We start from the raw sequence: 60948 nt of genomic DNA, 5'->3' as shown, positions 1-60948 counted from the left end.
CTGGGAGGCCAAAGCGAGGAATAATTTCTTTTAAAAGCACCTTAGCAACAAAAGCTGCTGTGGCTCGGGCTGTAGGAAATGCTTCCGGCCATCTGGTCAGTTGGTCTACTATGACCAAACAAAATTTATGTTGTCCAGCCTTTGGCATCGTTATAAAATCTATCTGCAGGTGCTCAAAAGGTGTGTAAGCCAGAGGGCGTCCACCAAAGGCTTTGCCACGAAAAGCATGTTGGTTATATGCCTGGCAGGTAGGGCAGGCTGAACACACTTTAGAGGCTATGGTAGTTATGCCAGGGGCTATCCATACTCTCTTGACAGAGTCCACGATGCCCTGGGTACCAAAGTGGCCATTATTATGAACAGATTGGCAAATTTGGTGATAGAAACTTCTAGGGAGCAGGGGTTTTCCTTCTGATGACACCCAGACTCCATTGATCTGTTTTGCTTTGAATTTCTGTTTCCATTTTTCCACTTCCTTCTCATCATAGGAAAGTGATAAATTTGAGTCATCAGTAGTTGTTAATGTTAGAAGTAATTCAGGCCCTTCTATGGCTGCTAGCTTTGCAGCAGCATCTGCTCGGTCATCTCCCCTAGAGACAGGATCGGTGCCACCTGTGTGGGCTGAGCAATGAACTACAGCTAGGGCTTCAGGCAGCTGAAGAGCAGAAAGGACTTCATTAATAATTTCAGCATTAGCTATGGATTTTCCAGCTGAGGTTAAAAATCCTCTCTGGAGCCATAGCATCCCGACTGAGTGACAAATGTCAAAAGCATATCTAGAATCCTTATAAATTGTTGCCTTTTTATCCTTGGCAATTATACAGGCATGTTTCAGAGCTATGAGCTCTGCTCCTTGAGCGCTAATGTTAGAAGGTAGTGAAGCTGACCACTCAGTGGCAAATTCTGAGACTACGGCAGCTCCACTGTAGCGTATGCCATCCCTCATGAAAGAAGAACCATCAGTAAATAAGATCAGGTCTGAGTTCTTTAAGGGAGTGTCCAAGAGATCATCTCGAGGCTTTTCTGCCATGGACACTAGTGTTTCACAACTGTGTAATGGTTCTCCTGAAGTTGGTAAGTCTGGAAGCAGGGTGGCAGGATTAAGCGTTGAACAGTGTTTCAAAGTAATATTTTCATTATTTAGCAAGGTTATTTCATACCTTGTAATTCGCTGATCAGAAAATGCCTGTGTTCTCTGTCTTAGCAATAATGCTTCTACCTCATGTGGACACATAATTGTCAATGGGCATCCTAATACTAGATCAACGGTTTTTGTCACTAGTAAAGCAGTAGCAGCCACTCCTCTAAGGCATGGTGGTGCTCGTGAAGCTATTGGGTCCAGCTGGGCTGAATAATAAGCAACTGGACGCTGAGAAGGCCCCAGAGTCTGAGTTAAAATGCCTGAGGCTACTCCTCTTCGCTCATGTACATACAAAGTAAATGGCTTGTTGTAATTTGGGATGCCTAGAGCAGGAGCAGATAGGATAGCCTTTTTTAGCTCTGATAGAGCTGGCATGTGTTCAGGCTCTAATTTGAGGGGTTCAGGGACTGCATCCCTTGTTAGTGCTATAAGAGGTTTAGTAATTTCCCCATAGCAAGGAATCCATTGTCTGCAAAACCCTGTTGCTCCCAGAATTGCTCTTAACTGTTTTTTAGTGGTAGGAGCACTCAATTTTTGAATATTCTCAATTCGCTTGGGAGAAATAGAGCGGGCACCAGCTGTCAGAATGAACCCCAAATATTCTACTTTGGGGAGACACCACTGAACTTTATCCTTCGAGATCTTATGACCTCTTTTGTGCAATTCCAAAAGAAGGTGTTTACTATCTTCCTGACATGCTTCGGCATCCACGGAAGCCAAGAGTAGGTCATCTACATATTTTATTAATTTGCTGTTTCTAAATTTTATATTATCTGTATCTTGTCCCAAAATTTGTGCAAATAAGGTCGGACTTTCTACATAACCCTGGGGCAGACGACTCCAGGAATATTGTATGCCATTCCAGGTGAAAGCAAAAATATGCCTCGAGTTCTCATGTATGGGTATAGGGAAGAAGGCTGAGCACAAGTCTACTACTGTAAAGTATGTAGCTGTGCTAGGAATAGAAGAAATAATAGTATTGATATTGGGAACTACGGAGTGTCTCTTTATAACGTGACTGTTCACAGCCCTCAAATCCTGTACGAATCTATAGAGGTGTTTGCCATCGGGCCCCCTTTTTGGTTTTTTAACGGGGAGGATGGGCGTGTTGTATTCAGATTTACAAGGGAAAATTATTCCTTGGTCAATTAAAGAATTTATTATTGGGGTAATGCCCTCCATTGCCTCCTTGGAAAGAGGATACTGAGGAATGCAAGGAGGTGGGCTGGATTTAGTTTTTATTTGCACGGGAGCAGCTGATTTAAGTAAGCCTACATCAGTAGAAGATGTGGCCCAAAGAGACTCTGGTATATCTGTAGGTATTTCAAAGGTGGGAGGCTCCTTTGCCTCCTGGCTCTCTGAGAGAAATACAGGGAATAAATTTAAGGTTTCCTCTGGCACTTCTAAAGAGAGGGAGCCATCTGGGGCGCACATTATTGTGGCTTGTAATTTGCATAGTAAATCTCTCCCCAGCAAATTTGTGGGAGATCCAGGCATTAAAAGAAAAGAATGTTCAACAGTTAGGGGTCCCACACGTAGCATACGAGGAGAAAGTTTTGGGACCTTTAACAGTTTTCCTGAAACACCTACTACATTTAAGGAGCCAATAGAATCACATTTCTCATCTGGTTTGCTTACTAGAACTGACCTAGATGCTCCAGTGTCTAAAAGACAGTCATAGTATGAATTTCCTACCTTTAAAGTGACATGAGGTTCCTTACTGTTCGGGGGGGAATATATAGGGATTATTGGCATTAAAATATCAGGGTCTGGAAAATCAAAGGTCTCATTCTTTGATTCCAAGGCCCTCACCCCGCCTTCACACCTTCATAAAGATGCTTGGGCAATTTTTTGGGACCCTCCACGCTGTTGGGGTTGTTCACCCTGAATGTAGCGTGGTCGAGCTCCATTTCTTATATATTGTTGTTGGGCATTTTTTGGGGTAGTATCATTTTCTGTATTTTGAGCACTGTCATTTTGATTGGCATTGTGGTTCCTATAGTTATTATTCCTAACGGTGTTATTATTTCTTTTTTCCCATAGCCTGCTCCTACAGACTATCATTGCATGGCCTCTCTTCCCACAGAAGAGGCATATTAAGGGGTTTGTTAATGATCTATCTGTGGATTCCTGCAAAGGGGCCATGGTCTCTCCCTTACTTTTCAATTGTTCCTTTAAAATTTCAATTTCTTTTTTTAAGTCTGCCACTGATGTATTGTGTGTCTCGGGTTTTTTTGTACGATTCTTATAGGCATATGTTGCTACTTTCCTCAGTTCGTCAAGGTCCATAGACTCCCAGTTGGGACAGTTGGTTTCAAAGTAGTCTTTTACTGCTGAACAACAATTCCTAACGAATTGTCTGCGTATATGTTTAATGTCTTTTTCTCTGGACAAATCAAGGTCCATATATGTACTTCCTACGTCAATAAGTCTGTCCATAAAGTGGGAGGGCGTCTCATCAATTTCCTGTCGGGATTGTTCAAATTTTTCCCATGCATCAGGGCTATCAGAGCAGTCTCTCATGGCTTTTAATAATGCTTCTCTGGCAAGGACTAGTTTTGTGTGATCCTGTATAATATTGGGGTTCCAGTATGGATCTACAGTTGGCCAGTGATGAGCTCCTCTACCACTTTTCTTATTAGCTAGAGAGATGACATTATTTTTCTCTCTCTTTGTCAGAAATGTATCTAACAAATTCTCCACATCCAACCAAGAAGGATCAAAGTTTCTGAATATATTTTCTAATTTTTCTATAACCAACATTGGTTCTGCCTCAAATGATTGAACATTGTGCTTGAATTTTTCTAAATCATCAGGTTTAAAAGGTGTATAGTGTCTTACAGACACCAAGTTCCCTTCTTTATTAAAGGTGGGTACTTCCCTCAGTGGAAATAAACTTCTGTCTAAACTATCTGGTGTTACTGTTTCTAGGCTACTTGCTCCATTTTCAATGTTAGGATTATTGGCTGTTGGAGCATGGGGGTTGGAGATTAGAGCATGAGTGGAGGGGAGGGCAGGGGGAAGGGCTGGGACAGGAACAGGGGGTGGGACTGGAGCATGAGCATGGGTGGGGGGAAGGGCAGGGAGAGGGGCTGGGGCAGGAACAGGGGGTGGGGCTAGAGCATGAGCATGGGTTGGGGGAAGGGCAGGGGGAGGATCCGGGGCTGAGGAGGCAGGGTAAGAGGCATGAATGGAAGGAGGAACCAGGGTGGGAGGGGCAAGAATGGCAGGGGGAGGGGCTGGGTGGTCAGGATGGGGAGGAGCTGGTTGGTGTGAAGGGGCTTCTATTTGAGCCAAATCGTTTTGGGCAGGGTTGGTCAGGGAATCTGATAATGATGGGGGATGGAGAGTTAAATCATTCCTATTGTAGGATATTTTTAACTCCCTATCAATGTTTTGCAGGAAGGTTCTTATCTCTCCCCATTTTTCCTCCCTAATTTCATCCAGGGAAGTTTTTATCTCTTCCCATTTTCCCTCCCTAATTTCAGCCAGGGAAGTTTTTATCTCTCCCCATGTTTTCTCCCTAACTTCATCCCGTTCCACCAATTGTTGATAAATAAGAGTATTTTCTTTTGTAATTTGTTCAATACAAGTATTTTGGTCCCGAATTCTTTGATCAGTGACAGTATTCAATTCTTTATGTTGCTGATCAATAAATGTGTGCAGTTCTTTAATTCTTTGATCAGTTATAATATTCTGTTCCCTAATTCTTTGAGTAAAAATATTCTGTTCCCTAATTTGCTCCTCAATAAAAGTGTGTAATTCCATAATTTGTTGCTCGGTGACAGTATGTTGCTCCCTGATTTGTTTATCCATAAAAGTGTGTAATTCCTTAATTTGTTTAGTAATAGAAGGAACAAGGGAGTGTTCTCTCTTAGAGGTTAGGTATATTATTGTAAGTACAACAATTACAATCCCAAGGAAGATGAATGTAAGGGTCACGAAGAGGTTTATATTTTCTGAAAAATACCATCCTAGAGGAACACCTACTAAAAATCCAATGTACTTGGTCATCGAACTTATAAGCCAATTTCGAAGCAAAGCAGACATTGGTTGTAGCCACATTTTTTCTTCTTTGAGTCAATTGCTAGGTTGCCTGTAGCTTTTTTTTTTTTTTTACAGTAGGTGGCTCCCTAGTCTACAACCCTATACAGGCTAAGCGCCTATTGTGTTGTAAATTCTCCTTATTAAGCTTCTGGGAGGGGTTACAAAAGCCCTCATGCAGGAAGGTAGAAGCTATGAAAGGGCTGATTAGGAGTGAATAGACCATAAACAAAAGGTAGAGCTAAACCTCCTTCTTTTACAAAATGTGTATATGGGAGGGTCCCAGCAATCTTCTTTAGCCCTCAGGCTAAAACTGCTAGGACCATGTGCTATCTTCCTTGAGCAAAGCCCACTTAAATTTTTAAGACTAGAAAGGCTAGGAAACAAAAAAATGGGTTTTAAGTTAGCTCCCTAGCTGTATTCAGCTGGGTTTTATTTTGGTTTTTTTTGCTTTTTGCGGGCTAGGAGCTCCTAAGAGCTCCTTCTCCTGAGGTTCCTTGTTGCTAATCAGTTGATTAGGTAAGCCGGGCCTGCCTCTCAATCTACTGAGCCACCTCCTTAAAGTAAAAGGAGACGGAAATGAGAGACAAAGAGGAGAAGGAAAAAAAAATCCTGTTGACCCCAATTTAACTTAAGGAGAAAAGGGAAGAGAGAAAAGGTGTTTTATACTCACCTGTTCTGGCAGCTGTGTCTTTAAGCCAAGGTATTTGGTAAAAGGACTGACGGAGTGAGTAATAAGTGGGGTGAAAGGGCAAGAAAATTCAGGAAATTTATTGAGGTTCTAGAAACCTTCGAAGCACTAAAGCAGGGCCAAGAGCCAGAGGGGGTAGCCGGGGTGGGACCTCTCCCAGGTGATTAGTAAGGAGATCAGAAAGGAAGATCAGAAGATTGATATAGTTCTTTTTCCCGAAGTGGTTACGCCAAACTGTAATGGTAGAAATTTTAGGGAATAAGGGGAGACTGAGCAACTGTAATGGTTAAAAATATGGCTACAGGCTTTATGTAATATTGAACAATGGCCACCAAGGAATTTACTTATGAAATTCTTAAAATGAAGCACTCAAGTCAGAATGAAGTTTATGGAGGTTTAATCACACTGGGAGTAGGGAAAGGAGAGGGAGAGAAGGAGAGAAGAGAAAAGGGAAAGGGTCTACTCAACCTCTGACCAAGGCAGAGGGAGTTTTAGGCCCAAAGGGCCAAGGTGGAAAGAATCAGTCCTTAACTCACGTGAGTGATCTGAAGGAAAGCTGTCTGCGGGCGTCCTCCCTGTCCAAGCTCCTAACACCAACTCTCGTCTAGCTCTCTCCACAGGAAGTGAGCGAATTCCAGAGGCTGTTCCTTACCTCACTTCCTGTGTCTCACAAATGCCAATGGTTGGCTCTAGCTTGGCTTAGGACAGCCCAGGTGGGCAGTTAGTTATTTCTGATTTGTCATTGACTAGCACATGCCCGTGTAGTGTGGGTGTGCACAATGTTTTTGGGTGCTAGACCAAGATGGAGACTTTTAAAATTCACAGAGTGAAGTCCAAGGATCAGAGTTCAAATCAAGACTCTGATTCTTACTGTCTAAGGGACTGGAGACAGATCAGTTCACATCCATGGGTCTTAGTTTTCTGATTCGTAAAATGAGGGGGTTGGACTAAACCCTCTAGATTTATGATCCAGTGATCTTTTGCTCCCTCCTCTGAGGAAGAAGCACCCCTTTTACTCGCTGAACCAATACTTCAATGGGGCCCTTGATCCTGTCTCCTGTCTGCTGAAGGGGCAGCCTGTAAGAGAGAGGAGGAAGACAAAGGGAAGGAAACAGGTAGAAAGGAAGAGGGAGGGAGGGAGGGAGCCCTGCTTTGGACACCAAGAAATTGAAAGGAAGTTCTCTAGTCCGATGTTCCCCACTCTCCTTCAGGGGCAGTGGGCACTAGGGCTGGGGCTGGAGATGGCAACATCTCCATCACATCCTGTGGTCTGACTTCAACTTTGGTGCCTCCTCCTCCTTCCTCCACCCAACCATAGCAGGAAACTTGGAGCAAGACTGAAGAGCCGCCATGTCTCCTCTAGTCACCTCTCTGCTGTGTCTTGGTGAGACCTTAGATTGGGTTTGGGGAGGAGAATGTGAAGAAGGTTCTGAAAAGGTCCTAAGACAGAGCACCATGGGACATATGGGGGCTAGAGCTGCCAGAGGCTGCCTGCACAGAAGAGAGCACTGCTACATGCCCTTTCCTTTGCGTTGAGCCAACAGTGAACAAATGGGGTGGAAGAGGTGCAGACAACGGAGATGGGATGCTGGGGTACCTCTAACCTGAGCTCGTCCTTCAGGGCTATGCCTGGGCCAGAAGATCACAACTGCAAAGGGCAAGTCATTCCCCTCAGAGTGCTGCAGTCAACCTTCCAACATAGGAGTGAAAGGTATCTCCAAGGCAGATAATGCTGGGGTGGGACGGGAAGGGGAGGAGGCACCTTGTGGATGCCTTGTCTGGGCTGGAGAAGTTGCAGTTGAGGGCTGGAACAATACTCCAGAGGGTAGAGGGTAGGGCTCCTGGAGATCCAGGCTCTGATTCCCTTCCAGGATCAAACCCCAGACTTTCCAGGAAGGTTGTGCCCAGCTCCGAGATCTCCATGGGAGAACATGTGAGCTTCTATTGCCGGGGCCCATCACAAATGAAGCATTTTCAACTTTGTAAGAACAAAGAATTCACACATGAGCTGATTATCTCCAAAAAGAGTGAGCTCTGCTCCACACATTTTGGAGCAACTGAAGGGAAATATAGCTGCTGCTTCTTGGATGATGAACTGTGGACAGAACGCAGGAACCCTTGAGAGCTGAAAGTGATGGGTAAGAAGGAACCCAGGAAGACCCAGCTCTGACTTGAGGGGCTGGTCTTGACAGCTAAGCCCAGCACCCTCCCTGGGATGTCATTTCTTCCATTCTTAACCCCACAGATCCAAGTTAAGTGGAGAGGCCAGCTTGGCCTCTGGGGTCCCTTTGTCCCCTGACTATTCTGCTCTGGAGAACAAGCAGAGTTGGCCTTTTCCTGGTCCTCCTGGAGCCCTAGAGAGCTCTTCTTCCTTAAGACCTCTCTGGCTCTGCCTCAGGCAGGAGAAATTCCACCCTTGGGATGATTCTGTTGCTTTCCTCTCTCTCAGATCCATAAGGGTTGAGTGGACACATGTAGCCTCTGGGTGCCCGAGAATGACATTGCCTTTGTGCATTATCATCTATTGATGTACCCTCATGTGGCTTTGGAGTCCAAAGGCTGAGGCACGCAGTTTGTGGCACATGGGGCCTGGGACGCCAGTTGTTATGGGAGGTGCGGTTGTGGCCTGGTGTCGGCGTTCAGGCGCAGCGGCAAGACGTCGACGTCGCTCATCTTCAAAGGTGGTGGCGGCATGGTTAATGTGGGTTCGCCAGCTGCTTCTGACAGAGGCAGTGAGTTCTAGTTGCTTTGGTGTCATGCCAGCCCACTTCAAGTTTGACTTTAGCTGATCCTTGAATCTTTTCTTTGGTCGGCCTTGTTTCCTGAGTCCAGCTGACAGTTCACCATAGAATACCTATCTTGGTATTCGCTGTGGGTCCATGCAGATGACGTGTCCAGACCATTGTAGCTGGGTCTTGAGGACCAGGACTTCAATGCTGGTGGAGTTGGCTCTGTCGAGGACTTTCTGGTTGGTGATTCGGTCCTGCCATGGGATCCTCATGATTGACCAGAGGGAGCGTTGGTGGAATTGCTCCAGCTGTTTCATGTGCTTCCGGTACAGTGTCCATGTCTCGTAACCGTACAGGAGCGAGCTGAGGACCACTGTGTTATACACTTTGAGCTTCGTCGCAGTGCTTACACCTCTGTGTTGGAGGACTTTGCAGCGCAGCCGCCCGAGTGCCTGGCTGGCCTTTTGGATCCTGGCATTGATCTCATGGTCTAGGGACCCATCGTTGGCGATGGTGCTGCCCAGGTACTTGAAAGTGTTGACGTTAGAAAGCTGCGTGCTGTCGATTGTAATGCACCTGGTTCGTTGGCCTCCCTGGTGCATGTTGAAACAGCACCTCTGTTTTGCTGAGGCTGATAGTCAGGCCAAACAGTTTTGTTGCGGTAGAGAACCTGTCCACAATGGTTTGGAGATGATTTTCTTGGTGGGCCATGAGAGCACAGTCATCTGCAAAGAGAGCTTCCAGGATGAGTCTCTCTGTTGTCTTTGGTTTTGCAGTCAGGCGGCGAAGGTCGAATAGTGAGCCATCCAGTCGGTATTTGACGTAGATGCCCAGGTCTAGATCCATCATAGCATGTCGTAATACTTGGGTGAAGTATAGGTTGAATAGTACCGGAGCGAGGACACAGCCTTGTTTCATGCCATTGGAGATGTTGAAGGGATCGGAAGTCTCTCCACCAGATAGGACTTCCCCTGTCATGTCGACATGAAAGAGCTGGATCAGTTTGACGAATTTTTCTGGGCAGCCGAACTTGCTAAGGATCACCCACAATGCATCCCTGTTCACTGTGTCGAATGCCTTCGTCAGGTCTATGAAGACAATGTAGAGACTCAGGTTTTGCTCAAGGTATTTTTCCTGCATTTGCCTCACCATGAAGACCATGTCGATGGTGCTGCGATTTGGTCGGAAGCCACATTGTGATTCAGGCATGTTCTGTTCTGAAACAGATGACAGGAGTCTGTTGAGTATAACATGGGCGAGGATCTTTCCAGCAGTGGAGAGTAGTGAGATGCCTCTGTCGTTGTCACAGGCTGCTTGTGCGCCTTTGTTCTTGTATAGGGCTACGATGGAGGCATCTCTGAGTTCTGGGGGCATGTCTTCCTCTTCCCATATGCTGGTCAGCACTATGTGGAATGCCTGGAGCATCTTTCCGTTTAAGGCCTTGTACACCTCAGTTGGGATCCTGTCTTTACCGGGTGCCTTGCCTGCACTCATTTGTTTAATGGCTTTTTGGACTTCCTCTATTGAAGGAGGGACGTCAAGTTGTTCAATGGTGCGGTTTTGGGAGATCTGGTCAAGGGCTCTTTGGTCAACTGAAGAGGGTTGGTTGAGAAGCTGACTGAAGTGTTCTTTCCACCTGTTGCTGATGCCTTTTTTTATCTTTTATGAGAGTGTCACCGTCAGAGGATAGCAAGGGAGTGGTGGTAGGTTTTAATGGCCCATAGACAGTCTTGAGGGCACTGAAAAATTGTTTGTAGTTTTTCGTATCAGCAAAGCGCTGGATTTCTCCTGCCTTTTTTCCCACCATTGGTCTTGCATCTTCCTGATCTTATACTGTGCCATGGCTTGGAGAGACTTGAATCTGTCCTTTTTAGGAGCAGAGTTTGGGTTATTTTGCCACTCCATAAAGGCTTTGTTCTTCTTGCTCAATAGGTCTTCAATAGCAGTGTTGTTCTCGTCGAACTAGTCCTGGTGGTTGCGTTGTTTTGGGCCTAGGACTGCCTTTGATGTTTCCTTCACTGCGTCTCTGAACTGGTTCCATTTCTCGGTTGAGCTTCCAGTGAGTGGTCCCTTGGCAGACAGCTTGTCGTCCAGGCAGGACTGGAATGTTTGCAAATAAGATGGATCTCTAAGACGACTCACGTAAAATGTGCAAACTGTCTGGGTGCGTTTTGGATGGCGAGGTGCCATGCACATTTGAAGAGTTGCTCTAACCAATCGGTGGTCTGTCCAGCATTCAGCTCCTCTCATGGCTCTGGTGATCTGTACATCCTGGATGTCTCGCCGGCTTACAATGATGTAGTCAATGAAATGCCAGTGTTTTGATTGTGGGTGCATCCACGTTGTTTTATATTTGTTCGCCATTCTGAACACAGTGTTCGTGATGGTGAGTTCGAACTCTGAGCATTTGCTGAGTAGCAGTAGGCCGTTGTTGTTCATTTTGCCCACGCCGTGTTTGCCGAGCACTCCTTTTCCATCTTTCATGGTCCTGGCCAACGTGGGCATTGAAGTCTCCCAGTAGTATCAGCTTGTCATTTGTGGGCACTGAGTGCAGGACAGCACTCAGGTCAGAGTAGAACTGCTCGATGGTCTCCTCTGTGCTGGTCAGTGTTGGGGCATATGAGCTGATGATTATAGCATACCGGTCTTTGCTGAGAGGTAAACGGACACATAGAATAAAGACATAGAATCTCAGAGTTAAAAAAGACCTCAATGGCCATCTTGTTCTGGTCACAGCCCCCAAATAGTCATTTCTACCACAGACTACATGAGTGGTCTCTGTGCCTCTGACAAAGACCTCCACTGATGGGGACGAGGCAGGCCAAGGCAACCTCTGAGGCAGCAGGTTCAGCTTCCATTGACTACCATTTCAGAATCTGGAACTGAAAGGAGCCCAGAGATAAGCTGATCCCATGGCTCTCATTGTTTCAGAGCACAAGGGATCTTTTTTGAGCTACAGTCTAATGAGAGAAGACAGCAAGCCAACAATTAATTGGCAAACAAGATCTAGATAGGATAAATAGGATCCAATCAAAAGAGAGTAGACCCAAAGGCTTTTAAGAAGAATGATCCAGCAATACCACTACTGAGTTTGTATCCCAAAGAGATGTATATTGAATGGAAAAAGTTCTGTTTGTGCAAAAATATTTATAGCTGTGCTTTTTGTGGTGGCAAAAAAATGGAAAATAATAGGGTGTCCATCGATTAGAGAATGGGTGAACAAATTGAGCTATCTGATGGTGATGGAATGAATGCTATTGTGCCGTAAGGAATGATGAACTGGAGGATTTCTATGTGAACTGGAATGACCTCCATGAACTGATACAGAGTGAAGTAAGCAGAGCCAGGAGAACATTGTACACAGAAACTGATACATTGTGGGGTGATCAAATGTAATCTACTTAGCTGCTAGGGTGTTTTGGAAGGATTTGGGGTAAGGAAAACACAAGAGGAAAAAAACATATAAAAATCGGGTTTATTGTTTTGGAAGGAAAAGGATTAATAAGGATTTAGGGATTTGCTTACGCTTATTCTTATTTAAAACTAACTAAACTATTCTAACTAGGTTGCTAAACTAAAAACTTAACCAAATACCCAAATCTCACAGCCAGGGAGGGTCCAAAAACAGTTCGAGCCAGGATCTGTTGTTGTTCGATGTCCAAGCAAGTCCTGATGTCCAAGTAAGACTGATACTGCCAGCAGCTTGATGCAGGAACTCCTTCCTCAGTTTGGACACAAGGAAATCTTCTTCATGCCTTCCTCTCAACTTCCTCGGGAGACCAGAAGAAAGTCACTTGGGCCAAATGGAATCTTCCCAAATCCTGAAGCTCAGGCTCCCATGTGACCCTTGGACAAATGCCACAATCATGCCTATGTAGCATCCCAAGCATATTCACATCTATGAAATATAGATGACTGTATGATTACTGTGTCTCCAAGCATAAGGTTATACCAATGAGGCTTGTGAATGTAACCTTGAACTGGCCATGCGGCCCTTGGCTAAGACAAACTCATTAGCATGCTCGGAGTCAATTCCCCGGGAAAGCGCTGTTTGCAATGTACACGCCCAAAGGTGTTCCCTCTACCTTGCCACCCAATCTTAAGTGTCTATACTTTGTGATGTGGTTACTACGGGCTTGGGAGTACCGCCCAAGCAGGACAGGATTAAATTCAGAGGCAATTCCATGAACTTCCTCTTGGCCTTTCTCCCTTCCATGGAGCTCCACTGGGCTCCTCTATGACTATCTCTCTCTCTTCTTGACCTTCTCCTTCCCCGAGGCTGTAACCATCTCGGCCTGCATTCTCTATCTTAATCTCCTCAACCACCTTGTATTCCATTATCCTCATTTTCCTCCTTAAGGAAAATCATAGGGGTTGCCTGCCCTATCCAACCACTGATTTGTCGGTGTCTTTCATTTCCACCCTGGTTCTCGGTTCCTACCTCTCCTCGGGTCCCATCACAAAGGTGAGCCCCTTCCCTTGTGGGACCCTGCTGGTCAGGGAAGTCCATTAAGGAAAACCCCACAGCCTAGGTTTGCATTTTTCAGTTTTTGCACAGTTTTGCAAATTGCAAAGCTTTTCGTCCTTTATCAGAAGTAGCAATGCACTGACCCAAGTCATTTCTGAGGGACTTCTGAAAAAGATGCTCTCCACATCCAGAGGAAGAACTGTGGGAGCAGAAATGCAAAAGCAAAATATATGATTTATCACTTGTTCTTGTGGGTATAGGATTTGGGGTTTTGGTTTTAAAAGATGGCTCTATTGCAAAATGCATAATATGGAAATGGGTGGGGACTGATAACACAGGTACAACCCAGTGGAATTGCTTGTCAGCTCTGGGAGGGGGGAGGGAAGAGGGGAGGGAGACAACAAGAATCAAGTAACCACAGGAAAATATTTTAAAATAAACGAATCAACTTTTTGTTAGAGAGGGCAGGCACTAACAACCCAAGAGATTAGGGAAAGGCTTATTATAGAAGGTTAGACTTTAGTTGGGAAGCCAGAGGAGCCAAGAGGTGGAGATGAGGAGGGAGGTCATTCCAGGGCACAGGCAAGCAATCCAGAGAGAGAAGATGAAGAGCCTGGGTGGGGAGGGGACCTTTATTTTTTAAATTTTATATACTTTTATTCTGAACTCAAACACCACATAAAAGGAGGCCTTCCATATCCTTCAGGGAACAGAAGAGGGTCAGCCGTGAAATTGGGAATCTCTTGGGCACGGACTCTGGGTTGCCTGTTAAATGCACTCGGTTTCTGATGTACCCATCACAGATGTGCTGCTCATCTCTGATTCCTTCTGGCCTTCCTTCCATTCTCTTCTGTATCTGTGTGTTTGGCTCATATTTTTAAATTATGAATTCAATGAATCATCTGAAAAACTCCTGTGCAAAGAAGAGCAGGAAGAGGGGAGGATGCTGGAAACAGGGAGCCTCCCTTACCCACCTCTTGGCTCTTTTCCAAACTATTCTATAAATTCAATGTGCAGCAAGTACTTGGTAGACCTGCGTTATCAGTCAGGTATCGTAATGGCCAGTGCTGGGGACACCAAGAGAGCCCCGGAACAGCCCCTGCCCTCAAGGAGCTCACAATCCAGAAGGGAGAGAGAAACCCAGGAAAGTCTATTGAAAATGCATGACTAGTCAATACTAGGAACTTGAGGGAGGAAGAAAAATTGGCAGCTGGAGGAGGAGGGATGAGATAGGAGTGGGAATCTGGGCTGAGCTTTAAAGGAAATAAAGGACTAATTCTAAGCAGCAGAGATGGAAAGGGAGAGAGAATGGAGGGCACCAGTGACTGTGAATGCAAACACAGGAGATCAAATGGCACATGGCATTAGTCAAGCATCTACTGAGTACCCGGCACTATACTAAGCACTGGGGATACAGAGGAAGTCAGTGAGAGAGTCTCCCATTCTGGAGATAAAAAGCAAACAACTTGGCACAAAAAAAAGACATAAAACAGGAAAAATGGGAACTCATGACTTCCTATGGAAGGTGGAATTTTAGCTGAGATTTAAAGGAGCCAAGGAAGCCAAGAGAAGGAAAGGAGCAGGGAGAGCATCCCAGGCATAGGGTACAGTCAAGGCAAAGGCAAGGAATCAGGAGGTGATGGGGAATGTTCAGGGAATGGCAGCGGGAAGGTTAGTAACACTCATTCACAGAGCTTGTTGAGGTGGAGAAGACAATAGCTCCAGGAAGACCAGTTTCCCAGGAGTGTAGATAGAGTGAGAAGAGGCATGATGAACAGATTGCAGTGTGGGAAAGAGAGTCATGGATAACCCTCCAGGTGCTCCATCCGGCTTTTCTCTGTCTCGGGGCATTGGGGACAAGGAATCAGCACTGCCTCCAACAACTCTCTGGTCCTTTTCTTTCCCAGGTTTCCCCCCACATTCCTTCTAAGTACATCCAAGCACTGTGGTACCTTCAGTAGAGATAGTGACCTTCCGGTGCCAGCAGTTATCCAGCCATGGTCTTTCAAAAGGAACATTCCTTTTGCAGAAGAACAGGATGCTCCATCCCATACATTGCCACAGAATAAGAAGGAAGATGGCCAACTTCACTCTCCAGTCTGTGAAGGTTGAGGATGCTGGGAACTAAAGCTATAATTACTCAGTGAGAGAGCCAACAACAGAGCCCAGTCAAACCTTGGAACTGGAGGTGGAAGGTAAGAGGAGACACTTTGAAACACATCCAGTGGTCAAGATGGCAACATAGAAGGTGCAGAAGTTTAGACCTCTGAATACCCTTCCTTACCAATCACAAACTGAAAGCTCCCAGGGGACTGAAAATCAAACTCAACAACAAGACAGAGCCCAGGAGTCCTCCTGCTGGACTTAATTCAAAAGGTATGCCTCCTGAAAAGCCAGAATCTGAGAACACTCAGGTTTAAGGGAAATACAGAAGGAAGGTCCCAGGACCCATCTGTCCTTCCAACTAGAGCATTGAGACTCCAGCGGCAGCGAGAACTTCTGGGTGGGCAAAGGTGCTGGTCTGGAGGGTGTACCTTGTGGGTAGGGCTGTGCCAAGTTCAGAGAGTCCAACACAGACAGTGGGGAAGGAGCTAGAGAGGGAGCATCGACTTGGCAGCCTGGCCAGAGCTGTGGAGATCCTCCATATTTTCTCTAGCCTTCCAGGAGGTTTTGGACTCAGAGCACACCCAGCCCAACTAAGCTGAACTTAATCCCATCAAAAGTCTCCAGAACTCAGGGAAGCCCAGGCTCCACACCCATCCTCATTGACTGTTGGACTTTAATCCAATCACAAGCCTCCAGAGGACAGGGAAGCTCAAACCCCCCAAAACCCTCCCTACTACACTACAAGACTACACGGAGAGATCTACTGTTAAAGCTCCAAGAGGGGAGACTGATAGAAGCCCCCAAAACAAAAATTAAAAAATGAGAGGAGAAAGAGCACAGACAAATACGTGAAGTAAAAAAGGGGTGAATATGAACAAACAACAGAAAAAGAAGAAAGAAACTACAATAGAGAGCTTCTATTCAGCAAATGGAACAGAGGGGGAGAGATCAGCAAACAATAAACCAGAAATCCCAGCGAATTGGATACACACTGTGGAAGAATGCAAAACACAATTAAGAGAGGCTGAAGACAATTGGGAAAAGAACTTAAAAATTAAGAAAAGAAATCTGGAAACAGCGGCACTTGAAATAAAATGAGAAAATAGTGCCTTGAAAGCCAAAATCAACCAGCTGGAAAATGAGGCAAAGGAGAGAAAGATGAAGCAAAGAAGATGAAAGATGAGACAAAGGAGATGAAAGATGAGGTAAAGAGGATGAAAGATGACCTTCAAAGAAAATCAGACCAGAAGGAAAAGGATGACCAAAAAGCTAGGGATGAAATCCAGTCTTTAAAAACCAGAATACAACAACTGGAATTAAGTGACCTCACAAGGCAGCAGGACACTATAAAACAAAATGAAAAGAATGAAAAAATTGAGCAAAATATGAAGCATCTCATTCACAAAACAGACGATTTAGAAAATCGTTCAAGAAGAGACAATTTAAGAATCATTGGTCTACCAGAAGACCATGACAAAAGAAAAAGCCTGGACATACTACTACAAGAAATTATTCAGGAAAACTGCCCCCATATCCTAGAACAAGAGGGAAAACTGGAGATTGAAAGAATCCACAGATCACCTCCTGTATTTAATCCCCAACTGATAACACCAAGAATGTTATAGTCAAATTCAAAAATGATCAGACCAAAGAAAAGACATTACAAGCTGCCAAAAAGAAGTCATTCAGATACCACGGAACCACAGTGAGGATAACGCAGGATCTGGCTGCATCCACACTGAAGGAAAGAAAGACATGGAATATGATATTCCAGAAAGCAAGGGAACTAGGTCTACAACCAAGAATCAAATACCCAGTGAAACTGACTATATTCTTACAGAGGAAAGTGTGGTCATTCAACACAATAGAAGAACTCCAAGCATTCATAAAGAAAAAAATCAGACCTGAACAAAAAATTTGATGTCCAAGCACAGAATTCAAGAGAATTATCAAAAGGTAATTTAAAAAGAGGGGGAAAAGAAAAACAAAACAAAACAAGAACAAAAAAAACTTTTTTGAGAGACTCAATAAGTTAAAATAATATGTATACCTATAAGAAAAGAGGTCATTGGTAACTCTTAAAAACTGTTGCTATCACCTGGGCAGCTAGAAGAATTACACTTAGAGGGAACAGTGACAAACTGTATAGGATGAAAGGACAAGACATAAATAGGTATATAGATATATGCATGCAAAATACATATACATGTATGTGTATATATATATGTATATATATATATATATATATATACACACAACTAGAGCTAAAAAAAGAGGTTAATTCTAAAAGAAATGGTAAAAGAAACAAATGGGGGTAAATTTATATGTCACAAAGAAGCTCATGGTGGAAGGGGGGAGAACATTAATACACTGGAAGGGTAAAGAGGTTGGAGATAGGAAATACTCGACTCTTATGTGCTTTGAAACTGACCTAAAGAGGGAAGAACAATCCAATCCATTGGGGCAGAGAATAGATTTGAGCCCTATAGAGGAGTAGAGGGGAAAAAACGGACTGGTGGGGAGGGAAGCAGTACAAGGGAGGGAGAGGGTGGAGGAGCAATTTTAGAAAGACTACCGGGAATATAAGGGGGAGAATAAGAAGGGAGGGGGTAGAAAGGGAAGTAAAATAAGGGTGGGAACTAGGGGGATTGATTATAAACAAACATTGTTATAGAAGGAAATATGAAAGAAGAAAAAGCAGGACCAGGAGTAGAACTCAAAATGCTGGGAAATACACACCTAGCAGTCATAACTCTGAATGTGAATGGAATGAACTCACCCATAAAACACAAGCAAATAGCAGAGTAGATTAGAATCCAAAACCCTATCATATGCTGTTTACAAGAAACATGCATGAGGAAGATAGATACACATAGGGTGAAAGTAAGAGGATGGAGCCAAATCTATTGAGCATCAACTGATAAAAAGAAGGCAGGAGGTGCAATCATGATATCTGACAAAGCCTAAGTAAAAATAAATCTAGTTAAAAGATATAGGGAAGGTAATTGCATCCTGATAAAAGGAAGTATAAACAATGAGGAAATATCTGTACTCAACATGTATGCACCAAATGGCATAGCATCCAAATGTCTAAAGGAAAAACTAGAGGAGCTCAAGGATGAAATATACAGAAAAATTATACTAGTGGGAGACCTGAATCTTCCTCTATCCAAACTAGATAAATCAAATAAAAAAATAAATAAGAAAGAGGTAAGAGAAGTGAATGAAAGCTTAGAAAAATTAGAGTTACTAGACATGTGGAGAAAAATAAATAGAGACAAAAAGGAATATACCTTCTTTTCAGCAGCACATGGTACAATTCACAAAAATTGACCATGTATTAGGGCATAAAAACATTGCAAATGAGTGTAAAAGGGAAGAAATAATAAATGCAAACATCTCAGATCAAAATACAATTAAAATAATATTTACTAAGGGTATACGGAGAGGTAAACCAAAAATTAATTGGAAATTAAACAATATGATTCTCTAAAACTGGTTAGTAAAAGAACAAATCGTAGAAACAATTAATAATTTCATTGAAGAAAATGACAATGATGAGACATCCTTTCAAAACCTATGACATGCAGCCAAAGCAGTACTCAGGGAGAAATTTATATCCTTGACTTCATATATTACTAAATTAAGAAGGGCAGAGGTCAATGAATTGCGCATGCAAATTAAAAAACTAGAAAGTGAACAAATTAAAAATCCTCAGATGAAGACTAAATTAGAGATCCTAAAAATCAAAGGAGAAATTAAACAAATTGAAAGTCAAAGAACTATTGACTTAATAAATAAGACTAGAAGCTGGTACTTTGAAAAAACAAATAAAATAAACAAAGTACTAGTCAGTCTAATTTAAAAAAGGAAAGAAATAAACCAAATTGACAGTATCCAAGATGAAAAGGGAGACCTCACCTCTAATGAAGAGGAAATTAAGGCAATCATTAAAAACTACTATGCCCAATTATATGGCAACAAATATGGCAATCTAGGTGAAATGGATGAATACTTACAAAAATATAAATTGCGTAGACTAATAGAGAAAGAAATAAATTACCTAAACAACCCCATATCAAAAAAAGGATTTGAACAAGCCATTAAAGAACTCCCTAAGAAAAAGTCCCCAGTCCAGATGGATTCACAAATGAATTCTATCAAATATTCAAAGAACAACTAATCCCAATATTATACAAACTATTTGACAGAATAAGCAAAAAAGGAGTTCTACCAAATTCATTTTATGACACAAACATGGTACTGATCCCAAAGCCAGGCAGGTCAAAAACAGAGAAAGAAAACTATAGACCAATCTCCCTAATGATTATAGATGCAAAAAAACTTAAATAGGATACTAGCAAAAAGGCTCCAGCAAGTCATCACTAGGGTTATTCACTATGACCAGGTAGGATTCATAAGAGGAATGCAAGGATGGTTCAACATCAGGAAAACCATCCGCATAATTGACCATATTAACAAGCAAACCAACAAAAATCACATGATTATTTCAATAGATGCAGAAAAAGCCTTTGATAAAATACGACACCCATTCCTATTGAAAACACCAAACACCCATTCCTATTGAAAACATTAGAAAGCATAGGAATAGAAGGGCCTTTGCTAAAAATAATAAACACTATATATCTGAAACCATCAGCAAACATCATCTGCAATGGGGATAATCTAGAAGCCTTCCCAATAAGATCAGGAGTGAAACAAGGATGCCCATTATCACCTCTATTATTTAACATTGTACTAGAAACACTAGCAGTAGCAATTAGAGAAGGAAAAGAAATTGAAGGTATTAAAATTGGCAATGAGGAGACCAAGCTGTCATTCTTAGTGGATGACATGATGGTCTACTTAAAAAATCCTAGAGAATCAACCAAAATGCTAGTCAAAATAATCAACAACTTTAGCAAAGTTGCAGGATACAAAATAAACCTGCACAAGGCATCAGCATTTCTACATATCTCCAACCCAGTTCAGCAGCAAGAATTAGAAAGAGAAATTCCATTTAAAATCACCCTAGACAATATAAAATACTTGGGAATCTATCTGCCGAGACAAACACAGGAACTATATGAACACAACTACAAAACATTCTCCACACAATTAAAACCAAATCTAAACAATTGGAAAAACATTGATTGCTCATGGGTGAGATTAGCTAACATAATAAAAATGACCATCCTACCCAAATGAATTTACTTATTTAGTGCCATACCCATTGAACTACCAAAAAACTTCTTTACGGAATTAGAAAAAAACCATAACTAAGGTCATTTGGAAGAACAAAAGATCAAGGATATACAAGGAAATCATGAGGAAAAAAAAAAGCAAAGGAATGAGGACTTGCAGTCCCAGATCTCAAACTATACTATAAAGCAGTGGTCATCAAAACAATTTGGTACTGGCTAAGAGACAGAAAGGAGGATCAGTGGAATAGACTTGGGGTAAATGACTTCAGCAGGGCAGTCTATGATAAACCCAAAGATCCCAGTTTTGGAGACCAAAACTCACTTTTTCATAAAAACTGCTGGGAAAATTGGGAGATAGTATGGGAGAGATTAGGTTTGGATCAACATCTCACACCCTACACCAAGAGAAACTCAGAATGGGTGAATGACCTGAATATAAAGAAATTATAAGCAAATTATGCGAACAGAGAATAGTATACTTGTCAGATCTTTGGGAAAGGAAAGACTTTAAAACCAAGCAAGAGCTAGAAAAAAATCACAAAATGTAAAATCAATAATTTTGATTACATCAAATTAAAAAGTTTTTGTACAAACAAAACTAATGCATCCAAAATTAGAAGGGAAGCAACAAATTGGGAAACAATCTTTATCACAAAAACATCTGACAATGGCCTAATTACTCAAATTTATAAAGAGCTAAATCAATTGTACAAAAAAATCAAGCTATTCTCCAACTGAAAAATGGGCAAGGGACATGAGTAGACAATTTTCAGTTAAAGAAATCAAAACTATTAATAAGCACATGAAAAAGTGCTCTAAATCTCTTATAATGAGAGAAATGCAAATCAAAACAACTCACACCTAGCAGATTGGCTAACCATGAAAGCTATGGAAAGTAATGAATGCTGGAGGGGATGTGGCAAAGTAGGGACACTAATGCATTGCTGGTGGAGTTGTGAATTGATCCAACCATTCTGGAGGGCAATTTGGAACTATGCCCAAAGGGCGACAAAAGAATATCTACCCTTTGATCCAGCCATAGCACTGCTGGGTCTGTACCCCAAAGAGATAATGGACACAAAGACTTGTACAAAAATATTCATAGCTGCGCTCTTTGTGGTGGCCAAAAACTGAAAAACGAGGGGATGCCCTTCAATTGGGGAATGGCTGAACAAACTGTGGTATATGTTGGTGATGGAGTACTATTGTGCTAAAAGGAATAATAAAGTGGAGGAATTCCATGGAGACTGGAACAACCTCCAGGAAGTGATGCAGAGCGAGAGGAGCAGAACCAGGAGAACATTGTACACAGAGACAAACACACAGTGGTATAATCCAACGTAATGGACTTCTCCATTAGTGGCAGTGTAATGTCCCTGAACAATCTGCAGGGATCCAGGAGAAAAAAACACTATTCATAAGCAAAGGACAAACTGTGGGAGTGGAAACACTGAGGAAAAGCAACTGCCTGACTACAATGGCTGCGGGGACATGACAGAGGAGAGACTCTAAATGAACACTCTAATGCAAATATTATCAACATGGAAATGGGTCCAAATCAAGAAAACATCTAATGCCCAGTGGATTTACGCGTATGTCTTTAATGAATAATGCTTGGAAATGATCAAATAAAATATATTTTTAAAAAATTAAAAAAAAATCTAATGCAGTTAGGTGGCCTGGGCAGGGGATTAGTTGGAGCCCCTGGTACAGGTGCAGACCACCTTTTTGCAGTTTTGCCATGCTCTGGTGAGCCAGTTCGGTGGCTTCTAGATAGCCTTCCGCAGAGCTTTGAAACTGGCGGAGGGCTGTGAGGCCTCGGTGGGCTCCGGTCTGTCCCTCGGTTTGTCCTTGGGCTGCTCTGTGGCGACCCGGGACCAGGCCGACGCGGCTTCCTGAGGCTGGCAGAGGACCCACCCGTGCTGCCTGGCATCCCAGATCTCTAATTTTTTAAATATATATTCTGCTACGGTTCTGGGCTCCACTGAGGAGTCACGCACCTTAGCCCGGAGCCGCGGCTGCCTGTGCCTTTTGGCATTCGCACCGACTTTGGGAGTGTGGCTGCTCTTGGGGGAGCTTTTGGGGCTGTGGCTGCTCTTGGGGAAGCTGCCACTTTTTTGAGTGGCGGTGCCCTTTTGAATGGCGGTGCCGTTTTGAATGGTGGTGCCCCTTGGAATGGCGCCTCTCTTGGGGGCCCTCTTGGGGCTCCAGCTGCTCTTGGGGGAGCTCTTGGGGCTGTGGCTGGTCTTGGGGGCCCTCTTGCGGCTCCAGCTGGTCTTGGGGGAGCTCTTGGGGCTGCAGCTGGTCTTGGGGGCCCTCTTGGGGCTGCAGCTGGTCTTGGGGGAGCGGCAGCTTGTTGGCAGTGCCCGGCTCCTGGGGGTGCTCTTGGGAGGGTGGCCTGGAGGGCCCTGAAGAGGAAGTCTCCGAAGGTGAGGCAGCCTGGCAAGGGCATGGGGGAGGAGTCACGCCGGGCCTCTGGGCCCGGCCCAGCTGGCCTGACAGTCAGTCCCAGCCTCCCTAGTACCTTAGACAGGTGAGACCCGGAAATTGTGGAGAACAGAGTCCGGATGGTGACTCTCGGCTGCCCTGGGGGGATTCGGGACCGGGTTAGGCCTCCGGAAGAGCCCCGAGCCAGAGAGCAGGGGAGCAGGGGGGAGGGAGGCGTCCTTTACCATCCACTTCCACTAGGCTCCCCGGGGTGCTCCTCCCGAAAAGTCTGGGCTCTGATCTAGGGAAGCAACCCACGGAACTCTGGCCTGCTGGGTGTCCAGGACCAGCCCTCCCTCTCTCCTCCAGGCCCTTGTGCCCGCCCCCGCCCCTGCCCCCACCCCACCCCCGCCCCCGCACGCTCGGGGCCACGCCCACTTCAGCTCCTCTTCTCTCCTGAGTGGGAGCTTCTGCTGGGACCCGAAGGGCATGGGGGCGGCTTCCGCTCTCGACATCACTTCCGACATCACTTCCGGCAGGGCCGGGGCGGTCCGCTGGTCCATCAGTTGGGAGAGCGGCCCTGGGTAGTGCAGTCCTTTGTCCCAGGTCCAGCCTGGGCTCCCCTTGGTCCTCGGGACGGGGTACTGGGGCGGGAAGGCCACCTCCTTCCGTTTGGGGGGGGGCCTCTGTGGAGGGACCAGAAGGGCCTCACAAACCCAGAGCCAGGCGGAGGCGCCGGGGCAGGAGGCAGGAGGAGGGTTTTCTCACCCGCTGCGGACATCGGGGCGCTCTCGTCCTGGGGGAGAGGAAGAGTGGGGGTCACGGGCCGCCCCCGCCCCCCCCACGGCCCCCTGCCACACCCTCACTGGCCCCCCGCCGCCTCCCAGCCCTCCTCCCCAGCCTGGCCCATCGGCCTGCCTGGGGTCACCTGGACAAAGTCGCTCTCAAACATGGCCGTGAGGGGCCCGAGGGGCGGGTAGGGGCGGGTAGTTGCCCTCCGCCATGGCTCTCTGCAGCGGGCCAGGCTTGGGGAAGCACAGCGGGAAGGACAGTTCCGCTTCCACTTCCCCTTCCGGCAGGTGGAGCTCTCCGGGCAGAACAACTGCGAGCAGGGAGGAAGCAGGCCGGAGCTGGGGGCTGGCCGGCCCCCGCGGGCTCCCCTGCAGCCCTGCAGCCCCCCAGGCCGGAGCCCCACCTGGTGAGGGTTTCCGGGGTTTCATTGGGCTCAGGGAGTCTCGGTGCGCCTGAAGATCAGGGCTCTGGGGTGGGGGTGGAGGGGGCTGCTGGAGGAGGGCCAGGATACTCTCTGCGGGGAGGGCAGACTGGCTATGGCTCTCTGGGACAGCTGAGCTAAGAAGGGGCAGCCTCCCAGGCGTAACACAGCCAGGAGGCCCCCATTGTGACCTCATGCATGGGTCAGGAGGGTCAGGGGGGGCCAGCTGGCAGCATTCCCCGGGTCCCATGCAAGGCAGGACAAGGAAGAAGGGGGCAGCACCCCGGAGGAAGACCCTCTCCAGCCCCTGGCCACAAAGGGGGTGGGGGGCCCCCACCTGAAAGTTTGGGCCTATCTCAGGAGGCGCCCCGGGGCCTTTCCTGCAGAGCTCAGAGCCAAAGCCCAAGGCCCGCTGCTCAGCTAGCTCTGGAGAGGGAAGGACAGGTAGCCCCCATTCTAGGCAGGGGCTCTGGGGAAAGCTCTGAAGTCTTTGAGCAGGGCTGTAGCTTGAGGCTGTTGCAGCCTCCCCAGGCCCCCTTTGCCTTTTCAGGGGAACCTCCAGGAGCCACCAGGGCCCCCTAAAAAGGGACCCTGGAGAGCCGGGCCACAGGCTGTTGCTCTCCCTGAGGTGCCTTTGGCCCAGCATGATCTCCATGCTCTGGGCCTCACTCTCCCTGACTAGTCCTGGACAGTGAGAGGGTTAGAGTGGATCTGGAGCCCCAGAACCCTCGGCTTACCCTAGAGGGGTGTGAACCTTAAACATTCTCAGACCCTACTTCATAAGGTTAGGATTGCAAACCTTAAAAAATTCCCAGACCCTACTTCATAAGGTTGGGTTAAGACAGTTCCCCATTGGATCCATTCCTCATTTGGGCAGTGAAGGTACTTGATCAGGAATGTGAGAACTCTACTTCACCATACTTAAGCATGCTTTAGGGGAAGATAAAGTTGTAAACTCTTTGCTGAACAATGAAAAGTATTTAAACCCATTCTTATAGTAAGACAAAAAGTTCTTAAGCTATGCCTATTTTTGGATATAATACAAAAGGGTGCTAAGTACCTATAAAGGTCAGGCAAGTTGTGAATTTACAAGGAGCAAAGAGGTGAGAAACTTACTCAGAAGTTTTCTGGTGTGAACTTAATAAAAAAATTTAAGCCGCCTTAGGTGTGAACTAAGAATGGTCTGTCCTTTGAAAAACATCTACTGTGATTGATAGATGGAAGAACTTAGGGGAGGTGACATAGGAGAAAATTCCCTTTAAATAGGAGCTCAGAGACATTCAGATTCAGGATTGAGCTGGTGAAGTCAGCTGAGATGAAGCTGGCCTGGTGTCACTAGAATCCTTACTTGAACAAATCTTGTGGTGAGTGATTAAGGACTGACTGATCTTTCTCTTAGGGCTTAAGGCCTGGGTTGGCCAGAGCTGCCCTGGGCTAGCCTATCCTTTTCTCATTTTATTTTATTATATATATATATATATATATATATATATATATATATATATATATATATATATATATATATATGTATTATATATATTAACAATATACTTAACTCGCTTCCTTTAACTGAATATCTATCTTTGCTATCTTTCCCCTGTCTGTTGCTGCAGAAACAGACAGAAATATTCAATGTCAACCCCTGCCTCCACCCATGCTTAATGTAGCATTACGATCATTTTAAATTTATAGAAATAAGCAGGTAAAAATGTTTCTCCTACAAATCTTAGAGATGATTCGAATAGTGCAGACTCAAATTTAATTCAGGCTATGGCCATTGAAATCCTGACTTCTAGAGAAATTCAAAGCAGAGTCATTCACTACGTTAATCAAGCTTCTAGCTAAAGATATGGCGCTAGATAAGACTAAAACCGACAAGTCCTACGGCCAAACCATTCTTATCAACTAAATATAAGTTTATTGCAAGAAATTTCTTTACCTAAAAATTGCTTATTTCAAAAGTTGTGCAAGAAACAAGCCAAAAATCATAAAGGAAACTCATGTTCCATAACTCTGTGTTATCTATCAAACGTTACCTGGCACAGGTAAATTGGGAAAGCTTAATAAGCAATGCTTAAACTTAGAGCAAACCTTTCATCACATTGGGCTAGCAGCTTAAGGTGAAAGAATGCTTTGAGGAGATAATCCCTCACAAAAGGACTATAAGATCATATCAAAGCATGAAAACTATTTCTCAAGAACCTAAAGGAAGAGCAATTTAAAAAGGAGAGCAGGTGTGTGCCTTACCTAGAAAGCAAACAGACATTTTGCGAAATCAAAAGGCTTTTTTAATCAGCAAACCTCTCTACTATTTTAGCATATCTAAAAGGAACAAGCTTTCTGAAGCACGGCCAGAGAATGCAGGAGGACTATTGTTTAAATGTAAAGGTATAGACCTGATGTGTCTTTCAAACAGATCTTTGCTAAGAAATGGTATTACTATGAAGCAAGATTTAAAAATGAAACTGTCTTAATTTGGATTGGAAATGGCAGAATTATATAGGAAGGTCTAATTGTATTTCTTAAAAGGCAAAGCTAGAAAGTTAAACATCTTTGTCTGACTTTTGTCATATGCTACAGAATATTAAGACAAGATATTTTACCTGTAATAATATTTTAAAATGAATTCTAGTATAACTGTAGGTTATAGTATAGAGTAGTAGTCTCTCGGTAACCGAGGATGACCATTGTCTTTGTGTGTTTTTGTGCACAAAGACACTTGTGCATGAAGATTTAAGTGGGAAAGTCGATGCACAGAGACAGTCCTACTCTCTCGGCATTGGAAGTCTGGGTCCAGTGGTACGAAGGTTACACCTGGAGACTTCCTCAGCTGCATTGGGTGTCCGTTTGTGCTCCCACATGCCCTAAGCACTCCACAGTGCCTTGCTGCATCGCCATCTCAGCCATTGAAACTTCTTGTTGGGTTCTTCCACCTTTTCTGCTGAAGCAGTCTTCACATGCTGGGTGAGCAAAGCCCTCGTGCACCAGGGGTCCACGACAACCCGATGGCTACCCTCACAAGGTTTAGCCGGCCTGTCGAAGCCTTTGCCCAGGGTGTGGCCGCTGCCGCTGCCGAATGCTAGCAGCTACTGGGAGCCACAAGTGAGAGCTGGGTGTCAGGTGAGGGTCAGAGGCTGGAGAGCTGCCCTAGGAGGGCACGACAAGCCCTCCATACCAAAGATACTACCCTCCCTGAGCACCCCATACACCCCACTGTAGGTTAAATACCAAGGTATAAACACTATTTTTTCCAGGCTTTTAGAGGTAAATCCACATGGACTCTTGCGACCATGTGACCAAAACTATTTGGAGCTGGCAGTTTGATAAATTGATCCTGCCACATGGAGGGCAATACTCCTACACCTCAGGTTACAAGTTTTTATGACGAGTATTGAATATTATCAAAAGGAAAATTAATACTCAGTGCAATTGGTTAAATGACAAACAGGAATTGGTCTAGAGCAATTTCTAATATCTTCAAATTTTAAATATGTAGCAATCATTAAATTTTTAAACAGGACATAAAGTCAGCAAGGGTAGAAATTAGCAGATATTATTTAAAAACCTGAATGAAGTTCAAAAACTGTATGTAAGGCACATTATTGCAACTTTATCCAAAAAGCCAATTATCTATAATTATTCAATCTCAAAATAATATAGCATCGATTCTAAATAGGAAGCACATTTTCCGCATTGCCTGGCATCAGAGTGAACACAGGGCTGGAAGGATTCAAATTGTTAATCAGTAGTCAATTATTAAGGTCATTAATTAATTTGTAAACCAGTAACAGTGACTTATGTTTGGTTTAGAATTGGCAACACTACCACTTACTCCAATGGCATATGTTGATCCTGATCATTGTATCAGTCTAAAACCAATGACTAAGATACAAGCTCAAATATTACTTGCACAATATCTATGTTGGCAATGGAATTTGGCAAAACTTGTAGGTCCAATTGATAGTTCTATTCACATTATCAAAATCTTTTCAATCATGAGTTTAGATATGATACTTTAAAAATAATAACATCAGCAATTGCCCCATAGCCAATGCATGATTCCACTGGGTATCACACGTGTTCTTGACTCGAACCTATTTCCATGTTGTTGGTATTTGCTCTAGAGTGTTCATTTAGAGTCTCTCCTCAGTCATATCCCCTTCCCCCCTGTAGTCAAGCAGTTGCTTTTCCTCGGTGTTTTTACTCCCACAGTTTATCCTCTGCTTGTGGATAGTGTTTTTTAGATCCCTGCAGATTGTTCAGGGACATTGCATTGACACTAATGGAGAAGTCCATCACCTTCTATTGTACCACAGTGTATCAGTCTCTGTGTATAATGATTTCCTGGTTCTGCTCCTTTCGCTCTGCATCACTTCCTGGAGGTTGTTCCAGACTCCATGGAATTCCTCCAGTTCATTATTCCTTTGAGCACAATAGTATTCCATCACCAAGATATACCACAATTTGTTCAGCCATTCCCCAATGGAAGGGCATCCCCTCGTTTTCCAATTTTTGGCCACCACAAAGAGCGCAGCTATGAACATTCTTGTACAAGTTTTTTCCTTATTATCTCTTTGGGGGTACAAACCCAGCAGTGCTATGGCTGGGTCAAAGGGTAGATATTCTTTTGTCGCCCTTTGGGCATAGTTCCATATTGCCCTCCAGAATGGTTGGATCCATTCACAACTCCACCAGCAATGAATTAGTGTCCCTACTTTGCCACATCCCCTCCAGCATTCATTACTTTCCATAGCTGTCATGTTAGCCAACCTGCTAGGTGTGAGGTGATACCTCAGAGTTGTTTTGATTTGCATCTCTCTGATTATAAGAGATGTAGAACACTTTTTCATGTGCTTATTAATAGTTTTGATTTCTTTGGCTGAGAAGGCACGTGTTTCTTATTCTGTATTTTCTTTAATCCTTAACCTTTAATAAACCTCTAAAAATATAATACTCCTTGCAGAGAGAAACTAATTTCTACCTGCTTCAGTCTCCCTAAATTTTAATCTTTACAAAACCAACATCAAGCATGTTAACTTGTATGGACTAAACCCCACTCGTATATATCTATGACATCAGGTGGATCCCACACTCCAAAGACTTTATTGTGGGATCAAAATCGAAATAGGTATGATTCCTTAGACACTGATGTATACCTTTCATTTTGGATGTCTATGTTATATATATATATGTCATGAGGGAATTTATTGTGTGTGCATTGTAAAACTCCTACTTGTATTGTAAGAAATGCTACTATTAACAAGGGTTACCAACATCGGTATGACTCTCCAAAGAGAAGGAGATAGAAATGTTTCAGGCCCAGCACAGACCTAGTAACCCTGACCACAAAAATGATGTTTAGTGCAGGAGATGCTGCACAGGGCTGTTTATTGGACCGATGGTCCTGATGTCACTCTTAGAAAAGGGCTGAGATGTCAGGCAAAATGCACTTTGAAATTCTAATTAGGAACCCAAGTTATTGAAAATTGATCATCTACATCCATATATAGATTATGTTCCTGGCAATGCCTATGTAGACATTATGTGCCAACTGCCATTGCTGTAGTTACATGTTAATATCATTGTTGATCATTAGTCCTAGAACCCCATCTTCTTGGGTAATATCTTTATGGGAACTTTTTCTGGCTCTCTAACACCAGTCCCAGAATTCAGGCAGGCCGCTGGAGTCGGGGTCTATTAGCTTCCGCTTCAAGTACTGGAGTGTATGGGGTGCTCGGGGAGGAATAATATCTCTGGTATGGAGGGCTTGTCGTGCCCTCCTAGGGCAGCTCTCCAGCCTCTGACCCTCACCTGACACCCAGCTTTCCCTTGTGGCTCCCAGTAGCTGCTAGCATGCAACAGCGGCCACACCCCGGGCAAAGGCTTCGACAGGCCACCTAAACCTTGTGAGGGTAGCCATCAGGTCATCGACCCCTGGTGAACGAGGGCTTTGCTCACCCAGCATGTGAAGACTGCTTTGGCAGAACAGATGGAAGAAACCAACAAGAAGGTGCCACGGCTGAGAGGGCAACGCAGCAAAGCACTGTGGAGTGCTCAGGGTGTGTTGGAGTACCAAGGACAACACGGCCATCCAATGCAGCTGAGGAAGTCTCCAGGCTTAACGACTTTTCGTGCCACTGGACCCAGGCTTCCAACGCCGAGAGAGTGTGACTGTCTCTGTGCACCGACTCTTCTACTTAAATCTTCATGCACAGGTGTCTTTGTGCACAAAAACACACAAAGACAATAGTCATCCTCAGTTACCAACAGACTACTATTATATCAAGTACTGGAAGACCTTCTGGTGTATGATAGTAAAGCCTCAGCAGTAAACTGAGTGCTCTAGGTTGGACAATGTCTGTGGACGCGCAGTTGTTGACCCTCCTGGGTGGAATAGGTCATTACACACAAAATGGAGCAAGGGCAAAGTATTCCCTCAGTTTCCCCTTTTGGAGTATGTATTGAAAATAGGAAAAAATGGGCACTAATGAGCTTGTAGAAAAAGCACATGGAATATTATTCATTGACAACTAGGAACAATAAGTCACGTCAAACTCTATATGAGCAAGAAGCTGTAGAAATTGCTTCTACATCGAAAGCAAATGAAGCTTCTGTTAATCCAAACGTTGGTTTGGTGGAATGAATTTTGCAAACATTGGCAATGTTATAGGTTTGGTTATTAATTTGTTCTCTTGTACAGAAGCAGAGATTTCACTAAGGCCCATATAAGAAACACGCAGCCAGAAGGTGCAAGGTCACTTCACTATCATCATCCTGGTTGTTTGAACAACAAATTCGAATGTAATGTGTATGGGAATGTTGGTGTTTGTTAAATATTCACAATAAATGTTGTTTTCATGTTTTTGCAAAGCTTTTAATGCTGACAAATTCCGCACATATACAAGGTAAATTTTAGCTAACTTAGATTAGGAAATAGAAGTCATTTCTGAAGGTAAACTCTGATAGGACGTCTGGGCTCAGCTACAACTGTGCCACCTGAAAAGTGAGCCATGAGTCTAACACTTGGTGTTAACTTTAGGGTCATTTTCTCCGATTATTTCCCCATGGATTTGCTTTCAAATACGGAAGGTACGTTGCAAGTACTATCACTCCTGTCACCCTGCACTGAGGAAGAAACATGAATTTGGACTCTTATTTTGACACACACCCCAAAGCTGGAGACTATAGAAACATGGCAGCATTTGTTACATTTCAGAGGACTGTCTACGAGATCCTGGCTGATTACATAGGAAGGGATGGCCATGGATACTTCTCACTTGGCCAGACAGCCCAAAGCCACAGACTAACGTATATGCCATATGAAATGGATAGCTAAGGTCGGAGGTGCAACGACGCAGTGTTTTGACACCCTCATTCACAGGTCGGCCCGGGACCCAAGTTCCATCCCTGTATCTGTGTGGCAGGCGTGCTGCCTTACATATCCCCAAGACCATGCGTGATCGGGTCACGGGAAACAAAGGATTTCCCTCTTCTCAGGATGTCCTCCTAGTCCTCCACTATTGAAGGTCGGACTGCTTTTTATAGGTCGGCTATGCATGGGTGAAATGACACCTTAATCCATGTGCTACGAAGTAGGACGGGGACATCACGTTCCTTCAGGCTCTGTAAAGCGTCAAGATCATTTCCTGATCGAAATCTTATGATTGCTGTTTGACCAAACTTTTTACCCTTCACTTTGGTGCATTGCTACGAAGATCATTCTTCTCGTTGAGACAATATTATTGCGGAGTTAAGGTCATTTTCATCAGGGGTCCTCCGTAAGAGCTAGACGTTCTGCCAATTTGATTCAGAATTCTTTTTTGATTGGTTATGCTCTCTAATGTTTGATTCTTTGATGAAGTGTATCATTTCTTCCCCGTAAAAACAAGAAACAAAAAAGGGGATACATAGGATTCCAGGAAGAACCTCTGGCCTGAGCCACAGAGAGCTCCGCTCTGGTCTGGCCAGACAGCATTCCTATGCATGATTCACGAGCAGACCACATTCCGGGAGTTTGAACAGAGTGGCCTGAACTTACCGCGCCTCTGGCTTGGACGCCATTCATGTGTCAAGCCAATGTAAGTCCTCCACATGCATTACCTGCCTCTGCCATCATCACCTCAATAAAGAGAGGAAGGACTCGGCCCTCTTCCTCTGGTTCCTTCTCTCTCTCTCACCTGCCTGCTGGCCACATGGATCACTCCTGTGATGGAGATCCAGTGGGCCTCTAAAGATCTTTCTTCATTCTTTTCCTTCCTTCTCACCTCACTCCCGATTCCCAAACCAGGCATTCTGGGTCATTTTTTATCTCTCTTCATTGTATGCCCAGCAAAGGAAGATAAAAGGGAAGCCGCGTCCTTCCATAGCAAGATATGACCTGGTGTCCCTCCCTGTTCATGAAACTCTCCCTCCGACTTCATTCTCCTCCTCAAAATCATCCTCCTGCAGATATTCCCTTTCTGTGTAGTGGCTGCAGGACCGACTGCTACAGTAGGGCTAAGCCAGAGAGGGCTCTGGAGGGGCTGTGAGGACAAGCCCTTCCCCAGAGCCACGTCTTCCTGGCCTCCTCCTTACCTGTCACCAGCAGCTGCAGGGGGGGCACTGAGCTCCGACCAGTGGAGTCCCCAGGAGGAGAGGCAGCTGTAGCTCCCTGGAGCAGCTAACAAAGTTGGAAAGCAGACGTCAGCCTGCTCTCTGGAGGCGTTTATCTGACGTGAGCATCCTCCATCCTTCCAAAGCTGAAAACTCCCACTTCTCCATGTGCTCCGGCAACAGAAATGTACGTGTGCTTCCTTGGACACCACAGAGCCGGACTCAACCCAAATGAAGGGTTTGGGGGTCCCTGGAAGGCAATCAAAGACCCGATTGGGGGCAGCTCCTCCCTCCAGTGGGCTGTTCTGACCCCAAACCAAGTCCTCCAACCAGTCACCCTCCAGCCCACACAAGGAGCTCCCCTCCTCCCTTCCCCATCCCACCCCCAGCTGTACCTACCATGGAGGTGCCCTTCTGTTCTGAGCTGGAAGATGGGCAGGAGCTAATTGAAGGGAGGGACTGAGCCCCTGCAGCAACAATCTGATCCAGACACAGCCCTGAAGGAGAGGCTGCAGTTAGAGATGCCCTCAGCTCCCCAGTCCAATTGTCCACAGCTGCACCCCTCTGCCCCACTCTAACCAGCTGCCCCACTGAGGGTCCTACACAGAAGAAGGGGCCGATCCCAGGAAGCCTCTCCCAGCCTCACCTTCCATGGTGCCTCTGTGCTAGGACCTTCTCCTGACCTTCTTCCCCCTCCAGCCCAGCCTGGGCCCTGGCACTAACCAAGCCACCAGAGAGAGGCTACTACGGGGGACATGTTCACCATTTAGGCCTGATCCAAGCTGCCACGAGGCTGAGGAGAAAGAAGGAGACTGTGGAGCTGCCTTTAGGCTCTCTGACCTTCTGTGACCTGTGACAAGGAAATCACTTTAAAAGACTGATATATATTAATTTAAGGTCGCCAAGGAATTCAGCTATGTAATTCCTAAATGAAAACTCAAATCAGCAGTCTACCTTTTATGGAGTTTTTAATTACAAACAGGAGGAAGAAAGGTATTAGAGAGAGAGAGAGAGAGAGAGAGAGAGAGAGAGAGAGAGAGAGAGAAAGAAAGAGGAGAGAAGGGAATAGGGCTTAAATACCCCCTCTGTTTAGGCTGGGCCAAAAGGCCCAAGCCCTTAGATAGCTGAGGCAAAGAAAAGAGATCAGTCCCTATCACTCACGTGACCAAAATGGAGAAACAGTCTCAGGGACCTCCACCTCCAGCTTCCTTCAGAGCAAGCCTTCTCAGAGCACAACCTCTCAGAGCAAAACCTCTCGACCTCCTTCAGTCCTCAGACTCCGCTATCTTTCAGGAAACCATCTCAGTTCCCTCCCCTCAGTTCTCACATCTACCAATCACTGTCCATGTTTTCCCTGTGCCAATGGTGGCTCTAGCTTAACCCAGGACCGCCCAGAGGTCTGCCCCTTTGCACATGTCTGTTGAAAGTCATATTCTCAAATAATTAAATCTTGATCTATGCTGCAGCCCTTCCTAAATCCTGTTAGGACTGAGTAGGGTGGAGATTGTAAGTACCAAGACCTGGTTCTGTCATTCCAAGTATCTCTATTGTATCGATTCTAAAATCAATCATGACTCAAAGAACTTCCTGTTCTATGCTTAAGCATAGGTCAAAGCCCTTTCCATTGTTCAGCAAAAGGTTACTGTCCTAAAGTAATCTTAAGTAGGGAAGAGAAGGACCCTCCCATGCCAAGGGGGTTCACATTCTAATAGACTATCAGTAGGAAAATTTTCAAGTATGAAATTTCCCAATGGTGAAATTTCCAACATTTATAAGTCTAAGAAATTTTAAGGTTTACAGACCAAAGCCACAGGATATGATGACAACAGCTCACCCACAACTCCAGGCCCAGGACCTGCCACGTGAAACCAGTCAGAAGGGCAACAGCTATGGGTTGAGAATACTCTGGACACATTCTCTTGGGGGGGGGGTCCCTCCTTCCTCTCCTCCTTCCTCATCCTCACCTCTCACAGCCTTTTCCCCTTTTTCTCCCCCCAGAAGCATTTCTCCTCACCTTCCTGGGCCCCCCTTGCCTTCCCCTTGTGATCCCCTCAGCTTTCTCAGGGAGGGATGTTGATGAAGAAAAGGATCTGGGGGCAGAACTGGGCATCCAGGAATCCACCTAGTTCCCACCCCTACCCTGACCCAGTGCTGGGGAAAGCAGAGCTGAACCCAGTGCTGAAGAAAACAGCTCCCTGACCCTAAAGCATGATGGGAATGTGGAAGATGGGCACAGAAAGTCAAGTTCTACACTTGGTTGGAAAAGACAAGTTCATGAATAGAACACTGGGCAGGTGGGGGCAGGGGCAGTGTGCCTGGGCATCATCACTCCACACTAAGAAATTGTAGTGTTGGTAGTCTATGAGGTCAGCTTGAGTTACATAGAGAGCCACAAGAGGGAGTGGATCCAGTATTAGAAATAGAATTGCTGTGGAGGTGCCCAGAAGGTCACGGGAGGCAGATGTGGAAGAGGCATGAAGGCAGAGAGAATTTCATGCATGCAAGAGAGTAAAGCACGTCAGATGTCAATCAAGAAAGAATATTTCAAATAGAATATTGCCAGGAAAGTCAGTTGGAGCCTGCCCAGGAGATGAACTGAGAGTCTGGCTTGGGTTTCTGACCAAGGGAGAGACTGGCTTTTCCTGACCTAGACAAAGAGAGACCTTTGTAGCTTTTGACAGCGTTTGGACTTGAATTACGCAAGCAGAGATTATCTGACTGGTTAAAAGAAGAAAAGAAGAAAAATACTTGTCCTCCAAAGTCTCTGTCCTGCGTCACAGTTGTGACAGGACTGGCATGTCCCATAATCCTCCTATGCCTCCTTATAGTTTAGGGAAAACCTTATCCCTCTCACCTCAATTTCCATCCTTGTACTGGTTTTCCCCAATAAACCTCCTTGCCTGAGAAAGAGGGGAAAAGTATCTTGTCTAAACCTCACAGTTCACCTTTGAATTACTTAGAAGGGTGGCTAACTAACGGGGGAGGGGAAAGGGAGTCAGGAGGGTGTGGGTGGAAAACTGGGAGGTGAAGGGTGGATGGTAGGAAATATCTTGATCTATTAGCCATCAGCAGTGATCACTAGGCAACCCCAGAATATCCCCTCTAGTAGTTCTCTCTAGTAACTCCAGAATATCTCTCTCTAGTAGCATCTCTCTATCGCTCAGAAGTACCTCTATCTCCATTACAAATAGACACCTTCAGGTTCCCCTAGTATCTCTCTAGCAAAGCCAGAGTATATCCATTTATTGTAAGCAGAAATAGCTCCAACAGAGTATCTATTTATTATATAGACTAAGAAATGAGCCAACCAAAAAAGGCACCACTCTGGATGTGCTCACACAAATACAGGAACTACAGACAGCCATGGTTTGTTGGGGTCACTCTAGCCCTAGAAAACGCCCTGTAGGAGGAGGCCATAGCCTGGCCCAGGCATGGTACCCAGTTTTGAGCATCTTTATTCCATGTTGATGAAATTCCAAGAGGAAGTTCCTAGACTGTGAAGCAGCTGGGGAGACTTGGGGGTGCCCTTCTGATCAGAGCTACAGCTGGGAAGCTGGTTGATGCCTTAGGAAAGATTTCACACCAGTGCTGTGCTCATGTGGCACCTGAGTCACCCCCTTCAGCCCAGATAAGGCACCAATGAGGTTTCTCTTCTCTCCCCTCCTGCCTCCACCCCACCCCTGAAATTTGCCACATTTGAGGTAGTTTCTGGGTCTTGAAGGTCTTCCGGGGCACTTTGAGGGGAAGGACTCAGCCTCTGGAGCTGTGATCTCCTGGCCAAGACACAGCCCTGACAGCCAGGCTCAGGTTAGAGGTCTGCTGGCTCCCCATCTCTAGCCCTGCCTTTGTGCTCTACCCCATCCAACTAACTTGCTGTGGCTCCAGTACAGAGGAGACTACAGTTCCCAGAGCCCTGTTCTGTCCAGGCAGCCTCTCCTGTTTTCCAGGTCCCCTTATGGCCCAGGTAGCCCCTGTTCAAGGCACTTCTCAGACTTGCCATCCTCCCCTCCAGACTAGGGCCCAGCACTCACCTAGGTACTGTGGCAAGGGATTGTGGGAATCATGCTGGACCCTCCAGCCTCGCTCAGATTGTTGGGCCACAGGAGGGAGGAGGAGAAGTGTAAATCTTGAAATTTCTCAGACTTGTGACTGTTAAAAATTTCCCCATCAGGGAATTCTCAATTGGAACAATTCCCTACTGGGAACATTCCCCATTTTGACTGTGAGAACTCGCCAGGATCAGAAATGGGAGGGCCTCTAATCCACCCGTACTTAAGATTGCTTTAGGGGAGAAAACTCCTTGCTAAACAATGAAAGTACTTAGACCCATACTTATGAAGAGGCAAGGAGTTCTTTGAGCCATGCCTGTTTTTAGAATTGGTACAGTGGGATGCTAGGTACCTAAAAGGGTCGGGCAACTTGTAAACTTGCCAGGAACAAAGAGGTGAAGACTTACTCAGAGAATTCCTCCAAGAGCTCCCTCTCAAGTGATCTCCAAAAGAATCTCCTTCCAAAAGCCTTCTCCCAAGAGCTTTCTCAAGTGATCCTCATAAGAGATTTCTCCAAAAGGTGTAGCATCCCAAGCATATTCACATCTATGAAATAGAGATGACGGTATTATTACTGTGTCTCCAAGCATGAGGCTTTACCGATAAGGTTTATGAAGGTAACCTTGACCTGATCACGAGACCTATTGCCCAACACAAGTCCATTAACATGTTCGGAGACTTGCCCGGGAAAGCGCGATTACGTCCTACATGCCCAAAAGGTGTTCCCTCCACTGTACCACCCAATCATGATTGTCTAAGATATGTGATGTAATTGTTACATGATTAGAGGCATCCCTCTGCCTCCTCATCAATAAAAGCAAGGCAACCCCTGGAATTTTCTCTTTTTTAGGAAGGTTCTTTACCTAGATAGGATCACCGTTTCCCTCTCTCTTTCTTTTTTTTTTTAAAGTGTCTATTTGCTTCCTTTTTAGCTGACTGCAATCTTGTTTTCTTCTAGGAAGTGAGGGAATTGATGTTTTGGAACACTGTCAGTAGCACTAGCTTTCTCTATAACATCAGAGCTAATCCCAGACTGTGAACCATCTATCTTGGAGACTGGGGCATTATTCATTACAGATCCTCCACCGCTGACAGGAACTGGTAGGGCAGGGATAGGACCACTCTGGATCACAGATATCTCATTAGTCTTCATGGCTAAGCCATTGTTAATCACAGCTGCATACTGGTTCCAAACAGCGGAATCAAGATTCACCGCAGGAGGGACTATATCCTTTGGAAACATCTCAGATACCTTCTTGACATCATTACTCAGCAATGCTATGGTGTTATCAATAGATAATCTCCTTCCACGTCAGGCAGAGTTATTCCACATATGAGTTCCAACATGGACCTTCAAATTTCCTTTGGTTGTAAAGGCCCTTCCACAAATGGTACACGCAAAAGGTTTTTCACCAGTATGAGTATGCTCATGGATCTGAAGGGCACTGGCTGATGAGAAGTTCTTCCCACAGGTGGTACAAATGTGCTGCTTGGCAGTGCGACGGGGAGGGAAAAGACTTGGAGGAGAAAGAGAGAGAGAAACGGTAATCCTATCTAGGTAAAGAACCTTCCTAAAAAAGAGAAAATTCCAGGGGTTGCCTTGCTTTTATTGATGAGGAGGCAGAGGGATGCCTCTAATCACGTAACAATTACATCACATATCTTAGACAATCATGATTGGGTGGTACAGTGGAGGGAACACCTTTTGGGCGTGTAGGACGTAACCGCGCTTTCCCGGGCAAGTCTCCGAACATGTTAATGGACTTGTGTTGGGCAATAGGTCTCGTGATCAGGTCAAGGTTACCTTCACAAACCTTATCGGTAAAGCCTCATGCTTGGAGACACAGTAATAATACAGTCATCTATATTTCATAGATGTGAATAAGCTTGGGATGCTACAAAAGGATTGTCTTTCAAGAGATCCTGCTTTTTCTTATATAGGGGGTTTTCTCCTATGTCACCTCCCCTAAGTCCTTACATATACCAATCACAGTAGACGTTTTCTGAAGGACAACCCATTCTAAAAACACTGCTGGGTCGACTAATTCCCTCAGTAAGTCTGAACCAGAGAAAACACTATTCCCCTCAAGAGAAAAACTGAGTTTTTCTTATATCTGATTAAAAAACCAGGACACTGTAGTGAAAACATTTACTGCGGTCACAAATTTACTCACCCACTCTTATATCTACTACAATTTATATCTTCTACTATTTTAACTCACTACAGTTTATGACATTAACTCTTTTAACTGCCACAGTTTATGGCCTTCCACTATTTTAATTATTACAGAAGGCAGCAAAGTTTAGTTGAGACCACAGGAAAGGATGACACCATCATTGTCTCCACCCTGAAGCCTAGTGTCCCCTGAGCATGGAGAAGTGGGGAACATTCCTTTCACTGATCTTCCTTGGAATTTCTTGATGCCCAAAGTAAGCCTTCCCTCCTTCCCTCCTGTCAACTTCCTACTCCTTTCTGAGGCACCCGGTGGCTGCTTGATGGCTTATTGTTCCATCTGAGCAAGGCCCTGTTGGGGATTTCTTTTTTTTTTTTAATCACTGCCTTCCATCTTGGAGTCAATACTGTGTATTGGTTCTAAGGCAGAAGAGTGGTAAGGGCTAGGCAATGGGGGTTAAGTGATTTGTCCAGGGTCAAACAGCTAGAAGTATGTGAGGTCAGATTTGAACCCATGACCTCCCGTCTCTGGGCCTGACTCTTTATCCACTGAGCTACTCATCTGCCTCCTTGTTGGCGATTTCTTGAAGGCAAATTCCCATGGGACAATTTCCTCAAACAAGGTTGTCATGAGTGGCTCCTTTCCTTAGCAGAGGAGTTCTGGTATGCAGATATGGCATGTGTGCCCCTTCCCTCTCTCTGTGTGTCTGGGATCAGTCTGGCTCTGATCTTGTGGGGTCAGACAGCAAGGAAGGGGGTGGCTGGACCAAGTTGTCCCCTCCATCCAGGACTGTGGGTGTGATGACTCCAATGGATAGGCCTTGGCAATGGATGGGATCTGGAGGGCAGAGTCATGTTCCCACAGCTACAAGAGCTGTATTCCAATCCAAGTGCACTTTGTTGTGGAGGCGGCTTTCTTTTTCACAATGTGGATGCATTAACTTTTGTCATGAAATGCTCTGTTCCCATTGGACTCTTCTCTCTTCAGACATCACTGTGGCTGCACCCCAAGGTGGGTCTCTTATCCTGGGGATTACATGAAGGGCGGGATCCTGTGGTAGGTCTGTGGCCTGCACTGTGGAAGATCTGGCACTCATGCCAAGTATAGAATAGAGACCTGCTAGTTTGGATAAATTGTGTCCAAAGGAAAAAGAAACATGCAAAAGAACCAGGCTTTGGGGAATCATCCTGGGAAACAAGTCTAGAATACAATCTGGAAAGAAAAAAAGAACCTGTCTACATGTAACACAAAAATCTGCTCATGTCTACAAGGAGAAAAAGAAAATTCAAAATAAACTCTGCTTTCCAGAAATGGAGGACAAAATGGGGAAGGGAGGACTTTGGGTAGGGGTGAGGGATGGTCTGATTAGAGCGGAGGGATTGGATTGGACCTCAGAAAGCTGACACAGAAAGATGGAGCTAGGAAGGATTCTCATTGGGTAAAAGAGTTTTGGAGTTTGTAGAGTTGAAAGTGGTTCATTTCGGTGTTATGGAAGGTTCCAGCATATGACCAGCTGTGTGTGTAGGGAAGGCTGGGGGGAAGAGCAGGTGGGGGGGAATGGAATGGATGAGGACTTGCGAGCTCAGGGTGTTTGGGGGAGTGTCCTTATGCACCTTGTGGAGAAAAGACTGTGAGTCTGAGGTTACTGAAGTCATTGCAGAAGAAAGAAGAATGTCCTGTAGGCACCATCCTTCACTGGCCCATGAATCTGCTCCTTTCCCAGTCCCTGTGTGCACTAGTGTCGGGGACATCTATGGAGTCGCAATAGGGGACAGTTTAGAACTGTTGGGGAACAGCTACAGAGTCACAAGAAAGCAAGACTGGAACATTATCAAAGAGGGATAATGAACGTTTATTGCAAGCAGCACCAGATTTCAAGCTCTTCTCGAGAGGCACAATCTATCCTCCCCAGAGTGTGAACAGGGGAGTGAACCCGTTCCCAGGAGATCTTGGAACTGTTCATGCAGCCTTGAAGGGAGATGACTACGTTTTTGGCAGACTCAGCAGGAATGGACGGTCACAAACACCTGGCAAGAGGAACTCTATTCCATGAGGTCATGAAAGGTTCACTGCACACGAGCTCCTCCTGCAGCCTGGTTTTGCCCGGCTCCCTCAGCCTCCTTGGCCACTCTTGCCAGAACTGGCTGCATCTTGGTCACTGGTTGAGATGGGGCAGCTGCATCCTCCTTGCTCCCCATTGCCACTTCCAGGTTCTCCCCCTTCCTCTGTCACTTAGGAAGCTGTCTTTCTTTGAGCTCCCAGCTACTCTTCTCTGGCCTCCAATCAAATCCTGGCAGCCATCATCTACAGCTCCTGAAGTCCTTCCCCTCCTTCCTCAATGGTTCCCGTATCTGGCTCAGTATGTTTCTCTCCTTCCCAACTCCTGGCCTCAAATCAGGGGTTTCCAAAATATATTTTAGCTCCCCCTCAAGCACTCTAAGCACTCAGTTCCTCCACCTACTCCCATCTGATGAGATAATGCTGAGGTCCAGTTCAGCTACACCTAGAGATGGTCTTGCCCTTGCCATTTGCACCAACTCCATCCTCAAGAATTGTGCCCCCCCCCCATCTATTGGTTTTTCATTTCTCCCTCTTATGTCTCTTCCAGAAATGTATTCTTCCACTGCACGGAGATGTTCAGTCCATCCATCCCTCAATTCTTCTCCTGGGCATCCCCTCACACACGCTCTTCTCTCTTCTTCCCATCCTGACCTTTTCAACGCTGTACTCTCCTCCTTCCCCAAATCCCTCCTCTTAGCTCCCTTTTCATGTTGGCCATCATGGCCATCCCTTGGATCCCTCCTATCGTTTGACACCTTAGTGCCTACTGAATGAAGGAGGAATAAATCATGTGACCATCCTGATTGTAGATTTGTGTTATACAACCTGACTGAGGACGGGGATGTTCGTGTTTAGTTCCAAATTGCCTTCCAGAATGGTTGGATCAATTCACAACTCCACCAGCAATGCATTAGTGTCCCTACTTTGCCACCTCCCCTCCAGCATTCATTACTTTCCATAGCTTTCATGGTTAGCCAATCTGCTAGGTGTGAGTTGTTTTGATTTGCATTTCTCTCATTATAAGAGATTTAGAGCACTTTTTCATGTGCTTATTAATAGTTTTGATTTCTTTAACTGAAAATTGTCTACTCATGTCCCTTGCCCATTTTTCAGTTGGAGAATAGCTTGATTTTTTTGTACAATTGATTTAGCTCTTTATAAATTTGAGTAATTAGGCCATTGTCAGATGTTTTTGTGATAAAGATTGTTTCCCAATTTGTTGCTTCCCTTCTAATTTTGGATGCATTAGTTTTGTTTGTACAAAAACTTTTTAATTTGATGTAATCAAAATTATTGATTTTACATTTTGTGATTTTTTTCTAGCTCTTGCTTGGTTTTAAAGTCTTTCCTTTCCCAAAGATCTGACAAGTATACTATTCTCTGTTCGCATAATTTGCTTATAATTTCTTTATATTCAGGTCATTCACCCATTCTGAGTTTCTCTTGGTGTAGGGTGTGAGATGTTGATCCAAACCTAATCTCTCCCATACTATCTCCCAATTTTCCCAGCAGTTTTTATGAAAAAGTGAGTTTTGGTCTCCAAAACTGGGATCTTTGGGTTTATCATAGACTGCCCTGCTGAAGTCATTTACCCCAAGTCTATTCCACTGATCCTCCTTTCTGTCTCTTAGCCAGTACCAAATTGTTTTGATGACCACTGCTTTATAGTATAGTTTGAGATCTGGGACTGCAAGTCCTCATTCCTTTGCTTTTTTTTTTCCTCATGATTTCCTTGTATATCCTTGATCTTTTGTTCTTCCAAATGACCTTAGTTATGGTTTTTTTCTAATTCCGTAAAGAAGTTTTTTGGTAGTTCAATGGGTATGGCACTAAATAAGTAAATTCATTTGGGTAGGATGGTCATTTTTATTATGTTAGCTAATCTCACCCATGAGCAATCAATGTTTTTCCAATTGTTTAGATTTGGTTTTAATTGTGTGGAGAATGTTTTGTAGTTGTGTTCATATAGTTCCTGTGTTTGTCTCGGCAGATAGATTCCCAAGTATTTTATATTGTCTAGGGTGATTTTAAATGGAATTTCTCTTTCTAATTCTTGCTGCTGAACTGGGTTGGAGATATGTAGAAATGCTGATGCCTTGTGCAGGTTTATTTTGTATCCTGCAACTTTGCTAAAGTTGTTGATTATTTTGACTAGCATTTTGGTTGATTCTCTAGGATTTTTTAAGTAGACCATCATGTCATCCACTAAGAATGACAGCTTGGTCTCCTCATTGCCAATTTTAATACCTTCAATTTCTTTTCCTTCTCTAATTGCTACTGCTAGTGTTTCTAGTACAATGTTAAATAATAGAGGTGATAATGGGCATCCTTGTTTCACTCCTGATCTTATTGGGAAGGCTTCTAGATTATCCCCATTGCAGATGATGTTTGCTGATGGTTTCAGATATATAGTGTTTATTATTTTTAGCAAAGGCCCTTCTATTCCTATGCTTTCTAATGTTTTCAATAGGAATGGGTGTTTGGTGTTTTCAATAGGAATGGGTGTCGTATTTTATCAAAGGCTTTTTCTGCATCTATTGAAATAATCATGTGATTTTTGTTGGTTTGCTTGTTAATATGGTCAATTATGCGGATGGTTTTCCTGATGTTGAACCATCCTTGCATTCCTCTTATGAATCCTACCTGGTCATAGTGAATAACCCTAGTGATGACTTGCTGGAGCCTTTTTGCTAGTATCCTATTTAAGTTTTTTGCATCTATAATCATTAGGGAGATTGGTCTATAGTTTTCTTTCTCTGTTTTTGACCTGCCTGGCTTTGGGATCAGTACCATGTTTGTGTCATAAAATGAATTTGGTAGAACTCCTTTTTTGCTTATTCTGTCAAATAGTTTGTATAATATTGGGATTAGTTGTTCTTTGAATATTTGATAGAATTCATTTGTGAATCCATCTGGACTGGGGACTTTTTCTTAGGGAGTTCTTTAATGGCTTGTTCAAATCCTTTTTTTGATATGGGGTTGTTTAGGTAATTTATTTCTTTCTCTATTAGTCTACGCAATTTATATTTTTGTAAGTATTCATCCATTTCACCTAGATTGCCATATTTGTTGCCATATAATTGGGCATAGTAGTTTTTAATGATTGCCTTAATTTCCTCTTCATTAGAGGTGAGGTCTCCCTTTTCATCTTGGATACTGTCAATTTGGTTTATTTCTTTCCTTTTTTAAATTAGACTGACTAGTACTTTGTTTATTTTATTTGTTTTTTCAAAGTACCAGCTTCTAGTCTTATTTATTAAGTCAATAGTTCTTTGACTTTCAATTTGATTAATTTCTCCTTTGATTTTTAGGATCTCTAATTTAGTCTTCATCTGAGGATTTTTAATTTGTTCACTTTCTAGTTTTTTAATTTGCATGCGCAATTCATTGACCTCTGCCCTTCTTAATTTAGTAATATATGAAGTCAAGGATATAAATTTCTCCCTGAGTACTGCTTTGGCTGCATGTCATAGGTTTTGAAAGGATGTCTCATCATTGTCATTTTCTTCAATGAAATTATTAATTGTTTCTACGATTTGTTCTTTTACTAACCAGTTTTAGAGAATCATATTGTTTAATTTCCAATTAATTTTTGGTTTACCTCTCCGTATACCCTTAGTAAATATTATTTTAATTGTATTTTGATCTGAGATGTTTGCATTTATTATTTCTTCCCTTTTACACTCATTTGCAATGTTTTTATGCCCTAATACATGGTCAATTTTTGTGAATTGTACCATGTGCTGCTGAAAAGAAGGTATATTCCTTTTTGTCTCTATTTATTTTTCTCCACATGTCTAGTAACTCTAATTTTTCTAAGCTTTCATTCACTTCTCTTACCTCTTTCTTATTTATTTTTTTATTTGATTTATCTAGTTTGGATAGAGGAAGATTCAGGTCTCCCACTAGTATAATTTTTCTGTATATTTCATCCTTGAGCTCCTCTAGTTTTTCCTTTAGACATTTGGATGCTATGCCATTTGGTGCATACATGTTGAGTACAGATATTTCCTCATTGTTTATACTTCCTTTTATCAGGATGCAATTACCTTCCCTATATCTTTTAACTAGATTTATTTTTACTTAGGCTTTGTCAGATATCATGATTGCACCTCCTGCCTTCTTTTTATCAGTTGATGCTCAATAGATTTGGCTCCATCCTCTTACTTTCACCCTATGTGTATCTATCTTCCTCATGCATGTTTCTTGTAAACAGCATATGATAGGGTTTTGGATTCTAATCTACTCTGCTATTTGCTTGTGTTTTATGGGTGAGTTCATTCCATTCACATTCAGAGTTATGACTGCTAGGTGTGTATTTCCCAGCATTTTGAGTTCTACTCCTGGTCCTGCTTTTTCTTCTTTCATATTTCCTTCTATAACAATGTTTGTTTATAATCAATCCCCCTAGTTCCCACCCTTATTTTACTTCCCTTTCTACCCCCTCCCTTCTTATTCTCCCCCTTATATTCCCGGTAGTCTTTCTAAAATTGCTCCTCCACCCTCTCCCTCCCTTGTACTGCTTCCCTCCCCACCAGTCCGTTTTTTCCCCTCTACTCCTCTATAGGGCTCAAATCTATTCTCTGCCCCAATGGATTGGATTGTTCTTCCCTCTTTAGGTCAGTTTCAAAGCACATAAGAGTCGAGTATTTCCTATCTCCAACCTCTTTACCCTTCCAGTGTATTAATGTTCTCCCCCCTTCCACCATGAGCTTCTTTGTGACATATAAATTTACCCCCATTTGTTTCTTTTACCATTTCTTTTAGAATTAACCTCTTTTTTTAGCTCTAGTTGTGTGTATATATATATATATATATACATATATATATACACATACATGTATATGTATTTTGCATGCATATATCTATATACCTATTTATGTCTTGTCCTTTCATCCTATACAGTTTGTCACTGTTCCCTCTAAGTGTAATTCTTCTAGCTGCCCAGGTGATAGCAACAGTTTTTAAGAGTTACCAATGACCTCTTTTCTTATAGGTATACATATTATTTTAACTTATTGAGTCTCTCAAAAAAGTTTTTTTTGTTCTTGTTTTGTTTTGTTTTTCTTTTCCCCCTCTTTTTAAATTACCTTTTGATAATTCTCTTGAATTCTGTGCTTGGACATCAAATTTTTTGTTCAGGTCTGATTTTTTTCTTTATGAATGCTTGGAGTTCTTCTATTGTGTTGAATGACCACACTTTCCTCTGTAAGAATATAGTCAGTTTCACTGGGTATTTGATTCTTGGTTGTAGACCTAGTTCCCTTGCTTTCTGGAATATCATATTCCATGTCTTTCTTTCCTTCAGTGTGGATGCAGCCAGATCCTGCGTTATCCTCACTGTGGTTCCGTGGTATCTGAATGACTTCTTTTTGGCAGCTTGTAATGTCTTTTCTTTGGTCTGATCATTTTTGAATTTGACTATAACATTCTTGGTGTTATCAGTTGGGGATTAAATACAGGAGGTGATCTGTGGATTCTTTCAATCTCCAGTTTTCCCTCTTGTTCTAGGATATGGGGGCAGTTTTCCTGAATAATTTCTTGTAGTAGTATGTCCAGGCTTTTTCTTTTGTCATGGTCTTCTGGTAGACCAATGATTCTTAAATTGTCTCTTCTTGAACGATTTTCTAAATCGTCTGTTTTGTGAATGAGATGCTTCATATTTTGCTCAATTTTTTCATTCTTTTCATTTTGTTTTATAGTGTCCTGCTGCCTTGTGAGGTCACTTAATTCCAGTTGTTGTATTCTGGTTTTTAAAGACTGGATTTCATCCCTAGCTTTTTGGTCATCCTTTTCCTTCTGGTCTGATTTTCTTTGAAGGTCATCTTTCATCCTCTTTACCTCATCTTTCATCTCCTTTGTCTCATCTTTCATCTTCTTTGCTTCATCTTTCTCTCCTTTGCCTCATTTTCCAGCTGGTTGATTTTGGCTTTCAAGGCACTATTTTCTCATTTTATTTCAAGTGCCGCTGTTTCCAGATTTCTTTTCTTAATTTTTAAGTTCTTTTCCCAATTGTCTTCAGCCTCTCTTAATTGTGTTTTGCATTCTTCCACAGTGTGTATCCAATTCGCTGGGATTTCTGGTTTATTGTTTGCTGATCTCTCCCCCTCTGTTCCATTTGCTGAATAGAAGCTCTCTATTGTAGTTTCTTTCTTCTTTTTCTGTTGTTTGTTCATATTCACCCCTTTTTTACTTCACGTATTTGTCTGTGCTCTTTCTCCTCTCATTTTTTAATTTTTGTTTTGGGGGCTTCTATCAGTCTCCCCTCTTGGAGCTTTAACAGTAGATCTCTCCGTGTAGTCTTGTAGTGTAGTAGGGAGGGTTTTGGGGGGTTTGAGCTTCCCTGTCCTCTGGAGGCTTGTGATTGGATTAAAGTCCAACAGTCAATGAGGATGGGTGTGGAGCCTGGGCTTCCCTGAGTTCTGGAGACTTTTGATGGGATTAAGTTCAGCTTAGTTGGGCTGGGTGTGCTCTGAGTCCAAAACCTCCTGGAAGGCTAGAGAAAATATGGAGGATCTCCACAGCTCTGGCCAGGCTGCCAAGTCGATGCTCCCTCTCTAGCTCCTTCCCCACTGTCTGTGTTGGACTCTCTGAACTTGGCACAGCCCTACCCACAAGGTACACCCTCCAGACCAGCACCTTTGCCCACCCAGAAGTTCTCGCTGCCGCTGGAGTCTCAATGCTCTAGTTGGAAGGACAGATGGGTCCTGGGACCTTCCTTCTGTATTTCCCTTAAACCTGAGTGTTCTCAGATTCTGGCTTTTCAGGAGGCATACCTTTTGAATTAAGTCCAGCAGGAGGACTCCTGGGCTCTGTCTTGTTGTTGAGTTTGATTTTCAGTCCCCTGGGAGCTTTCAGTTTGTGATTGGTAAGGAAGGGTATTCAGAGGTCTAAACTTCTGCACCTTCTATGTTGCCATCTTGACCACTGGATGTGTTTCAAAGTGTCTCCTCTTACCTTCCACCTCCAGTTCCAAGGTTTGACTGGGCTCTGTTGTTGGCTCTCTCACTGAGTAATTATAGCTTTAGTTCCCAGCATCCTCAACCTTCACAGACTGGAGAGTGAAGTTGGCCATCTTCCTTCTTATTCTGTGGCAATGTATGGGATGGAGCATCCTGTTCTTCTGCAAAAGGAATGTTCCTTTTGAAAGACCATGGCTGGATAACTGCTGGCACCGGAAGGTCACTATCTCTACTGAAGGTACCACAGTGCTTGGATGTACTTAGAAGGAATGTGGGGGGAAACCTGGGAAAGAAAAGGACCAGAGAGTTGTTGGAGGCAGTGCTGATTCCTTGTCCCCAATGCCCCGAGACAGAGAAAAGCCGGATGGAGCACCTGGAGGGTTATCCATGACTCTCTTTCCCACACTGCAATCTGTTCATCATGCCTCTTCTCACTCTATCTACACTCCTGGGAAACTGGTCTTCCTGGAGCTATTGTCTTCTCCACCTCAACAAGCTCTGTGAATGAGTGTTACTAACCTTCCCGCTGCCATTCCCTGAACATTCCCCATCACCTCCTGATTCCTTGCCTTTGCCTTGACTGTACCCTATGCCTGGGATGCTCTCCCTGCTCCTTTCCTTCTCTTGGCTTCCTTGGCTCCTTTAAATCTCAGCTAAAATTCCACCTTCCATAGGAAGTCATGAGTTCCCATTTTTCCTGTTTTATGTCTTTTTTTTGTGCCAAGTTGTTTGCTTTTTATCTCCAGAATGGGAGACTCTCTCACTGACTTCCTCTGTATCCCCAGTGCTTAGTATAGTGCCGGGTACTCAGTAGATGCTTGACTAATGCCATGTGCCATTTGATCTCCTGTGTTTGCATTCACAGTCACTGGTGCCCTCCATTCTCTCTCCCTTTCCATCTCTGCTGCTTAGAATTAGTCCTTTATTTCCTTTAAAGCTCAGCCCAGATTCCCACTCCTATCTCATCCCTCCTCCTCCAGCTGCCAATTTTTCTTCCTCCCTCAAGTTCCTAGTATTGACTAGTCATGCATTTTCAATAGACTTTCCTGGGTTTCTCTCTCCCTTCTGGATTGTGAGCTCCTTGAGGGCAGGGGCTGTTCCGGGGCTCTCTTGGTGTCCCCAGCACTGGCCATTACGATACCTGACTGATAACGCAGGTCTACCAAGTACTTGCTGCACATTGAATTTATAGAATAGTTTGGAAAAGAGCCAAGAGGTGGGTAAGGGAGGCTCCCTGTTTCCAGCATCCTCCCCTCTTCCTGCTCTTCTTTGCACAGGAGTTTTTCAGATGATTCATTGAATTCATAATTTAAAAATATGAGCCAAACACACAGATACAGAAGAGAATGGAAGGAAGGCCAGAAGGAATCAGAGATGAGCAGCACATCTGTGATGGGTACATCAGAAACCGAGTGCATTTAACAGGCAACCCAGAGTCCGTGCCCAAGAGATTCCCAATTTCACGGCTGACCCTCTTCTGTTCCCTGAAGGATATGGAAGGCCTCCTTTTATGTGGTGTTTGAGTTCAGAATAAAAGTATATAAAATTTAAAAAATAAAGGTCCCCTCCCCACCCAGGCTCTTCATCTTCTCTCTCTGGATTGCTTGCCTGTGCCCTGGAATGACCTCCCTCCTCATCTCCACCTCTTGGCTCCTCTGGCTTCCCAACTAAAGTCTAACCTTCTATAATAAGCCTTTCCCTAATCTCTTGGGTTGTTAGTGCCTGCCCTCTCTAACAAAAAGTTGATTCGTTTATTTTAAAATATTTTCCTGTGGTTACTTGATTCTTGTTGTCTCCCTCCCCTCTTCCCTCCCCCCTCCCAGAGCTGACAAGCAATTCCACTGGGTTGTACCTGTGTTATCAGTCCCCACCCATTTCCATATTATGCATTTTGCAATAGAGCCATCTTTTAAAACCAAAACCCCAAATCCTATACCCACAAGAACAAGTGATAAATCATATATTTTGCTTTTGCATTTCTGCTCCCACAGTTCTTCCTCTGGATGTGGAGAGCATCTTTTTCAGAAGTCCCTCAGAAATGACTTGGGTCAGTGCATTGCTACTTCTGATAAAGGACGAAAAGCTTTGCAATTTGCAAAACTGTGCAAAAACTGAAAAATGCAAACCTAGGCTGTGGGGTTTTCCTTAATGGACTTCCCTGACCAGCAGGGTCCCACAAGGGAAGGGGCTCACCTTTGTGATGGGACCCGAGGAGAGGTAGGAACCGAGAACCAGGGTGGAAATGAAAGACACCGACAAATCAGTGGTTGGATAGGGCAGGCAACCCCTATGATTTTCCTTAAGGAGGAAAATGAGGATAATGGAATACAAGGTGGTTGAGGAGATTAAGATAGAGAATGCAGGCCGAGATGGTTACAGCCTCGGGGAAGGAGAAGGTCAAGAAGAGAGAGAGATAGTCATAGAGGAGCCCAGTGGAGCTCCATGGAAGGGAGAAAGGCCAAGAGGAAGTTCATGGAATTGCCTCTGAATTTAATCCTGTCCTGCTTGGGCGGTACTCCCAAGCCCGTAGTAACCACATCACAAAGTATAGACACTTAAGATTGGGTGGCAAGGTAGAGGGAACACCTTTGGGCGTGTACATTGCAAACAGCGCTTTCCCGGGGAATTGACTCCGAGCATGCTAATGAGTTTGTCTTAGCCAAGGGCCGCATGGCCAGTTCAAGGTTACATTCACAAGCCTCATTGGTATAACCTTATGCTTGGAGACACAGTAATCATACAGTCATCTATATTTCATAGATGTGAATATGCTTGGGATGCTACATAGGCATGATTGTGGCATTTGTCCAAGGGTCACATGGGAGCCTGAGCTTCAGGATTTGGGAAGATTCCATTTGGCCCAAGTGACTTTCTTCTGGTCTCCCGAGGAAGTTGAGAGGAAGGCATGAAGAAGATTTCCTTGTGTCCAAACTGAGGAAGGAGTTCCTGCATCAAGCTGCTGGCAGTATCAGTCTTACTTGGACATCAGGACTTGCTTGGACATCGAACAACAACAGATCCTGGCTCGAACTGTTTTTGGACCCTCCCTGGCTGTGAGATTTGGGTATTTGGTTAAGTTTTTAGTTTAGCAACCTAGTTAGAATAGTTTAGTTAGTTTTAAATAAGAATAAGCGTAAGCAAATCCCTAAATCCTTATTAATCCTTTTCCTTCCAAAACAATAAACCCGATTTTTATATGTTTTTTTCCTCTTGTGTTTTCCTTACCCCAAATCCTTCCAAAACACCCTAGCAGCTAAGTAGATTACATTTGATCACCCCACAATGTATCAGTTTCTGTGTACAATGTTCTCCTGGCTCTGCTTACTTCACTCTGTATCAGTTCATGGAGGTCATTCCAGTTCACATAGAAATCCTCCAGTTCATCATTCCTTACGGCACAATAGCATTCATTCCATCACCATCAGATAGCTCAATTTGTTCACCCATTCTCTAATCGATGGACACCCTATTATTTTCCATTTTTTTGCCACCACAAAAAGCACAGCTATAAATATTTTTGCACAAACAGAACTTTTTCCATTCAATATACATCTCTTTGGGATACAAACTCAGTAGTGGTATTGCTGGATCATTCTTCTTAAAAGCCTTTGGGTCTACTCTCTTTTGATTGGATCCTATTTATCCTATCTAGATCTTGTTTGCCAATTAATTGTTGGCTTGCTGTCTTCTCTCATTAGACTGTAGCTCAAAAAAGATCCCTTGTGCTCTGAAACAATGAGAGCCATGGGATCAGCTTATCTCTGGGCTCCTTTCAGTTCCAGATTCTGAAATGGTAGTCAATGGAAGCTGAACCTGCTGCCTCAGAGGTTGCCTTGGCCTGCCTCGTCCCCATCAGTGGAGGTCTTTGTCAGAGGCACAGAGACCACTCATGTAGTCTGTGGTAGAAATGACTATTTGGGGGCTGTGACCAGAACAAGATGGCCATTGAGGTCTTTTTTAACTCTGAGATTCTATGTCTTTATTCTATGTGTCCGTTTACCTCTCAGCAAAGACCGGTATGCTATAATCATCAGCTCATATGCCCCAACACTGACCAGCACAGAGGAGACCATCGAGCAGTTCTACTCTGACCTGAGTGCTGTCCTGCACTCAGTGCCCACAAATGACAAGCTGATACTACTGGGAGACTTCAATGCCCACGTTGGCCAGGACCATGAAAGATGGAAAAGGAGTGCTCGGCAAACACGGCGTGGGCAAAATGAACAACAACGGCCTACTGCTACTCAGCAAATGCTCAGAGTTCGAACTCACCATCACGAACACTGTGTTCAGAATGGCGAACAAATATAAAACAACGTGGATGCACCCACAATCAAAACACTGGCATTTCATTGACTACATCATTGTAAGCCGGCGAGACATCCAGGATGTACAGATCACCAGAGCCATGAGAGGAGCTGAATGCTGGACAGACCACCGATTGGTTAGAGCAACTCTTCAAATGTGCATGGCACCTCGCCATCCAAAACGCACCCAGACAGTTTGCACATTTTACGTGAGTCGTCTTAGAGATCCATCTTATTTGCAAACATTCCAGTCCTGCCTGGACGACAAGCTGTCTGCCAAGGGACCACTCACTGGAAGCTCAACCGAGAAATGGAACCAGTTCAGAGACGCAGTGAAGGAAACATCAAAGGCAGTCCTAGGCCCAAAACAACGCAACCACCAGGACTAGTTCGACGAGAACAACACTGCTATTGAAGACCTATTGAGCAAGAAGAACAAAGCCTTTATGGAGTGGCAAAATAACCCAAACTCTGCTCCTAAAAAGGACAGATTCAAGTCTCTCCAAGCCATGGCACAGTATAAGATCAGGAAGATGCAAGACCAATGGTGGGAAAAAAGGCAGGAGAAATCCAGCGCTTTGCTGATACGAAAAACTACAAACAATTTTTCAGTGCCCTCAAGACTGTCTATGGGCCATTAAAACCTACCACCACTCCCTTGCTATCCTCTGACGGTGACACTCTCATAAAAGATAAAAAAAGGCATCAGCAACAGGTGGAAAGAACACTTCAGTCAGCTTCTCAACCAACCCTCTTCAGTTGACCAAAGAGCCCTTGACCAGATCTCCCAAAACCGCACCATTGAACAACTTGACGTCCCTCCTTCAATAGAGGAAGTCCAAAAAGCCATTAAACAAATGAGTGCAGGCAAGGCACCCGGTAAAGACAGGATCCCAACTGAGGTGTACAAGGCCTTAAACGGAAAGATGCTCCAGGCATTCCACATAGTGCTGACCAGCATATGGGAAGAGGAAGACATGCCCCCAGAACTCAGAGATGCCTCCATCGTAGCCCTATACAAGAACAAAGGCGCACAAGCAGCCTGTGACAACGACAGAGGCATCTCACTACTCTCCACTGCTGGAAAGATCCTCGCCCATGTTATACTCAACAGACTCCTGTCATCTGTTTCAGAACAGAACATGCCTGAATCACAATGTGGCTTCCGACCAAATCGCAGCACCATCGACATGGTCTTCATGGTGAGGCAAATGCAGGAAAAATACCTTGAGCAAAACCTGAGTCTCTACATTGTCTTCATAGACCTGACGAAGGCATTCGACACAGTGAACAGGGATGCATTGTGGGTGATCCTTAGCAAGTTCGGCTGCCCAGAAAAATTCGTCAAACTGATCCAGCTCTTTCATGTCGACATGACAGGGGAAGTCCTATCTGGTGGAGAGACTTCCGATCCCTTCAACATCTCCAATGGCATGAAACAAGGCTGTGTCCTCGCTCCGGTACTATTCAACCTATACTTCACCCAAGTATTACGACATGCTATGATGGATCTAGACCTGGGCATCTACGTCAAATACCGACTGGATGGCTCACTATTCGACCTTCGCCGCCTGACTGCAAAACCAAAGACAACAGAGAGACTCATCCTGGAAGCTCTCTTTGCAGATGACTGTGCTCTCATGGCCCACCAAGAAAATCATCTCCAAACCATTGTGGACAGGTTCTCTACCGCAACAAAACTGTTTGGCCTGACTATCAGCCTCAGCAAAACAGAGGTGCTGTTTCAACATGCACCAGGGAGGCCAACGAACCAGGTGTGCATTACAATCAACAGCACGCAGCTTTCTAACGTCAACACTTTCAAGTACCTGGGCAGCACCATCGCCAACGATGGGTCCCTAGACCATGAGATCAATGCCAGGATCCAAAAGGCCAGCCAGGCACTCGGGCGGCTGCGCTGCAAAGTCCTCCAACACAGAGGTGTAAGCACTGCGACGAAGCTCAAAGTGTATAACACAGTGGTCCTCAGCTCGCTCCTGTACGGTTACGAGACATGGACACTGTACCGGAAGCACATGAAACAGCTGGAGCAATTCCACCAACGCTCCCTCTGGTCAATCATGAGGATCCCATGGCAGGACCGAATCACCAACCAGAAAGTCCTCGACAGAGCCAACTCCACCAGCATTGAAGTCCTGGTCCTCAAGACCCAGCTACAATGGTCTGGACACGTCATCTGCATGGACCCACAGCGAATACCAAGATAGGTATTCTATGGTGAACTGTCAGCTGGACTCAGGAAACAAGGCCGACCAAAGAAAAGATTCAAGGATCAGCTAAAGTCAAACTTGAAGTGGGCTGGCATGACACCAAAGCAACTAGAACTCACTGCCTCTGTCAGAAGCAGCTGGCGAACCCACATTCACCATGCCGCCGCCACCACCTTTGAAGATGAGCGACGTCGACGTCTTGCCGCTGCGCCTGAACGCCGACACCAGGCCACAACCGCACCTCCCATAACAACTGGCGTCCCAGGCCCCATGTGCCACAAACTGCGTGCCTCAGCCTTTGGACTCCAAAGCCACATGAGGGTACATCAATAGATGATAATGCACAAAGGCAATGTCATTCTCGGACACCCAGAGGCTACATGTGTCCACTCAACCCTTATGGGTCTGAGAGAGAGGAAAGCAACAGAATCATCCCAAGGGTGGAATTTCTCCTGCCTGAGGCAGAGCCAGAGAGGTCTTAAGGAAGAAGAGCTCTCTAGGGCTCCAGGAGGACCAGGAAAGGGCCAACTCTGCTTGTTCTCCAGAGCAGAATAGTCAGGGGACAAAGGGACCCCAGAGGCCAAGCTGGCCTCTCCACTTAACTTGGATCTGTGGGGTTAGGAATGGAAGAAATGACATCCCAGGGAGGGTGCTGGGCTTAGCTGTCAAGACCAGCCCCTCAAGTCAGAGCTGGGTCTTCCTGGGTTCCTTCTTACCCATCACTTTCAGCTCTCAAGGGTTCCTGCGTTCTGTCCACAGTTCATCATCCAAGAAGCAGCAGCTATATTTCCCTTCAGTTGCTCCAAAATGTGTGGAGCAGAGCTCACTCTTTTTGGAGATATTCAGCTCATGTGTGAATTCTTTGTTCTTACAAAGTTGAAAATGCTTCATTTGTGATGGGCCCCGGCAATAGAAGCTCACATGTTCTCCCATGGAGATCTCGGAGCTGGGCACAACCTTCCTGGAAAGTCTGGGGTTTGATCCTGGAAGGGAATCAGAGCCTGGATCTCCAGGAGCCCTACCCTCTACCCTCTGGAGTATTGTTCCAGCCCTCAACTGCAACTTCTCCAGCCCAGACAAGGCATCCACAAGGTGCCTCCTCCCCTTCCCGTCCCACCCCAGCATTATCTGCCTTGGAGATACCTTTCACTCCTATGTTGGAAGGTTGACTGCAGCACTCTGAGGGGAATGACTTGCCCTTTGCAGTTGTGATCTTCTGGCCCAGGCATAGCCCTGAAGGACGAGCTCAGGTTAGAGGTACCCCAGCATCCCATCTCCGTTGTCTGCACCTCTTCCACCCCATTTGTTCACTGTTGGCTCAACGCAAAGGAAAGGGCATGTAGCAGTGCTCTCTTCTGTGCAGGCAGCCTCTGGCAGCTCTAGCCCCCATATGTCCCATGGTGCTCTGTCTTAGGACCTTTTCAGAACCTTCTTCACATTCTCCTCCCCAAACCCAATCTAAGGTCTCACCAAGACACAGCAGAGAGGTGACTAGAGGAGACATGGCGGCTCTTCAGTCTTGCTCCAAGTTTCCTGCTATGGTTGGGTGGAGGAAGGAGGAGGAGGCACCAAAGTTGAAGTCAGACCACAGGATGTGATGGAGATGTTGCCATCTCCAGCCCCAGCCCTAGTGCCCACTGCCCCTGAAGGAGAGTGGGGAACATCGGACTAGAGAACTTCCTTTCAATTTCTTGGTGTCCAAAGCAGGGCTCCCTCCCTCCCTCCCTCTTCCTTTCTACCTGTTTCCTTCCCTTTGTCTTCCTCCTCTCTCTTACAGGCTGCCCCTTCAGCAGACAGGAGACAGGATCAAGGGCCCCATTGAAGTATTGGTTCAGCGAGTAAAAGGGGTGCTTCTTCCTCAGAGGAGGGAGCAAAAGATCACTGGATCATAAATCTAGAGGGTTTAGTCCAACCCCCTCATTTTACAAATCAGAAAACTAAGACCCATGGATGTGAACTGATCTGTCTCCAGTCCCTTAGACAGTAAGAATCAGAGTCTTGATTTGAACTCTGATCCTTGGACTTCACTCTGTGAATTTTAAAAGTCTCCATCTTGGTCTAGCACCCAAAAACATTGTGCACACCCACACTACACGGGCATGTGCTAGTCAATGACAAATCAGAAATAACTAACTGCCCACCTGGGCTGTCCTAAGCCAAGCTAGAGCCAACCATTGGCATTTGTGAGACACAGGAAGTGAGGTAAGGAACAGCCTCTGGAATTCGCTCACTTCCTGTGGAGAGAGCTAGACGCGAGTTGGTGTTAGGAGCTTGGACAGGGAGGACGCCCGCAGACAGCTTTCCTTCAGATCACTCACGTGAGTTAAGGACTGATTCTTTCCACCTTGGCCCTTTGGGCCTAAAACTCCCTCTGCCTTGGTCAGAGGTTGAGTAGCCCCTTTCCCTTTTCTCTTCTCTCCTTCTCTCCCTCTCCTTTCCCTACTCCCAGTGTGATTAAACCTCCATAAACTTCATTCTGACTTGAGTGCTTCATTTTAAGAATTTCATAAGTAAATTCCTTGGTGGCCATTGTTCAATATTACATAAAGCCTGTAGCCATATTTTTAACCATTACAGTTGCTCAGTCTCCCCTTATTCCCTAAAATTTCTACCATTACAGTTTGGCGTAACCACTTCGGGAAAAAGAACTATATCAATCTTCTGATCTTCCTTTCTGATCTCCTTACTAATCACCTGGGAGAGGTCCCACCCCGGCTACCCCCTCTGGCTCTTGGCCCTGCTTTAGTGCTTCGAAGGTTTCTAGAACCTCAATAAATTTCCTGAATTTTCTTGCCCTTTCACCCCACTTATTACTCACTCCGTCAGTCCTTTTACCAAATACCTTGGCTTAAAGACACAGCTGCCAGAACAGGTGAGTATAAAACACCTTTTCTCTCTTCCCTTTTCTCCTTAAGTTAAATTGGGGTCAACAGGATTTTTTTTTCCTTCTCCTCTTTGTCTCTCATTTCCGTCTCCTTTTACTTTAAGGAGGTGGCTCAGTAGATTGAGAGGCAGGCCCGGCTTACCTAATCAACTGATTAGCAACAAGGAACCTCAGGAGAAGGAGCTCTTAGGAGCTCCTAGCCCGCAAAAAGCAAAAAAAACCAAAATAAAACCCAGCTGAATACAGCTAGGGAGCTAACTTAAAACCCATTTTTTTGTTTCCTAGCCTTTCTAGTCTTAAAAATTTAAGTGGGCTTTGCTCAAGGAAGATAGCACATGGTCCTAGCAGTTTTAGCCTGAGGGCTAAAGAAGATTGCTGGGACCCTCCCATATACACATTTTGTAAAAGAAGGAGGTTTAGCTCTACCTTTTGTTTATGGTCTATTCACTCCTAATCAGCCCTTTCATAGCTTCTACCTTCCTGCATGAGGGCTTTTGTAACCCCTCCCAGAAGCTTAATAAGGAGAATTTACAACACAATAGGCGCTTAGCCTGTATAGGGTTGTAGACTAGGGAGCCACCTACTGTAAAAAAAAAAAAAGCTACAGGCAACCTAGCAATTGACTCAAAGAAGAAAAAATGTGGCTACAACCAATGTCTGCTTTGCTTCGAAATTGGCTTATAAGTTCGATGACCAAGTACATTGGATTTTTAGTAGGTGTTCCTCTAGGATGGTATTTTTCAGAAAATATAAACCTCTTCGTGACCCTTACATTCATCTTCCTTGGGATTGTAATTGTTGTACTTACAATAATATACCTAACCTCTAAGAGAGAACACTCCCTTGTTCCTTCTATTACTAAACAAATTAAGGAATTACACACTTTTATGGATAAACAAATCAGGGAGCAACATACTGTCACCGAGCAACAAATTATGGAATTACACACTTTTATTGAGGAGCAAATTAGGGAACAGAATATTTTTACTCAAAGAATTAGGGAACAGAATATTATAACTGATCAAAGAATTAAAGAACTGCACACATTTATTGATCAGCAACATAAAGAATTGAATACTGTCACTGATCAAAGAATTCGGGACCAAAATACTTGTATTGAACAAATTACAAAAGAAAATACTCTTATTTATCAACAATTGGTGGAACGGGATGAAGTTAGGGAGAAAACATGGGGAGAGATAAAAACTTCCCTGGCTGAAATTAGGGAGGGAAAATGGGAAGAGATAAAAACTTCCCTGGATGAAATTAGGGAGGAAAAATGGGGAGAGATAAGAACCTTCCTGCAAAACATTGATAGGGAGTTAAAAATATCCTACAATAGGAATGATTTAACTCTCCATCCCCCATCATTATCAGATTCCCTGACCAACCCTGCCCAAAACGATTTGGCTCAAATAGAAGCCCCTTCACACCAACCAGCTCCTCCCCATCCTGACCACCCAGCCCCTCCCCCTGCCATTCTTGCCCCTCCCACCCTGGTTCCTCCTTCCATTCATGCCTCTTACCCTGCCTCCTCAGCCCCGGATCCTCCCCCTGCCCTTCCCCCAACCCATGCTCATGCTCTAGCCCCACCCCCTGTTCCTGCCCCAGCCCCTCTCCCTGCCCTTCCCCCCACCCATGCTCATGCTCCAGTCCCACCCCCTGTTCCTGTCCCAGCCCTTCCCCCTGCCCTCCCCTCCACTCATGCTCTAATCTCCAACCCCCATGCTCCAACAGCCAATAATCCTAACATTGAAAATGGAGCAAGTAGCCTAGAAACAGTAACACCAGATAGTTTAGACAGAAGTTTATTTCCACTGAGGGAAGTACCCACCTTTAATAAAGAAGGGAACTTGGTGTCTGTAAGACACTATACACCTTTTAAACCTGATGATTTAGAAAAATTCAAGCACAATGTTCAATCATTTGAGGCAGAACCAATGTTGGTTATAGAAAAATTAGAAAATATATTCAGAAACTTTGATCCTTCTTGGTTGGATGTGGAGAATTTGTTAGATACATTTCTGACAAAGAGAGAGAAAAATAATGTCATCTCTCTAGCTAATAAGAAAAGTGGTAGAGGAGCTCATCACTGGCCAACTGTAGATCCATACTGGAACCCCAATATTATACAGGATCACACAAAACTAGTCCTTGCCAGAGAAGCATTATTAAAAGCCATGAGAGACTGCTCTGATAGCCCTGATGCATGGGAAAAATTTGAACAATCCCGACAGGAAATTGATGAGACGCCCTCCCACTTTATGGACAGACTTATTGACGTAGGAAGTACATATATGGACCTTGATTTGTCCAGAGAAAAAGACATTAAACATATACGCAGACAATTCGTTAGGAATTGTTGTTCAGCAGTAAAAGACTACTTTGAAACCAACTGTCCCAACTGGGAGTCTATGGACCTTGACGAACTGAGGAAAGTAGCAACATATGCCTATAAGAATCGTACAAAAAAACCCGAGACACACAATACATCAGTGGCAGACTTAAAAAAAGAAATTGAAATTTTAAAGGAACAATTGAAAAGTAAGGGAGAGACCATGGCCCCTTTGCAGGAATCCACAGATAGATCATTAACAAACCCCTTAATATGCCTCTTCTGTGGGAAGAGAGGCCATGCAATGATAGTCTGTAGGAGCAGGCTATGGGAAAAAAGAAATAATAACACCGTTAGGAATAATAACTATAGGAACCACAATGCCAATCAAAATGACAGTGCTCAAAATACAGAAAATGATACTACCCCAAAAAATGCCCAACAACAATATATAAGAAATGGAGCTCGACCACGCTACATTCAGGGTGAACAACCCCAACAGCGTGGAGGGTCCCAAAAAATTGCCCAAGCATCTTTATGAAGGTGTGAAGGCGGGGTGAGGGCCTTGGAATCAAAGAATGAGACCTTTGATTTTCCAGACCCTGATATTTTAATGCCAATAATCCCTATATATTCCCCCCCGAACAGTAAGGAACCTCATGTCACTTTAAAGGTAGGAAATTCATACTATGACTGTCTTTTAGACACTGGAGCATCTAGGTCAGTTCTAGTAAGCAAACCAGATGAGAAATGTGATTCTATTGGCTCCTTAAATGTAGTAGGTGTTTCAGGAAAACTGTTAAAGGTCCCAAAACTTTCTCCTCGTATGCTACGTGTGGGACCCCTAACTGTTGAACATTCTTTTCTTTTAATGCCTGGATCTCCCACAAATTTGCTGGGGAGAGATTTACTATGCAAATTACAAGCCACAATAATGTGCGCCCCAGATGGCTCCCTCTCTTTAGAAGTGCCAGAGGAAACCTTAAATTTATTCCCTGTATTTCTCTCAGAGAGCCAGGAGGCAAAGGAGCCTCCCACCTTTGAAATACCTACAGATATACCAGAGTCTCTTTGGGCCACATCTTCTACTGATGTAGGCTTACTTAAATCAGCTGCTCCCGTGCAAATAAAAACTAAATCCAGCCCACCTCCTTGCATTCCTCAGTATCCTCTTTCCAAGGAGGCAATGGAGGGCATTACCCCAATAATAAATTCTTTAATTGACCAAGGAATAATTTTCCCTTGTAAATCTGAATACAACACGCCCATCCTCCCCGTTAAAAAACCAAAAAGGGGGCCCGATGGCAAACACCTCTATAGATTCGTACAG

At 44.5% G+C, this 60948-nt stretch overlaps 1 protein-coding gene and 1 pseudogene across 1 annotated transcript; both read right to left on the bottom strand.

The window, feature by feature from the left end:
• Positions 1 to 23688: 23688 nt before the first annotated feature.
• Positions 23689 to 33268, bottom strand: LOC130459031 (uncharacterized). Its single transcript, XM_056826261.1, has 5 exons — positions 33262 to 33268; positions 33015 to 33112; positions 32598 to 32682; positions 24006 to 24449; positions 23689 to 23912 (listed from the first exon to the last, which is right to left on the bottom strand). The coding sequence occupies exons 1-5, from the start codon at positions 33266 to 33268 to the stop codon at positions 23755 to 23757; spliced, it is 792 nt and encodes a 263-aa protein (XP_056682239.1). The 3' UTR covers positions 23689 to 23754.
• A 4308-nt stretch (positions 33269 to 37576) lies between these two features.
• Positions 37577 to 41036, bottom strand: LOC130459030 (sal-like protein 4; annotated as a pseudogene).
• Between the last annotated feature and the right edge of the window lie 19912 nt (positions 41037 to 60948).

The sequence above is a fragment of the Monodelphis domestica genome, chromosome 4 (assembly GCF_027887165.1).
Source record: "Monodelphis domestica isolate mMonDom1 chromosome 4, mMonDom1.pri, whole genome shotgun sequence".
Lineage (NCBI taxonomy): Eukaryota > Metazoa > Chordata > Mammalia > Didelphimorphia > Didelphidae > Monodelphis > Monodelphis domestica.
Note: the sequence above shows the minus strand (reverse complement) of the source record. Positions and strands in the feature narration are given on the sequence as shown.

What these genes read in the sequence shown, in the direction of transcription:
- LOC130459031 (XM_056826261.1), bottom strand. An exon ending in AACAGAAGGGCACCTCCATG is followed by an intron (nt 32,683 to 33,014) that starts GTAGGTACAGCT and finishes CAACTTTGTTAG; the next exon opens with CTGCTCCAGGGAGCTACAGC. An exon ending in ACCCCGGAAACCCTCACCAG is followed by an intron (nt 23,913 to 24,005) that starts GTGGGGCTCCGG and finishes CCCTGCTCGCAG; the next exon opens with TTGTTCTGCCCGGAGAGCTC.